A 72,089-nucleotide genomic window follows, 5' to 3' on the forward strand; every position below is an offset into this window, starting at 1 on the left:
GCCTTCATTAATTGGCTTTTCTTGCTTGTTTTTAATGAGTCTTTATTTCTAACCAAGCTTTTCTTTTTCAAGCTGCTGTAAATTTACTCACTGCCCATCTATGTCATTCTTTACGCTATTGAAATACGCTGTCTTGCTCTAACTCTTGCATTTAACACTGGACTTCTATATTTTCAGTGATGGTTTATTTTCCACATGCGTAAGTCTTTCCTTTCATACTGCCTTTGCTTTTCCTATTTCTTGCTTTGCTGAGCTCAGTGCTTTACACATAGTAGCTGTTCACCAAATATTTGAGGGTCACTTGATTGTTGAATGAATGAACCAGTGAAAGAATCAGCAAAGGAAGGAAGAAACAAATGAATGTACCTGGTCCCTGGAGAGGTGGAGGGAGGAAGGGAGCAGCATCATCATGTGCCATCTTGCTGTTTTTGTATGTTCAATATATGAATGTGTAATTGTGTATGCATTGTTTGTGTATGTTCAATAGTTGCACCTTCACGGGTGGGATAGAAACAGCAGGATAAGCCCTTCACAGTTGTATTGTCTCAGAAGGACAGCATACTGGGAGATCTGTGGTATATTAGGCAACTCATTCCCCTCACTGAAAGGGTCTCTGTTTCCTCATCTACAGAATAAGGGAGCTGGATTGTGAAATCTAAAGTACCTTTCAGTTCTAACGTGGATTGCATTCATTGTTTCTAATGCTATTAATACCCAGTTAGTGTAGGTGCCAATAAGCACTGCCTTGGATTCTCTTGTGCTTTTGGTTTTATTGGAGAAAGAATGCCCTTTAATTCTACAATAGAAATATGAGTCAAGAAAAGGGCACAATCATGGCGTTTCTTCTTGACGAAGATTCCAAGAAAAAGCTGTGTGATTCTAAGACATCCCTCTGTTCTCTAGTAATTTTAACGTTAAAATGAAACCTCAAACAATAACCTCAGGTTTCATCTAGGACAAAATATCTCTGGTTTAGCATGTTCTACTTTGAGAATTTTTGTACTCAACTATGGGGTGAGGGTAGAGGAGCATTATTTGGCTTTTAATTTAGCCTTTAAGACAATTGGCAAATCAAATGCCAGATCCTAAATACTATTACAGTAACTAAAATTTGTGAAGTGTTTTACAGTTTACACAGAAATTCTCACATTTATATTCCTATTTAAGCCTCATGACAGTCCTGTGGACTAGGAATTCCTTACCATAGTTCTCTTTTTCTATGTGAGGAAAATGAGCTGAACTTGTGATGCCCACCTTCAGATCCCAAATCTTCAGCCCCTTACAGACACAGATTTTTAAAATCTCTTTCAAAGAGGAAGGATCCAAAATAGAACAGGCATCTGACAGAGTCTGTGGCATTGTCTCTCAAAGATTAGGGAAAGCATCCTGCTTTGAAGGGGTAGGTGAAATAAATCAGCAGTTCCCCCAAACCTGGCCTCATCCTAGACCTGTGGACTCAGAATCTCCAGGGAGTGGTTTAAATTTCAGTTTTGAAAAAATTTGAAAGCTTTTTCTTTTTTTTTTCTTTTCAGAAACAGGGTCTCACTCTGTTACCCAGGCTGGAATGCAGTGATGTGATCATAACTCACTTCAGCCTCAAACTCCCCAGCTCTAAGTAATCCTTCCACCTCAACCTGCCAAGTGTTGGGATTACAGACAACAAGCCACTGGGCCTGGCCTCAACATTTTTTTCTTTTAAAAATATTTCTTATATAAAATTTTAATAAATATTTATCCAGTGATAATGTATTTGTAATTTCTCCACTTGATGAAAAAAGTTGCAACACTAAGTTTGGTTCCCTTAGTTTTTAGTTGTGTATATCTGGCTGTCTATGTATTTCTAAGAACGTTTTTGGACTTTTCGTATAACTGAAAAGCCTAGAAAACAGTGATGTATACCTATTACTTTTACTGTATTAATTCCCTACGTAGAAATCTCTAATGATCTTTCATTACTACCAGACTAAACACTATTGCCTAAGTCTAACTTGATGACAAGCAGCCTGCTTGATTTCATCTGCTCTGAGTTTTTTATTTTAAGCTGTAAAATGAGGTTGTTTGACTAAATAGACTCTAAAATAACCCTTAGCTCCCACATTCTATAGATTTATAAGTGTCATAGATATGAGTACAGTGGCATTTAAAGAACAATAAGCAAAACATTCTTAGGGAAGGCTCTTCCTGAAGACGGGAGTAAGAATGGCTTGGGAAACCCCACATTTCCTGAGTGGTATTGGCCCACTTGAATGTGGTTTGGTTGTCAACCACAGAAGTAAGAATTCCACCCACTTCTGGTGAGGTAGCGAGAGGAAACATTCTTCTATTGAATTGAATTCTTACGCACATTTGTCAAAATATAATTAACTAGAACATCATGAAGTAAAACATAAAGGTCGATCATTATAATATTGACGCAAATATAAACTGCCCAGATGATAATCTAATGTTAACTTTCTCTAATGTGTCACACTTAGATCTTTCAAGATTTTTGCTTTATTTAGCGTTAAGGACTTGTATCTCTTTCTGATTAAATGAATTCATTTCTCTTTCCTTTCTTCCTTTCCTTTTTTCTTGCTTTTCTTCCTTCCTTTCTTACCTTCATCTTTCTTTCCTTCTGTCCTTCCTTTCTTTTTTCTTTTTTAGTCCATTGGCATCTTTAAAGGAAAATCAATATCACTATTACTTGTTTTAAACCATCCTATTACATGCATGGAAAGGAGTAAATCAGAGCAATGAATGTGTGTTGTGAAAATGGATAATAAAGCGATGATAGATGACTATCATCGCGGTTGTTATGATACTGTCAAATTAAATGCATGTACAATATGTCCATTCAGAAATCCAGCAAAACACAAAAACTATTCCCTTTTTTGCCTTTTTTGAAGCTTTGTTTTAAAAAGACACCTTCCTGTCACCAGTGCTTATAAGTGAATAAAATGAAATTGATGCCTTGAAGGGGAAAAAAAGGAAAATACTTCTTTACTTTGTATTAAGAATACGTGACATCTTTGCTGTCAGTGATAGTGAAGTGAAATACATACCAAATATGTCTTGACATAACTTGACAGAAATGTATGTCTTCTTTTCTCTCATTTATTTTTGTGATAAGAATATGTGATTTTGCTGCCAAGGAAGCTTGTAATGTTGTAGAGAAATGGAAATGAATTGTGTTGGGCATGTCCAATTCCCCCTGACAGAGTGGCATAAGCTATAGTACTCAGGCAGCCTTGCAGAGTCAACAACAGGCCTCAGCCAGCGAGACCCAGGCGCTGACATTTGTCAAAACAACTTTCCTCAACACATCAAAATGTTCCTTTCTCTTTTGTGTTATTCAGATGTGTTCGGGTAACTACATTTTAGAAAATGGTGACTGTCAAAGAATCATTGCCATCCACATGTGAATGATATCAAGAGGAAAATCTTAACTTTCCCACTGAAGGATGAGTTTATTCCATTTTGATCATTCATAATCCGTGAAGGTCTTTTAAATTAAACCCCAAATCTAATGTAACTAAAAGTATGCTATTTTTTTGTGTGCTTTTTCCCCCACAATCTGACAAAAGTAAATGACACCAGTTGGTTCTTCCTAATTTTCAAAGCATTACACAGATTGGTGTTGTGTGCCGGTGTGGGTTTGGTTTATTGTTCTTGAGTTAGTATGATTTTTACTGTCATTACCTTTCTTAGAAGAACTCAAATCGTGTGGGTACCACTGGCCCTTTAGGAAGCATTCTATGCTTAATTTCTTACTCTATTGCTATGGAGTAGAGAAGGTTAGGTGAGGTGGGTACTAAGTACAACAAAATGGTATTTTATGTGAACCTCCAATTCTGTCTTTTTGGGACTCTTTTAAGGATACACACACAATTTCTAGAACCCTAGCAACAGTTTCTACAATAAATGGTGTTTGAAGCAAGAATCTCTTACCTAGGGCAGACAGAAAGAGAATCAGCCCAGCAGTGTAATCATTGCTCTGCTGTTTGAAGGAATATTGAGCTCAGATGCCTCCAGAAAGCCCACCAGGCCCAGAGGCACTGGACAATAAAAGGGGAAAAATAATAGACGCCAATGCTTTATTAAGTATATTTTTTTCTCACTTAGGTGCCCATTCCCTGGTCAGACAATTAGTTGAGGTTCTTTCCAGAGAAAGTGTTACCCACCAAGAAAAACTCTTTTAACCTTTCAAAATAACAAATATCTTTAATGACTTTTATCCCCTTTCCATTGACATCACAGATACAATGTGGCCTGTCTTGAAGTCAAGCCCAAATTGAAATCACTGCTGGCAGGGACAGGAAAAATAGAACATTTGACAATAAGAGTGACAGATGAAGCATTGGGAACCTTGAAAGGGAGAATAACTCAAGCTATGACCCAGGACAGAAAGACTGCACCTTAGTAAAATACCTGCCCAATCTGTAAGTTAATAGGCAGGTACATTTGCACATGATAACGGGCTAAATCCAATGCTTGATAGAAGTTGGTATTATTTTCCATGTACATGTTTAAAAGGAAAGCTGAACATGCTTCCTAGCAAGAACCTTTTGATTATAACCAACAGTTCATCACCACACTTCCTGGGGAAAACATTTTTATTTGGTTATATAAAAGGGTAACACTTATTAGGAATATATCTAAAGATAGGACTTCTGAAATTTACTCCTGCTACAAATGATTATTTAACATTTATAAGAGTAAAGTTAAAATATGTAAGTATATATATACACACACATATATATGATAAAGGCAACTTCATATAATATCCCTTGACTGATTGGCAGAAGGGAGAAACTTTATATTTCATGACTTACAAAATCCGTTAGTTGCATCTCAAATTTTTCTTTTTCTTTTTTTTCATTGTACTTCATTTCTGATTACTTGGATTAGGGGGAGAAACCTCAGTAGGATCTGCCAATTTTTAGTGATTTCTGTCATCAATTCCTGATTGCCTGGGATTGCTTTGTTGTTCACCTTAGATACCTTTAAAACATGATTTATTTAAGCCTATTCACTCTTAGTTGGTTTGGTGATTGGTAGTAAAATTGTTTTGGTATCACCCATTGGAGTGAGAATTTTCCCCACATGATGGCCATTGTAGGTCTTTCACATCAGGTGTACTTTACTTCTAGAGTTGTCAGAAAAGAATTTAATTCCAGTAATTAATTATTTGAGACAAGTTTCCCAAGGAGTCCTCAGCTTAGGCTACACTAGAGGCACTACATTCTATTCATACAATATGAAACCTTTTAGGTGATATGAATAATTAAGTTTTACATCATTGTGGAATAAACACATATGCCTACATTTTCACTGAAGTATGTAAGTGGATGGTTAAGAAAAAATGTGTGTTTCCTTTTGTGGATAATAATGGCAGACATATTGTTTATTTTGCCTTTGATATAAATTTAAATCAAACAAGGATGGTTCAAGTTAGCACAGGGAAAATCCAGTTGCTTCCCTGGGTCCATCAGCATCTTAATCCGTTTTTCAAATGTTTTGGAGTCTTGTAAAGCTTGAAACTTTTTTTTTTTTTTTTTTTTTTTACCATGCTCCCTTTCCCTTATTTTATAAGACAATATAATTTTAAAGAAAAACTTAATCCATATGTTTGTGATTAATCTTTACTAAACTCATCAAAATGGTGTTTTGTAAGAGTGATTTGGTGTCCAACAAGTCTTTTGAGTCTCTCTGTAACAGGCCTTCTTAATGCCATTTCTCTTTGAAGCAAGAAGTTGTGTTTTGCCAACAGTAAAGAAATTCAAAACCCCAAAGGGTTGAAATCAGTGTGAAACTTCAAGCCCAAGGGCTCTGTGGGGTTCTGTACTTGGCAAATGGCTACTTCCCTTCTAACTTTGAAATACCTTATTTTCCTCTCACAAGAAATGCTCTATTGTTTTGCTAAAATATGTATTTAAAATAATCTTCAGATTCTTTTATAAAAATATATACATTAAAAAGTGGGGCCTAACGTTTAATTTATTCTAAAGCAATATTATTTGGTTATCCATTTGGATTTTCCTTTGATCCTCATTTTCTGACCCTACACATCTTTGTCATTTGGATTTACCCCAAGATTTACCAGAAAAGATGACCATGAAGATCCTACAAGCTGGAAATAAGTGCTGGGTAGTTACTGGCTTTCTTCCCAAGGTAGCTGAATAAAGGACATATTTCTTAACGTACTAAGCTAATGTCTCACACTATATTTCATACTTTTATTTATGTTGACAACCAAAAATTCAATGCAGAAGATTTTGAATAATGTGCTCTATGTCACAAGGTGAACCATAATGCACAGTTGTAGATGTTTGCTAGTTTTTCAGTGTAGCTCATTTCTATTTATACGTTTAAAGGAAGACCTGTATAATTTCAGTTAGTTTTTATACAATAGGCGAGAGAGAGGAGAGAGAGTGCGAAAGAGGAAACAAAATAGTATGTACAGCAAGTTAAACATCCAAACCACTATGGTCCTTTGTCCTGACTGCCTTCTGGCCATGAAGTGGGAGTGCCCTCTAGTGAAACTTTAAAATCATTGGAAGATATTGGGTGTAACGTGATTAAGGTTTCCAACTAAATTCTTTTCTTCAAAAATCTTTGGGCATTAACAATTTGCATAAGTTTTGAATGAGAGTTAGAGAAAAACACAAAATACCATCAAGTAAAACTATTCCTTTGGAAAACAAATACAAATGAATATATTACTGTCAATATCAAAAAGTACATGTCTGCATGTCTTTATCATCTATCTATCTATCTGTCTATCTATCGAAAGATCCCAAGGACACATAAGTAGCATATAACCCACATCAGGGCTATGGTTATCTAAAAGAAAACATTTAAAAGCATAATTACCCACTTCTTAAGAAGACGAATAATAAATAAGTTACTCTGGAATGTGAAAACAGTAGTAGCAATACACACGAGTAAACAAGAAGTGAAAAATACATGTTGTCATCTGTATTATTCCAAATCTCTTTGTAGAAAGCAGCACATGCTCATTGTGATAAAATCTGAAAAATACAAGGCCAGGAGTCAGAGTTCTTGCCCTGGACTTCACTTACCAGCTGTGTGAGCTTGGGCAAAACATTTAACCTCTCTGAGCCTCAGGGTCATCATCTGCAAAATGGGGCTTAAGAACACCTGCCCTGCTACCTCATAGGGTAGTACTGAAGGAGATAAAGCATGTGAAAAGGCTTTGAAGTAGATGAAGTTCTCTACTGTGAAGGTATTATTTTTCTGACTTCTCTCTTCTTTCTACTGAGGAAATTTCAAGCAAAGTCCCCTTTCAGGATGAAGAGGGAAAGAAAGAAGACCCTTCGAAAATTCTCTGGAGTCAGGAATCATTGACAAAACATCTTTCTTCACAATCAAAAAAGGTCACAGAGAAAGAAACAGGTGGCGCCCGAGGAAGGATGCAGGGTTAGAAATTACCGTCGTGGAGCCGCCAGCTCTCCCGGACTGGGCTGACGCCCACGTGGAGGGCCCTGGGCCAGGAAGCACGGCCTGGGCAGCCTGTGCTAGAGCCGGCTGGGCAGCAGCTGGTGCAGGAGTCAGGAGCCGTGTCCCCTCGGGTTTACGGCAGCAAGAGTTTCCGTGAGTCTAATCTCCACCTTGCACAGAGAGAAGCCCAGCAGCACGTATGCTCCGCACCTCTGTGGTTTTAATCCCCCCTCTTCGTGACCATCCACGCAAAACTGTTCCCTCTCTGTTGTCTTTTCAAAACCGAAAATATTTTCATTTTGTTTATGCCAACATAATAAACTCTTCATCTGAGCAAACAATCTGGTTTTTCCTTTTAGTTGCAGTGAGTTTAATTTTAGATTTGTGCTATAACAATTCCTTACTTTTCTCCACATAAAGCTTGTTTTTAGTGGGATGTGGTTTCTCCCTAGCTGTGTTTGCTTTGAAGAGAGTTTTACGTACTTATTTTTAAAATCAACTTGTATAGGTACTTTAAATCAAGACACTAAAAATTTCAGATTATTCAAAAACTTTTCCCTTTTTTTTTTTTTTTTTAATGGCAACACAGGTATCTCCTACGTATTTATTGCCTGGATTTTCACTGTTTATCTTCTGGATGTACATCTTTCTTTTGTCCAGAGTGAGAAACTGTTTCTAGTTGCTTTACTCAGAGGTACTTCACATTGTCAGACATGCATAATCAATCTTGTACTTAAACCTTTGTGAGGAACACAACAGATGGATAATGGGAACATGGTTGCCATTTGGGGTCTGGTCAATTCATGAGCTGCCTCTACAGCCATGACTCTGGTGTATAGGAGAAAAACCATAAAGTTAATCTCTAAAGCTATCTGACAGGTCCCGTGCCTGCTGTTTATGTCCTCCCTCCCCATTTGATCTAAACAGTTGGCATGGGGTTTGAGGGGTGCCACTTCTTCCTCAGAATAAAATTAAATAAGATGTTTATCAGGTCTTCCATTGCTCACGGATTTATCCAAGACAAGTGACCAGTTTCAGTTGAATGACTGGAAGCTCCCATGTCCTAAAATTGCTCTTGGCTAAAGCTAGAGTTCACTTTGTCTGAGCTACATGCTCGTGTATTGCTGGAGCACCACGACTTCTCATTGAAACTTTGGGTTCCTTCTGTATTAGAACCTTCCCTGACCTTTGCTGAACACCACAAAGAAACCAAATGCTAACCTCTGTTTGTCTCAAATTTTCCCCTATTAATGCTTGGTCCAAGTCTACATTTCCAGCCAGTCTTTCATTTAAAAACACAATCTCATTCAAAACCTGCCTGGTAACTTTATCACTGGGGTAACTGTTACCTATGATGCAGGGCTGACCTGGGTCCTTGTAGCACTTGACATCATCTTTTGGACGGGTTACAGAGCCTTTTGAGGGAGTTGTTAGAAGCAGGCTCACCCTGCAATGCAGAACCGGTCACAGAAGAAAATTAGTGCATTTATCTGTCAGCATTAGACTAGATTTTCAATCCAGTTCACTAGTCACAGGGTCTGGTTTTCTCTTCCTCTGGGAGATGAAACTGATATGCTGGTAGGTAGTAAAGGTGTCAGTTATAAATTGGACCGTTGAAGCACGCACACACGAAAAATAGACGAGAAGACTTTAAGGCCATAAATTTAGTTCAAGGCAAAGAATTTCCCTAAAAATAGTCCCGCTTGTTAAAACACTATAGGAAGAATGTATGTCAGGTAACCGTTGGCATTATCAGAACCAGTTCACATTTCTTTTATGGGAACCAATGTTTGCAATTCTCTCTCCAGTGTGCTATTCCTTTTAACTACTTGAGGGAAGACAGGATTTTGCTGACTCTGGTGCTAAATAAATAAATACCTTTATTGGTTCCTCTTTACTGTTTCATACATAAGTGAGGATGCAGCAAGTCTGACTTGCAAACAGAAGGGGCAAGTTTGGCAGACACCACCAAGCTTCTCCCTGTGTTCTACTTACTGCTTACCTACCATTTAACTAAATGGGGCTCCAATACCAACTCAAAAGAAGCATATGACCTTTTCCTAACTCATTGAGTTATCCTGTTCTAAATTGGTTGTTTCCTACCCTCAATCCTATAAAATTATTCAGGTGGAAACCCTGAAGACCAACCTAATGTTAATGACCCATTACTCAGACATAACACAAACTAGTGGTTAAAGTAAGAATGTTCAGTGTCCAGTGACTCCCATACTTCAAACCAATAAAGCCAATGTGCCCACTCAGTTTGATAAATATTAAGTGTCTGTTGACCCGGAACCACTGTGATGAACTGTGTGGGTTTACAGACACTACCTCTTGACTCAGAGAGCTAATAATATAGATTGAGTGATCCCCGACAACTCATCATAGAATAAATCAGAGTAAAATAAGAATTTAGTGGGGGCAAGCACCAGTAGCATATTATGAAAAGAACAAAGAAAGGAATCCATAATATACCATATAGGTAGTAGTTTAATTCATTTATCATTTAAACCTTTATATATGTCACCAACTGCACGTCAGGTATGGTGCTAGATATTGAAGATTTTGAAAACCTTCCCTCCATGCAGCTATATTCTCTCAAGGGTAACAGAAATAAATAACTACAATCTATCTTTACATCCAACCACTTCCTTCCTCACTATATTGTGTCTTCTCCTAGGACGGCCTCATCTTATTCATCTGTGTCCTTAGAAAAGCACCTGGCCCAGAGCAGGTGCTCAATACATGTCTTTCAAAGGAATGAATGAATGTTAAAATGTGATATGTGTGATAATGTTTCTAAGAAGCTTCACTTTTCCTGGATGATGGGGAAAGTGTGTTGAAAATGAAGATGTGGAGAATGACTCCTAAGTTTTAGTAGGGCTCATAGTGGATAGGAATGCTATCTATAAACTCTACAGTGAACACAAAGGAGAACTAATACGAGGAAAGGGAAAGGGAGAGACACTGAGCTGAATTTGGGACAAGTTGCACTGGAGGTACTAGTTGTATGACGTTCAGCTGGAAATGTCTAGTAGGCAGCTTAAAGATTGGCTTAGAGCTCAAAAGAAAACTTGGTGTTAATTTATCAGTATGTTGAGAACATGTAGATTAAGAATACTATTAAGGACTGCTTTGATCTAAGTATTTGTGTCCCACCCCACCTCACCCCCATTTTTATGTTGAAATCCTAACCCCCAAGGTGATGGTATTAGAAAGTGGGGCCTTGGCTGGGCACGGTGGCTCCCACCTGTAATCCCAGCACTTTGGGAGGCCGAGGTGGGCAGATTATGAGGTAAGGAGTTTGAGACCAGCCTGGCCAACATAGTAAAACCCTGTCTCTAATAAAATACAAAAATTAGCCGGGCGTGGTGGTGGGTACCTGTAGTCCCAGCTACTTGGCTGGCTAAGGTAGAAGAATCAGGAGGTGGAGATTGCAGTGAGCCAAAATTGCGCCACTGCACTCCAGCCTAGGCAACAGAGCAAGACTGGGAAGGAAGGAAGGAAGGAAGGAAGGAAGGAAGGAAGGAAGGAAGGAAGGAAGGAAGGAAGGAAAAGAAAGAAAGGTTTTCCAGGATATAATTGGTTCATGTCATAAACAGGATTAGTGCCCTTATAAAATAGGCCTAAGGGAGCTAGTTCACTCTTTCCACCATATGAAGGTACAGCAAGAAGGTACCATCAATGAACCACGAAATTAGCCTTTACCTGTTGACACCTTTATCTTGGACTTTCTAGCCTTTAGAACAGTGAGCAATAAATTTATGTTGCTTATAAGCCACTCAGTTTATGGTATTCTGTTATAACAATGCAAATGGACTCAGATAAGAACTAAATTCAACTTAATAAAAATTTATTGAGCATCTACTATATTTGAAGTAATCAATTTAAATAGGTAATCCCATTTGATTAAGGAAGTAATCCTTAGACTGAAATATTTAGCATCTAGTGGAAGGAACAGGTTAACACCTAACTCTTTGTTGAAGATGAGAATGTAATGGCTGGGTGGAGAATGAAAGCCCGCAGTAAAGCTGTGACATAGCAAAGCAGGGGGCTCTGGACTCAGACTGCTTGGGGTTAAATCCTAGATTAGTGTGGCTTTGGTGAATTACTTAATTTATCTGGATTATTTGTTAAATACAAGAATAATAGTGTCTCTTCTTAGGATTCCTGAGCATTGAATAAAATAACACAAAAAGCAGTTACTTAGAGATTGAGTGCTCAAATATTAGCTATTGGAGAAAGCAACATTATAAGCTGGCGAGTCAGTTTTCAATCTTTCAGTTTCACATCTCTGCGGCTCTCGTTATTCACAGAGATAAAGGAATAGTGATGCCATAAACTGAAGAAATAAGAAATACCATACATGTCAGAGAAATTTATTTCAGCCTTATTTCTGTAAATTGGTTCTGATTTCTAATTAAGCATTTAGGAAAGAAAAGCAATTCCAAAGTTGGCATGGATGCACTGGATTCCTAAACCATTAGCGATTGATTGAATGAAAGAAGAAAAATAACACAAATTACCTCCATAGCTCCAATATTATTGCCACAAAAAAGAAAGCCCCAATAACCCCACAGATGGATGCAAACATCAAAACCCATAGTTTTAACTGAATGATAGGTGTGCTTGTTACCCCATAACCTTTCTGTGTTATGTCACTTTCTTCCTTGAACTATGGTTGTTTTTGTCCTGAACCTTTTCCCCTGTTATGTGTAAATTCAATATCTATTAAATAAACCAAATAGAGAAATGGAGTCAACTGCAAATAGAAAATGGAGATTATGTCTCCTACTTGAAACAGAGCTGAGAGGTCTTTGGCACAAAGAAAACAAGGACTGACATTCTTGTAAGTGCATGTATAGGTACAAAATGGTAAGCCTGGCCAAATCATTTTTATTTCAATGGGAATACCATACACAGGAAAAGGAAAACATACATGTTTCTTAGCCAGCACAATCTCCTTCTTACAGAGAGATTTTAAAGTAAGATCAAGATCCAACAAAAGAACGTTTAGTTCTAATCAGTCTTCCTGGGAATTCTAGTTCCAACCCAGATGATGCTTCAACAGCCCCATATCTCACCAAGAACCAGCAAGGCCCCCAAGGCCACCTCCCTGTTGTGTACAAGCTGGGAGGCAAGCTATTGAGATTCTTCTGCCTGTAACCACTGCACTGGCCAACTTGGCTAAACTAGTTCTAGTGTAGATGCATCTAAGACATGGCATTCAAAAAGAAGGCCTGAAATACAGACATTCTTTCAAGAAAAGGGGATATTGCTTTGTAAGAGTGAATCAAAACTCTTCCAGAGGAAATAAGGAAAAAGAGAACATGGGATTCTGGAATACTGAGGACCTTTCAAACTCTAGATTACTGAGACTTTTGAGGAAACACTTTGTCTTTTGCTTAAAGTTTTCATTTGAATGGCCTTCTAAGCCAACGGTTAAGTAAAGTGGACAATCATTGCAAGAGAAATTAATTCTGGAATTTTCTTCCTGAATATCAGCCTATAGTACCCTTCTTCCTCTCACATCTAACTTCTTGAGTTCAAAGTATTAATTTGTTTGTAAATTAATCTGCAAATTGAACTTTTTACCATATGCTGGACTAAACATAACAAAATAAAGTGAGCTTTTCACATCTCATTGCACTAAATAATGATATTAGTCCTAACTAAAAATAAAACTTCATTAAATATTTTTAGTATATATAAACGTTTAAAATCTGTATATCTTTTCTGCAAAGTATCTGAGACATTCTTACTTTTTCTTCCCTCAGCAATTTGGAGTTCAGATTGTGTGGCCAGACTTCTGTGGAGGCTCACTAGGAGTGATATAACAGTCAAGCTCCTTTGTTTAATACAGTCACCTTTTCCATGATGTAGTTCAGGGTACCCTAGAAATTTTCCCTTCACCAATATGTCTCCAAGTAATTGAGAATCTATTGTTTTATCTCATTTGCTTTACCCAACTTCACTTACCCAGCATCTACCACGTGCTTCCTATGTGCCAACTCTAGGACAAATGCTTACAGTGTAAGGCAAGGTATGAGTTCAGACCAGTCCTCAAGAGGCTGAAAAAAGTAGCACAATTTGCTGCTTTTCCTCCAGTTCGTAAAGCCATTCAGACTCAAACTTGGCATGAAAAACAAAATACTTATCACATGTTCTCAATTACAAGTGGGAGCTAAATGATGAGAACACATGGACACATACAGGGGAACAATACACCCCGAGACCTACTGGAGGGTTGAGGGTGGGAGGAGGGAGACGATCAGGAAAAATAACGAATGGGTACTGGGCCTAATACCTGGGTGATGAAATAATCTGTACAACAAACCCCCATGACACAAGCTTGTCTGTGTAACAAACCTGAACATCCTGCACGTGTACCCCTGAACTTAAAAGGTTTTTTTTTGTTTTTAAAAAAAAGAAAAAGAAAATACCTAACAGAGATGCAGAGACTCTCAATTATACAGTACTACTTAGTGTTGACCCGTTTGGCTTAATATTATTTTGTTTGTTTGTATCTGTATTTGCTTTTGTGGGATTGCATTAGATTACTGACTTGCAGAGACAAATATGAATTGTAGGACATCTAGACTGTTTGGAAAGTTTGTTTTAGGCATGTACCCACATGCAACTTGTCTCTTAATAAATAATTTATGATGATGATAAAAATGCAGATGAGATGCTGTTCCTTGAAAACACTAGGGTATAACATTCTTGCTTATATCTTTTTCGCAGAAATTGAAATCATTTAAGAGTAAACTTACCCTTAGGGGAATAAGTGCTACTGCGGAAGGAGAATTGTATTTTTCCAAATCATTTTCAATTAAACATCTACAAGTCCAAGATCTCTGGCTTTGTGAGGGCATCAAAAAAATGTTTGGCTTCTTCTGGTAATGAATTATACCGGCTCTCTCAGATTTTTTTTCCTGTTTCTTTTGCTCAGAAAATCCTGTAATTTTTTTTCTTTCCATTGTGTTTCCCCAACAAGTATAAAAGGCGCTCTATTTCAAAAAACAAAAACTGAGATTAAGTCTCAGCCACATCACATACTGCTTATGTGCTCTTAGGGAGCCATTGACCATTCTAAGCCTCAGTTTCCTAACCTGTGAAATGAGCAGAGCATGCCAGTGCTGCCTATCTCCCATGGTTGCTGAGACCAAGCCATAGGATGCCCTATGTGTACAGTAGTTTTTTACTGGAGCTAAATTTTAAAGATTATTATTTAAAGAAACATGACATAAATGAGCAGAAAATACACAAAATGAAAAATAGCATACTCAAAGGCCCCTTTACAGTTTCCACCTCTACATATAAAAATACCTGCAGCATTATTTGGAGTTGCAGAAGTAATAAAAATTAGCAATATTGATCACTTTTTGAGCTCTTATTGTAACAGAGGCACAGAACTAAGTCCTTTGCATGGATTATCTCACTGAATTTTTACTACTTCATAGTACCATTATTACTTACATTTTACAGAAGTGAGACTTCAGAGGTTAAATACGTTCATGGGCACACCGGGAATGTCAGCCATGGCAGCCTGTCTCCTGAGCCCACACTCTTAATCATATTTTTAGGTATGAGGAGGCTGTAAGGCAAAATTCTATCCTGAATCCAAAGTCGAGTTTCCAAGCTCTTGGTGTAATGTATAGCATTAAGAACCTAAGGGGAGAGCTGGAGTTCACAGCTTTAGGTCTCCTTTATTTGTCAGCACACAAGAGCACATGGAAAGGGCACAGAGACAAGTGGTGCTCAGATAAGCATGACCATCAGACAGGACATGTGACAGTGGCCAAGGACAGAAACAACTTGTTAGTTGAGTCCTGGTGTCAGACCTGCCAACCATATTCCCACATCACGAAGAGAAAAGTCCAGTAATCAGCATGTCATGGTACCTCAATGCATAAGAGCAAATCAAGCTACTCTGAAGAAAACTATTAAATTAGAGGCTAGAGAAAATATATTAATGTATAACAGCTCAGCACCATTAGCAATCATCTTTGCTACCCTCAGAAGTCCATATATGGCAGGTGCTATGAAAAGGGTGATCACTCTTCCCAGCCATACATGGGAGTCAGAGAGCTTCTTTCCCCTCACTGGGCCCTCCCCAGGTATGGGCACTTGGCCAGCCTCTTTCTGCTCAGGTTTGGGCTTCACTGTGTCCTCAACATCGAGGTGAGTGGCTCTTAGGTCTCCCCTGGTCATACTGGGAACTTACTCCCTTTCTCTCACTCCTGAACTGACGCAACAAAACTGAGCTTTGAATACGAGCATATTGCTGTTCTGAGAGCCTTAGAACCAATATAGCTTCACATGTAAGTGCACTGAATCCAATCAGGCACTCCCTTTTCTTCTGTAGTAAAGATGCCTCCGAGCCTCCTCGATTCTGTATGGGGTTAAGACTCAGCCCTGGGTTCAGGCTGGCACTAACAAGCCCGCAAACATCCTCAGAGCAGAATGGAGGAAGACACAGGTGAAGCAAATCAAACAGAACAATCAGGGGTGAATTTTCAGTGTGACCCAGCATGGAGATTTCCTGGCGGGATTTCCATTAACACGAATGGGACTAAATCCCTACACACTGTGTGGAAAATGTGCCTCTAAGTGCTCTGCAGCATTATGCCTGAGGGAACAAAAACACCAACTACCCAAACTAGACGAAGTACTCCTGGGGCTGAGATTCTAACATTCACCACAGAAGGTGTCTCAAGTCATAACTGTCCTGGGTGAGAAAAAATGGACCCCCACTCGGCTGGACACCGTGCACTGAAAATAGGAGGGCTGTCCAGTACCTGCCCAGTGGTACCTCTCCTTGACACAGACTTTGATTGCGAGTAGATGTGGTGTTCCACGCAAATGGCCTGTGTTTGCTAAAATGATTTCCCTCCTGTCCTGATTACCTGAAATTTCAGTAAACCTTAGCATTTCATCATGCCTACTGGAACCACAAACATAAAGGATGATAGTGCATGATTCATTTTGATGTGGTTTTATGGCCTCTACAAAGTAAACGTTGCAAAGGGCTCTTATGCTAGGATCAAAGAAAATAGTCAAGAAATCACTTAGCTTGCCCACTTTCAGGGAGCAATTTTCTTTCCATAGCATCCATAGGGTGGTTCTGAAACACAAGTCTGATCACGTTGCTTGACTTCTCAAAAATCTTCACTGACTTCCTTATTTCTCTAAAACAAGGTTTAAGCCTCTCTGCAAATTATTTTTCTACTTCATGCTCCACTATCTCTCTCCATGTATTCTATGCTCTGAGTGTATTTTTCTATTTGCCATTCCTCTAAATGAAGTCACCTCTGGTTGACCTACTCATATTGTTCCTTTAGCCAGAATAGCTCCCCTCTAGCGATCCCTGTCCTCTATCTACTTACTCTTCCAAGTCAAGGTTGTACATGTCATCTTCATTAAACATTTCTCATGTCAACTTAACCAGTTACTCCACCATGCAATCTCTGGACCTGTATTGCAGAATTCATTGAATTCTGCTGCCAGCCACTTTAATTTCTATTACAATTTGTTCTTTTCCTTTCTGTTTCCTCAAGTACAGTGTAATCTCCACAACAGCTTTCCCAATCTTTGTATTCTCCACAATGCCTTGCATGTAGGAGGTTCTTGACTAATGAGTGAAAGTTAGGGGTTTCACTACTACCTTTTATCTTAGCACCAAGTTTTCAGCTGGATGTGGTGGCTCACACCTGTGATTCCAGCACTTTGGGAGGCCGAGGAGGGCAGATCACTTGAGGTTAGGAGTTCGAGACCAGCCTGGCCAAAATGGTGAAACCCCATCTCTACTAAAAATACAAAAAAATAGCTGGACATGGTGGGGGGCACCTGAAATCCCAGCTACTTGGGAGACTGAGGTGGGAAAATAGCTGGAATCCGGGGAGTGGAGGTTGCAGTGAGACAAGATTGCACCACTGCACTCCAGCCTGGGTGACAGAGTGAGACTCCATCTTAAATAAATAAATAAATAAATAGAAATAAAAATAAATAAAAAAATAAAAATAAATACCCAGTTTTCTGTCTCCTATAGGTCATGGTGATGAAGATGCTAACTAAAACGAAGTCATTACCAATACTCCTCTAGCTGTTCTTTCACACATATAACAAACGTTTATCAAATACCTCAAATGAGTCAGGGCACTGTACTGGGGGCACAGTAGGACACGGTCCCTGGCCCTGGAGCAGCTTGCAATCTAGACAGCAATGTAATGACGGCTAAGTGTTAAGGAGCCTCACTCTGTGTGATGAAGTTTGTTACAATTGCGTTTGCACAGAAAGGATGTGTTCAGGGGAATGTGACGTTCAGGGGCTTTTCTCCTAATGGGCAGGTGCCTAAAAAGCTGAGTTGTAGCATCAGGTGACAGCCTACCTCACCAATAAGTAAATTTGGCAAGGCCAGGCAAGATTGCGAAATGAGGCAAAGTGTGTCTTTGATATTAGGCTATCTCTCTTCTTGTCCTTTACCCCAACTCCCTAAAACTCACCACCTGCTCCTTGACTCTCCACTCTCCAATTTATAAGGCGATTAGTCTATTAATCTTTGATGCATTTATAAAGTAAGATGGACTGGCTTAAGTTTCTCTTGCAGAAGGTTAAAGAAGGGAGCATGGCTCTATATAAAGAGTGCAGGCTTTGGAAACTGACATCCCTCAATTTTGAGCTTCAGCAATTCTTATCTGAGTTACCTGGAAAAAATCATTTAAGCTCTCTGAGCTACATTTTCTTCCTTGGGCAAGTTTCTTAAACTCTACTTCCCTCAGCTGCTGCTTCTTAAGATATTAACACTTACCTGGCAGGGCTATTTTAAGGATTAGAAATATTGTATATAAAATGCTTAGGCCACACATGGTAGACACTAAAGCATGATAGTTATTAATCGATTCTTTAAGTGGGGTTCTTGAAGAGATACAATAACTTGTTCAAGCACTGGTTTTGCTAGTGGTGGAAACTCAAGGCAGAGTGATAAGCAAATAATGAAAATGTGTGAGGGCCCCAAATGGCGAGCTCTGAGTGTCCCACGAGTGCCCCTGGGGTGGCTGTGTGTGTAACCCACAGGTCATGGGATAAACGGGGTGCTGTGATTTCCCAGCTCTGCCAACGGTATTAGCATGGGAATCCGGGTAAGTTGCTAATCTTCTTGCCTCAATTTCCTCCTGTTTAATATGTATCTTGAGATCGCCTCCCCTGACAAGGCAATTTTGACTAATGTACAGTCAAGCTTCGAGCTCCTTGGGTATAGTGAAGCCATAAAAGCCACAGGTATTACTATTCAATTCAGGGCTCCTGTATCTGCTGTGAGACTCAAAGCAGTGGTGTTCCTTACCCCACCCTCCTTGTAATATTTGGTTTCTTTGAGTTGCTTCATCAGAAGAAATACTGAGTTCTCCATTTCCTGGCTCACTTTCCCACTGACGAGGGTGATGTTAACACCAAGTCCCAAATCACAGCTAGATCAATATTATAACAGCTGTGAGAGAAGGGCACTAGCCCTAGAACACAAACACACTTTCTTTTCCAAGAAAGACTGTAGTTCCCTTAGTGTTAACTTCCCCTTGTTCCCCTCGATGCCTCCCCCACCTTCCCTTCCCCTCCTGCCACCAGCACGACCCAGATCACATTAGAGTCCCAGAGCACAGGGAACGGTTCTCGTCTATCCGTCACCAAGGAGGCAGACGGGACAGGGGGAACAACAAGTCATTTGTACCTGATGAGGAGGACACTCCTGGGAAACAAACAGATGAGCCACCCCATGAATCTGAGCCATTCTCCGAGGTAAACAGAACTGCATGAGAAACCACCAACTATCTCCAGCATCGCCCTTCCCTCGCTCCCTGCCCTCTGGCAGCCGGGTGGGGGACATGAAACTGTAGCTTGGACCAATATCTGATTCTGAGAAAGTTAACCCTCACAAAGGTGATTTTCTTTTCCCTCAGTCTCCTGGAATTGAATAACCACTTTCTATTACCTTTCTGTAAATAATGTTTTTATTTGAGAAGTATGTGTCCATAGAAAATAGGGAAAACTAACTTTCAGAAAGTGACCTAGTGTTTGGATAGGGAGTGCCAATTACTAGGCCAATTAGTGCACAGTAAAGGAGAAGTACTTTGAAACATGTTTAGGGTACTTTTCTTAAAACACACCCCCACACACATCAAAACAAAACAAAACTGAGAAACAGTTGCTTCCATGAACTGTTACAAGGCAATTGGAATATTGATTAGATCCCACAAAAGCATTCTAGGACACAAACCCAGTGGAGAACCCGAGTGGAGAACCCAACTGTAGTTTGTTGTGAATACTATGATTATCTCTTAATTCTATATATTGTAATAGTGAATATTAACACTGATGATGGCTGAAGAGTTGGGTATGCAGGTCAGGTAGCCTGCCCTAGTGGTGGAATACACACACTGGGCTATGCCACGTTACAGAAAAATGATCTCTCTGATCAGTAAAAGAAAAACAAAGTGAGTGACGTGGTAGGTAAGGAGGCATAGACAGACGTTTAGGAAAGGCAAGCTTGGCACCCCAAAGTAGCATAAAGCCCAATTTCTATCATTTTAAAATATGTATTCTTTTTTAAAAACATGAAATGTATGCTTGAACTTGGCAAAATGTGAGCAACCATAAGAAAGTTGAAGGGACTATTTTTATCTTGTGTTGAAATACAAGTGAATTAATGCCTACACCAAACACGGCATTAGAAAATCACGTGACAAAGTTTTATTTTATTCAATGTGTTCCTAACTACTGGCCTAAAAATTACTGCCCTACCCCAAGAACATAACATAGAGCTAGTCCCTTGATATCTACTCTGCGGAAGCCAAACAGAGAAGCTCTTCTTCTTTGGTAGGGCCTGTCATCTGGTCTCCCCTGTCCCATGAAGGAAGGTGATGAAGGATAGGTTAGGATGCATGAGTCCTAAAGAGAGCAAATCCCTTGGGACAACCACCAAGAAAAATCAAAGAAGAGACATCACCTAGCAACTTCTTACAGAACAGATGAGCTGCTCCTATGTTAGCTTTCCAAAAGTCACTAATAACTACATTGGACCTCCAATCACCTCTCAACTATTAACACTAGTAAGAACAGGAAAGAGGAAGAAGGAATGAACCAATAGTTTTTAAACATTTATTTTGTGTTAGGCATTAGGCTTTACATATATCATTTTGCTTGATTTGCATAACATTTCTTTAAGGGAGGCATTATTTTAGACAAATACATTGAGGCACAGAAAAATTATGTAACTTGTCTTCTGAGGTTTGTATATGTTTAAATTTTTTAGAAAACTCAGAAAGCTAAAATCCTAAAGGACATCATTTAGAGTTTTGCATTCCTTGAGGATCCTTACAACTAATGATTTGAAAACTCATCCTATGCTTTTTCAGAGAAGAGAATATAAGTCGTTCTACAAGCATTCAAAAAAATTGAGTGTCAGGAGTTCTAAAGGGTGTTCACTGGTTTGATGCATTTTTAATGTATATAGGACATGAAAGAGTGAATTACCCACAATAAAACCTGTTCATTCACCTTCTTAGGTGGAGTAAATAAGTAGGAGAAAGATTTAGGGTAGTGAAATGTAACAACCACTTGTATAAGCTTCCACCCATGGAGACGCTCTAGAAAAGAGTAAGAGGAAAATCGCCTCTCAAGGAAATATAACTGTCATAGGAAAAATGAAAAAATACCCTCAGGCCTGGAGTCAGGAAAATTGGGTTCGAGCCCATTGCCTCTTTTAACTTGCTGTGGGACCTCAGGCAAATCTCTCCACTTCCTTGAGCCTCAGTTTTCTCATCTATAAAAAAAGGGAATTGGGCCCTAGGTTGTCCTTGCCATGCTACTTTTTAATTCCAACACACTATTATTCCCTGAGAGGTAATATTAATAGCTATGTCCTGGTTTGGCTATTTACACCAAAGTGGTTTAGGTCGGTGGTTCTGGAACTTCAGGGAATCCCCTGGAGGACATGTTGAAATCAGACCAGGCTGGGCTGCTGCCCTGCAGTTTCCAAAATAGTAGGTCTGGGGCGGGAACTCTGAATTTATGTTTCTAAGTTCTCAGGTGATAGCGATGCTACTGGTGGAACCACACTTTGAGAACCACTGATTCAGGACTTGAAGGCTTTTCAGTAGATTAAAGATAAATGTAAGCACCTATCAAGGTCAGTTCATTCTAGTAGGCTACAGACTGCATTTTTAAGTTAACCTAAAATACTCTGAAACTATCAGGATGTCAGAGCTGGGGTAATCGGGAAGAAACATATGTTCCCATACTCTAGAAAGGTCTCCTGTAAAAGATGGGTGGCTATGTTTGCCTTGTATATATCTTTCTGGACCTATTCTACCAGGCACTTTTGAGACTGTTTAAGAATTAAGAAAATCAGCTGGGCCAACATGGTGAAACCCTGTCACTACAAAAAAGTGCAAAAATTAGCCAGGCATGGTGGCATGACACCTGTAATCCCAGCTAGTCGGGGACTGTGGCAGGAGGATTGCTTGAACCTGGGAAGTGGAGGTTGCAGTGAGCTGAGATTGCACCACTGCACTCCAGCCTGGGTAACAGAGAGAGACTCTATCTCAAAAAAAAAAAAAATATATATATATATATATTTTATATATATATATAAAACAAAATCACATTTGTGCAAAAGTGGGATGAGTGTATTCAGGCACTGGCTTTGGTCAGGCTTCTAAGTTCGGGAAGCCATAAGCCAACCTCTCCTTCTCTGTCTAGGCTCAGACCTACCCCAGCGACCTACCAGAGACAAATTCCTGAAGTCAATATCACACAGTGGAGTCAGGCTGCCTACTCTCTATTCCTTAATAGCTAACAACTATTCCACCTTGAATCTCTCATACCTCTTTATTTCATCTATAAAAATGAAAATGTTAGCCTCATAGGATCGTCATGAGGATTACATGAAATAATACACCTTAAGCACTTAGAATCTCTGGCACACAGTACATGCTCAATAAAAGCTAAGTTGTTATTTCACTCGTTACCAGAGAATATAACCTTAAACTATCTACTCTCCACCTCTGAACAAATGTACAAGTATAACATAGTCAAGGAAAATATTCAAGGAAAGGTCAAGAAAAGAGCCTCAAGAATGCGCTGCCCATCCACTTCTCTAAATCAAGCCATCATCACAAAGGCTACACGCTTAGACCACACTTTGTTTTGGGGGCTGAGTGTCCCCAAATTGTAAAATTGCTTTTACTAAATTTAACTTTGGCCTTAGTCATGTCCTGAGAGACATCATAAGTAGTTAAATGTAACTTCCTTTGAGGTAGGGATAGGAAAATGTCTTTTTCATTGCACCTTGTCCTCTTTAGAAGGAGCCACTAAACTCATTTCTCCTGAGCAATGTGTTATTGCTGTTCCCTTCATATTTTTATATGTTCTTACATTGTATTTTCCTCTTGTTTTTAGTCACCAGTAAGCTAAGGGCTAAATCTGTGTCTGCCTCCACTATTGTACAGGACATAACAGCATCTGTTCACTTATGCCCCGGTTTTCTTTCCTTGCCTATACTTGACTTACTCTTCTAGCTTGATTTTTCTCGTCTCTTTATTTTATCATTCGGAATTGCATGTATTTTTTCAGCCTTTTCCAAGATATTCTGGATACAGTCAAGGCATAAATGAGTAAATAGATTAAATGATTCAGATCATATAAGGCTACAGAGAATTATCATATTTTAAAAATTTAGTGTCTGGTGAGGCAATATCCTCTTCATTTGATTTATAGTTTAACATTAGGATAGAACATGTTTTCGTCCAATGAATGGTTTAGTAATCATTCTCCTTTTCTTTCCATAAGGAGAATTTTTAGAAGATTATAGCTTTAAGATACTAGAATACTTAATAGAAAGAAGACTTCATAAAATAGTGCACACATCACAAAGAAAGCATAAATCCCATTCAGTCTCAGGAAACGTATATATGTCTTAGTGATGTAGGGCCTTGCTCTTGCCTGCTGGGAGGGAATGGAAGGCTGGTCAGTATCGTGACCTCCCTGGGAAGATGATGATTTAAGGAAACCTGTGATGAACCATTTTGATAAAGTGAAATAACCTTTGGAAATTTGAGCATGAACCTTCCTGCCTACCACTGTACCCTTACCTACTGGGTGAAACAGTTTTTAAAGTCTAGGATTTTGTGCTTTAGGATTTCTCAAAGCAAGACCCACCATTATAAATAAGTCAAATTCAGAAGCCTCAGCCCTCGAGGTGAAGCTCAATTTTCTTTTTGTGTGGACGTTGTTTCATGACATGGTATGATTAAATTGCTGTCAATGAAGCAATAATCCCTCTGGGAATTACAAGAACAAAACCCTTTAGTGAGCTTTCCGATTCTCACATCTAACAGAAAGACACAGGCCCTGATCCCGAGGAGCACTGAGTGCTGTCCAGCTGCTAGAACTCGCCAGTGCTGCATCTTCATTGCCCTTCCTCTGGTTCAGTTCCCCGCCCAGAACTCCAGGGAGTGACAGCTGTGCTTGGGCACCTCGTAGGAGGCTCCAGAGGAGCCTGCACTGCAAAACCTCCCGGCCAGAGCTCAGCGGGGAAGGCACTTCTTATCACAGCAGATTTCCATCCACCTGTTTCCTCGGCCTTCCTCTCTCAGCAGAGTACACTACACGGCTTTTTAATTTTGTGGGTGAGAAGGACCTTTTTCTTATTCTTTCCTAAGTTTCTCATCATTTTGGATCAGCATCTCCCTACTCCTTACTGGGAGTAAGGAGTATTCTCTATTTCATCCATGCCCACCATATTGCCTTTCTTTCCCACAGAACAATATTTGCATTTTCAGAGGGCTGAGTTTAATTTTGAGGCAAAAATATAATATAGTCTTCAAAAGATGTCTATGATCATGGAATTCTCACCATGTTGCACTCAGATTTATCTTAAAATTAAAAAGTACACATTTAAAATGTTCGTTTTTCCAGCAATCAATCTTAGCATCACTAAAGATAACCTGATATGATATGCCTCCTGGGAAATGTAATACATACGTTGATTCACCTAATTATTTTTCCTTCCATCATGGTATTACTTACGTACTGTAAAAGTCAAAGTAGCTCAATGAGTTTTGAAAAATCGATGCACCCATACTACTGTCCCCAAATCAAGATACAGAACTTTTCCATCACCTCAGAAATTCCCCTGTGCCCCTCTGTAGTGAACCAGCATCCTCTGGGCCCAAAGTCATATGTTCTGATTTGTAACATCATAGATGAATTTTGCAGGCTCTTGTACTTCAAATAAATGGGATCATATTGTGTGTACACTTTTGTAAATGGCTTCTTTCTCTCAATATAATGCTTTCAAGCTTTATCCATATTGATGTGTCCATCACTAGTTACTTCTTTTTAATGCTAGGTAGTATTCCATTGTATGAATGTTTTACATTTTCTTTATCCATTCTCTTGTTGGCAGATATTTGGATTGTTTCCAATTTGGAGTGACTGTAAATTAGGAGTGATTGCAAAGAAAGCTATTATGGACATTCTTGTAACAAGACTTTTATTGTGGCCATGTGATCTGATTTTTCTTGGATATACATGTAGAAGTAGAATTGTTAGGTCTTCTCTGAAATATTCCTGCCAAAAAAATGTCTCTAATTTGTATCAAGAAAGGCCTATACGCCCAACTTTCAGTTTACAGGAAACAAAGAATAGAAGAAAAAGTTAAACCACCACTAGAAAGCAATGACATTTATATGACAATTGACCTGCTCTCCAACAAGTCAGTGTCATGCAAAAAAATATGTGGGAGGGGTTGAGGGGGAGAGGAGAAAGGGTGGCATTGGTTTGGATTCCAAGAATTGTAAGAGTCATCATATCCAAATGTAATGTGTGGTCTTAATTGGATCCTGGTTTAAACAAACCCAGCTATAAAGATTGAGTATGAATTGGGTTTTAGGCAATATTAGGAAATATTTGTTAATTATATTAGTCGTGATACTGAAAAATTGTCATTATACCGAAAGTATTCTTATTAAACACTTAAAGTGTTTAGAGGTGAAATATAATGTCTGTAATTTACTCTGAAAAACTTTAGCAGAAAAAAGTATATGAGGCAAATGTTAAAAATTATTAAATCTAAGTGATGGGTACATGGGTGTTGGTTACACAATTCTCTTTTCTTTTACCATGTGTTGGAAAATCTTCATAATAAGAGGGAAAATTATTTTTGATTATATTAAATATAATTATTATATTCGGTTCTAGTAATTTAATGTTTTATTTCCATCCTGTTTTAATCCATAGAAAACAGGCCCTTTTATTTGTTCACTATATTTTTCCTAGTTTAACTCAGTAGATGGCAAAATACAGAGCCAGTGGGGCTACAGTAACATCTTAAAATAAGTTCCCATTTAATAAATGCCCTACTTACAATAGTATCAACATAATTGACAATTTCTTAGACTAGAGATCATTATCCAGTGAGCCATAGCAAGTTGCAAAGCAGGGACAGAATAATAGATTTAGATTTCAATTTATGAAGCCCTTTGTAAAAGCTGCAGGAATCGGAAACATTAAAAATTTTCAAGACATCTCTACCTGTCTCTCTAACATGTTGCAACACTGTAGAAAGTTTATTTTACAGGAGCAACTTCTGTTCACAATATTCTAATTATGAGTATCAAACGGAGTTTCACCTTCCACCACCCCAGTGATTCATAGCATTCTTGTCAGCTAAGTTAAACTCTGTTTTGTCTGGTTAAAATGATTTGGTATTTTGCACAAACAGATCACAACTTCTTTCCTCCCCATTCAGAAAGGAAGTCTCTCTTGCTCCCCTCAGAGTGGTATTCATGCAGGTCAGCCCTTCTGCTCTCTTCACCAGCTGTTTTGCCCTCTTTTCCTCAAATGTATTATCATCGTTTCACCGCATTCTGCTATTTTAAATCAAGAGAGCCCCACAGTCAAGGACGGCATTCCTCTTTTCCACCCAGTGCTTTCCTTAATGTTTGTTGAAGAAAGACATTTACTAGTGATTAAAACAATAGGAATATGGAGAAAGAACATGATTTAAGATAAGCATTTGTTCAGGGACATTTCTTAGGGCTCAGATCTTGCGTATAGGTGTCTGGTGAGGACTGCAGGATGTGGAGTAGAGTATACTAGAAAGGATGATGTAAATTCAAAAGACACAAACAATGAGTTTTTTTATTAGCTGCTGTGTGGCCTTGGGCAAGCCACTTAACCTTTCTTAGCCTCAGTTTCCCCAACTGCTCAGTGCAGCGTTCAGATCAAATTATTCCAAGATTGTATAAGTTCTAATATTTAACAACTGCTTTTAAGACCTTATAAGTCTGTTATAGATAAGAAGACATTAACTGTGCAATTATTAGATGATTAACATATAATAGGAGAAAAGCTCCCAACCATTAAGAAAATATTTGATTTAAAACTATGAAATTTTTATCAAAAAAAAGTTGGAGAAAACTAATTTTTCCAAGAGATATACTATAGCTAATAAACATGCACAAAATACTGCTTTTGTCTTCTATTGACAAGAGAACGAAGATGGAGCCCCTGATGAAAGATAATAAGCAGATCTGTTGGATTTCTCTGAACGGCAAAAGGTCCTATAACAATTTGGGAAATTTAATCAGTGAGCAAGACCATATCAAGTCAAATGCATTTTTGCCGAAGCACGAGACGTAAAAATAGGATCAACCAAATTCACATTCAGACGTATCATCGTAGCTGCAATTGCTTTCCCCCATAAGTCTGCTTTCATCTCTCACCTATTTGTATTCACTAATACTCTCTCATTGTCCTTAATTTTTCCCCAATTACTTTTTTCTTTTATTAAAAACAGACACAACAGATTAAGGATGTAAAGTTGAATAGCACAGCGAATTAGTCAAAACAGACCTTTGAAATGGCACACAATAGTTCCCCAAGGTGGTTTGTTTTATCCCCTTTCAGAGTTGGGCTTCTCCCTCACTCCACCTTTCCTGTCTTAGTCAGGCTTTGTACCAACCAACTTCCCTCAGCTTGGACCAGCTAGGGTCAGCTGGAGGTGAAGCCCTAGTGAGGTGATGGGAAAAAGCGCAGTCTGGCTTGGGATGGGACTCTCTCATGGTATCATTTAGAGGTCATGCTTTTTACCCTAGCAGATTTTCATAGGGTCCTTCATTAAAAATTAAGATTCTACTACATTACAAAACAGTTTGGCAGGCTACTAGAAATTGCCATAAATAATTTATCAGCTCGTCCATTCTGATTTCTTCCAAATACTATCTTTGTTATTTTTAGCACAAAGCAAATCATATCTAACTATTGAGTTCAGTGGAGATGGAAGAAAAATGACACCAAGTATAGCATTTAACCAAATTATGGGAAAGCATTTTAATTATCTTCATATCTTATTATATCAATAAATGATAGACAATATATGATTGAATTTAGCGGTGTGGACCCTGTACTTAACAGGAAAATTTCATTTGAATTAAAAGAAAGCAGACTATTGAAGCTCCAGGCAGGATTGGCTGAAATAGATGATCCCTAAATTATATGACTCAATTCAACCAACATTAATTGAGCCCTCTTATGGTATACAAAATAAGTGAGTCAAATTCTTCTCCATATAGACCTCTCAGTGTAGCAGATATTGCTGAATAAATTGACTGGCTGGAATACAAATTGCACATTCCCATGAGAATGATATGATCTATGTAATAAAGGTTAGATCACAACAAAACCCCTTAGCCCATACTGTGAAGCTCATGTAGAATTCTCAGAATTGTTTGGAAGCCACACACTGAACTACTCTGTTTCCATCAGAAAGATAATTCTTTGATTCAACTCAGGACAGAAAGACATTTCCTCTAGCGGTGTTTCTACCACCTTTCCTGGCACGTGCAGCAAAGATGGAAGAACAGTGGTTGAGGCTGGAACTAAAGAGGAAGGAGAAAAGTGAAGTGGCTCTGGGGCCAGCGTGTATTCATGGTGATCCTGGTGGCAAAGGCAAGAGGCATGGGTGAGTTCCAGTCAATGGAGAGGAGTCAATCAGTAGGGTTGATTATGTAGTGATAGCCCGTGCCTCCCAAGCACTAGTCTAGTAGAAGGGTTTGAGGGGGTCATACTAATAGAAACAAAATAGTGTTCGTCTGCCTGGATCCCTACCCACAGAATAGTGGCAACTCCATTCTTTCTCACACTCAAGGTGTTTTGTGTGCTCCAGAATACAGGTTCTACACCACAAGGGGCTGCCCATTCTGGTCTCAACAATGACTAGGCACACCCCTGGATATCAAGTCAACTCCTCTGCCACTATGACTCTTTCTGCTTCTAACACTAGCTATGTGGGTCCCAGATCACACCAGGAAAACCATCAGTGGCTTCTGATGTGTAGCAAAACCTCTAATCCTTGCTTTAATTCGGCTTCCAGTAGTCTCAGAAGTATAGAGAAAAAGATACCAAGCCACATCCTCCTGCCTCCATTACACTCTGTTAGTGGGCTCACAAGGCAGTCCTGACTCACATTTCTTAGCATTAGGCTGCAGTAATTCAGCTATGTTAATATACCTTCCCTGTTAAAGCGGCAGTATGAAGCTGAAGCCAGAAAACAATCTGAGTAAGATACAGAATGATACACCATTGTTGTTGGACCCATTCTGTAAACCTCATTCTCTTGGTTTGTGAAGTTACCTTCCATGAGATTGCTCATTCTCTCCTCTTACGAAATCTCTGATGGCCTATCCTGGCAACCTCCAGACCACATCTGAGTTTGTATCAGTACACAATACCTGAGGTCATTGCCCCACGATCCCTGTTAAAAATGAACAGTTTATGAGTTGGTGTTTATAAGACAGGGAATTCATTCATACAAGTATTTCATAAAAGAGTAACAATGTTCAGAACATAAATTGAATTTAAAATGTTTTGACTACTAACATACGATCACGTTCTAAACTCCCTGGAGCACAACTTGATGAAGTCCTTCCAGTTTTCTGTTTTTCTAACTAGTTCTAAGTCTTACTCGAAAGGATAAAACGGCCTATTTAGGGGACTGTTAAGAGGGATGGAAACAGAAAGGGTGCTTCGAGAATGTCACAGAGTGTGGCAAATTGATAGAAAGGGGGTGTCAGACCAAGACTACCTTAGAACTATGCCACCTACAAGCTACTGGCGCCAAGAGCAACTCCGGTGGCTATGCATGTATAATTGCTTCAGCAACAATCTCAATAATAACTAACACTGGCATGGCGCTTACAGTTAATGAAATAAGAGCACATTCTTTATCTCACTTAATCCCCACAGTGAAGTGATTTATTAGTATTCCCAGTTGACAAATGAAAAAAATGAGCTTAGAAAGACTAAGTAATTTGTCCCAGATTTTCCCAAGTAGGAAAGAAAGCTAAGGTCCAAACCCAGGTTTTCTAAGATTACATCCCATTGTCTACCCATTGGCACATACTGCTTCCATGTTCGCTCATGGACATTTACTCCACAATTTCTCATCAAGGGCCTATTTAGTGCTAGTTACTGTTCTAGACCCTTAGGGGAAGGATGTTTAAAAATGAGCACCCTCAGAAGATTGTCTTTTTAACTTAACTTTTTATTTTGAAGTGATGACAGCTTCACAGGAAGTTGCAAAGAGGAAAAAAACAAACAAAAAAACCCTCAGGGAACTTTTTACCCATGTAGGAAAATAATGTGTATCCATAGGTGTCTACAATGCAGCCCAGAATGCGTTCTTGTTCTATGCTAACAGAGGGACTCTGGGAAGATTTGGGCAGGAGTGATCGTATTTGGGTAATTGGGCAAGGCTTGCTTAAAGAAGTGGAATTTGGATTGACTTGGAAGAGATGAGTATGATTTCTATTAACACGCATAGAAGTAGACGGGAAAAGCATTCCAGGGACAGACACTAACTTGGGCAAAGATACAGAGACGGGAAAGTGCAGGGCAGGTTTAGGAAAATAGAAAACGTCCAAGGGGGAGAAAAAGTATATTTTTAATAAGCTTAAATTCCAAGCTCTTCTCTATGGTGTGTTCTGTTGAAAGGTCAACATGAATGGAGAGAGATGGACTTAGCCCCTTTTCTTGAACATCCACAGGGGTGGGCTCAGAACTCTCAGCGCTAAGAAAGCTACAGCTTTGTATTTCTCTGGTACAGAAATCCAAAGGACTTTTATTTGTAGAATGAAGAAGGCATTCTCAAAGTTTTTCTTAGAAAAGTGATACAGTAAGGGTGAGCAGAGACTTAGTAAACTAAGTAAAAATGGGCTTCCAGAATGCTGTTTCTCCTTTTCCTAATTCAGACCAGCATATTTTCTATCTTTCCACTTGCCCACCTACCCTAACCTTGCACTAAAACAGACTTAAGGTTTTTATAATAATGCACACAATTCAGCAATACAGTTTAAATTAAAAATAAAATGAGGCAAAGGTATTTATCAAAGGGATGCTGTGCAGATATTGTTCATTCCATTAGTCAGAACCCTAAGAACAGCTAAAGGAGACGTTTCTCTCTAGCCTCTTTATCCACATTTTTGTTCTTTGTTTGAAAAATTGGTTTGTTTTCATTTTCACATATACACTGAATCTTGTAACTAACAGTGTTTCCTTCTTTTTAGTGGCTTCTAGAAATGGCAGAGCCGAATTTGTGCCTCACGTTTAGGAAATATAAAAAATATTTCATGTCTTAAATTTTGTGCATCAACCTCACTTTTGGCTCTACAGCCATGAAAACATTTTGCCCTCCGATCAATCTAAAGTTAAGAAATACATAAAGTATTCTAACTTACCTGTGTAGGTTTTTTTCTTAAGAAAATTTGCAAGAGTGTTTTCAAGCAGGACAAATATAATTTCACTAGGAAAATAGAATTTGGATATCTCCACTATGAAAAGCTATAGTTGAGTCAGAAAATAGCAAATCTATTGTGTCCCTTTTTTAAAAACAATCAATCTTTTTGAATATTCCCCAACAATTCCCCACCCACACCTCCACCTCACCCCGAATAGTCTTCAAATAAGCATTTGGGAGAAAAGCATTAATAATAAAGCCAATCTCTTCAGGCACTTTCACACATACAGCACCACTGTCAGCTTGAGAGTCTTCAACAAAATATTTTTAGCATGTACATTATATAACACTGGCTCCATAGAGAGCCAAACCACAATACCTTGTTCAGAGTAGGTGCTCAATAAATACTTGTTAATTATATTTAATGTGTGCGTGCGTGCCTATTTACATTGGACCCACCGATAAAAGGATTTTTGTATGGTAAGCAAAATACAAAAATTTATTTACAATCACTCAATGTTATCCTCAACTTTAATACGGCTATAGTTGAACCTAGTTACACAGTAAGCAGAAGCTTTCTTTTAATCCAATGAGCCTGGTCGCTTTGATAAATTTAAGTCTATCCCTTCCTGCTACTTGTTTTGCTGTAACCACTGCCTTGTCTATGGGCTCTTGATAATAAAGTATTTCTGGGTCTTCCATCAGGGAAAAAGAATCACAGATGCAGCTTTTCTGGTTGCTCCCCCACTCTACCTGTTTCAGGGTGTGGAGGAGAGGGAACTAGAATCCACAAAAGGATTCGGCTCTGACTGCCTTCCTTCACCTGTTCAGCAGGTGGGCCCCAGGTGAGCGCCAGACTCCTGGGTTCGGCAGAGTTACTCTGCTCCTTTGTTTAATCACTAGTTGCTTTCTCTGCCTGTTTGTTTTTCTGGTTTGGTTTCCTGTTCTGTTCATTAGTCAGTTCGTTCTTCCTTGTTTGTTCTGTCTCCTGTGTGTTTCTGCAGGTTACCTCGCTCCTCAGCACCGGAAGGCTAAGATCCTTTGTTCCTTGTAATCTGCCTTCCCGTGGTGGCAGGGAGTTGTTAGACACATGTGTACATGCTCAGTGTACAGGGAGAAGGCTAAAGAGTTACCTGAGCACGATGAGTTTGTAGAAATGGCCAGATCTTTGGTAAAGGAGCAATTCTCACCTTCCTCCTTAACCCCTGCGTACTCAAAGGATTTCTAAAGAGATATCTTTGGAGTAGGGGGTTCACACTCTCGAGTGCTGGTTTGGTTATGTTTTGTTTTGTGTTTTAACTTCTTAACTCAGCATACTTTTTACCAAGTAAATATGTACTTGTGGTGCTTAGAAAGTTGAACACAACAGCAAAGTGCTATACACTCTGAAAAACAATTCCTATAACCAACTGTAAAAAAAGTGAGAGCTTTTTGTGGTCTCAGCTGTCACACATAGACTCATTTGCCCCTGGTAAGGGCCATTGTTGAATATGTGATCATTTAAAGTTTTGGAACAAAAGAGTAGGATGAGATGCTTTTTAAGTTTCACTGCCTGTTTTTGAGCTTGTTTTAAATTTAATTTGAACAGACTCAGGCTGCTCAAATCAGAAATTTGGGCTCACAAAAGAATCTTGATTATTATGAACCCCCGCTAATTTGGAATTTTTTTGCATTTGGAATCATTCTAATGGACTTAACAAGAATGTGCTTTATACATGTGAGGGAAAAAGCAAACTCAAAATTAATATAAAATGCAGCTATCAGAATGCTTAGGCAAAATTGTTTCTAAGTCCTATAAATAGTAACCCAAACCTCTCAAGTCATAGGAAAATCACTTGATAAAAATGTTGAAATCTTCGCTCCTGGAGATTGTGATGCAGTTGGTCTGGGGTGGGAATTGGAAAGCCATATTTTAGTGAATACTTCTCAGATGATTCTATTAGACAAGTTCCAGAAACCTTTCTTTTGAAGCATCCATGAAAAATGTATACAAAAATTACAAACCAGTATTCTCCATTGAGAAACCAACTTTCCTCTGCCACAAATTTCACTACTTAGGAAATATCAAGAATCTAGTTATAACCATTGATTATACCTGAAAGTAATAATTCAATTCCCAAAGCAAGCATCTCTTCAACACCTCGCTGTGCAAAACATTGCCCTAGGTACTAAGGATTACTACAAAAGTCAGTTCTTGCCTTTGAAAAGTTAATTATCTAATGATAAAGTTACACTTATTCATTCAGTATTTCTGAAGTATCTTGAATAATTTTTTTTCTGAGTTATGTATTCATTAAATTAATACATACAGAGTTTCTATTTTATGTCAGGCACTGGGCTCGGTAACTTGAAAATATCTCCCCTGCCCTCCAGGAGCAAGTGTGGAGGAAAATCAAATCAGCTGACAAATGACAGTACACGCTTTGCCTGCTATGACAGAGGCAAGCCTGGAGTGCTGTGAGAACACGGGGAAAGGGTCCCTAATCTAGCCAAAGGGGTGTGTGTAGGGTGTGTGTGTGTCTGTGTGTGTGTGTATGTGTGTGTGTTCAGGGGTACAGGGAGGTAAATACAAGTTTACCTCAGGGCCTAGTGGGTAAATACAAGTTACTGGGGTGAGGCAGGCATGGAAGAGTGTTCCTAACAAAGGCACGGAAGCAAGAGACCTGTGTGATGGGTGATGCCAAGTCGTTAAATAGGACCAGAGCTACATTCCTCCTACTTAGGATTATTGATATACAACTTCATTCTAATATTCAGATATTGGACTCCTAGGGAGGGGGCCAAAATGAACCAAACTTTTCTTCATTAAAATAAGTTGTCTGTACACTTGTATACGGGTGTGTCAGGATTTAACTCCATATTGGAATTTTATTGTAGAGCTGTTATTTTGAATAAGAAAATACATCTAATATAATCAAGTGAATTCAGGAGTGAGAAAGACAGAGGAAGAAAGAGAGAGGTAGAGAGAGAGAAGGCAAATCATATACTTTCACATCTTCAGAATTCAAATCATTTTACTACTTCTGTGATTTAAATGTTGTGATTAGAGTCAATTTTCTTCATAAAAATCATCAATAATATAAAATTGCATCTCTAGACCTGCCTATTAGTTGTTGCTAAATGAAGTTGTTTTCATTTCTTTACATTTAACAATTCCTGTGTCAACTCACTTTACTAATAAAACCAATATTCACTTTAACTTCCCCTATGTCCATCTTTTCTCAGTTTTTCCCCTTTAAAGCATCCATGGTTTTAGTCAGAGCAAAAGCAAATCAATGAATGTTTGAATTGAAAATGACCCTAATACAACCAATGTCCAAAAATTTGGACCCATTTTATTATAATTATTTTACTATTTTACAACATATTGAGATAACACAATTTTTCAATTGGGGTAAGTGTTCATAAATCAAATCTTTTAACGTATTAAGGGTTTGGAATTTTAAGTTTGTACTTATTAACCACAATTTATAGCTACAAAATAGATTTAGGGATATCTGACCAGAGTTGCCCTGTTCTCATTAGCTGTATATAACACACCACACAACACCTTTCAGAAATTGGAATTAGAGAGCCGGTGTCTCCCAGAAAGCTGCCTCAGGGAAGCTAAAAGAATGATGTACTTTTACTCTGTGTCAGTCAAGCCCTGTTGTAGACAACATCACATTGCTTCCTTTTTACAAATCAGACACAATTCCTGCTGCAATGAATTTCTAACAGAAAATAATAGGAATACATCATTTTGGTTTTTCTTTTCAACCATGCAATCAATCAAACATTTATTGAAATACTGCAATCAAGAAACAAAATCAACAAATATTTACTGAGCCCAGTAACTTTGGGAAGGCCTGTTTCCTCAAGGATCTTACCTCTTAGCATTGTAATCAGTGCACTGGGAGGGTCAGAAGACATGCAGAATGTAGCCCAATTTTTAAACATGCAAATAACCTGGTTGGGAAGGTCAAACCAACACACACTAACCAAAAAGTAAGCTGCGCACAGTGTGGCTTTTGGATACTCTGGAGTGGACTATTGCTGTTGGTGAGTTGTAAAGAATAAGGCTAGAAACATAGGATGTGAGCTGGATTATAGAACTTGAAAGCTAAAAAGAGGTGCTTATTAGCAGGAGGGAGCCACTGTGAGTTCCTGAGTTTGGAATGACATAGTGAAACTGCACTTTAGGAAGATTTTTAGGTCTTTAATTATTTCCTCCCACTTCTCATTCATCTGGGAGCCAAGTAATAGTATAAATTATGCATCTCAAAAATTGTCATCTGATTTAACTAATGGACCGTGAAATGTAAAACACAGTGTCTGCTCACATTTAAAGATGATGAAGCCAACGGCTGGTGGGATTAATGTCTACGTAAAGCAGGCCCGAGGTGACTTTAGACCTCAGACAGACAAACTTTGATCTACTAAAGACTACTGCAATTAGCAATAGTAGCGCAAAACAAGAAACCTGCTTGTTCCTGTAATCAAACTGTCCCTTAAGAAAACTGTCCCTTAAGAAAGATTGACAAATATATAAAATGTGTGCCAATTCTTCCTAACTCTCAGGCCTAGGGCTGGTGTCATTAATTGATGACTGGATTCTTTTTTGCTATGTTCTGATTGGCCTCACAGTACTTCTCAAAAGCTCCATAGGAAGTATCTAACTATTGATTGGAGCTGTCCTTGAAGATAAAAACTGTTTGTTACTCTGCACTAACAGGTAACTTTGCCTAAAACAATGGCTAAAAAATTCTCCCAATTAACTGTGCCCACTTACTACAATATCTTTTTGTAATCCCACAATATCTTTGTGTCCTTTGGTTTATTATTTAACATTAGAAGAAAGGATTCTCAAAATTCTCTCATCCTTAGATGCAGTATAATATATTAAAAGATGATCTGTGTCACGGGTGTAGGTCACAGTTCGGGTACACAGACACAAGTGCGCTAAAAGCACCTTGCTAGAGAACTCCTCAGAATGAGGTCTCAGTGACAAGAGGACCTCAGAATACCTATCTCTTTCTGCCCTTCTAGGGTGCGCTGAATGGCAGTTAGAGAAGCATAAAATGCTTCCATGAGAGACAGAATGTTGAATGCTGAAGATGATGGTAATAAAAAATTATTGAGTGTTTACTATGTGCTACTCATCTAAAAGCTTTCTCAACCCTATCTCATGTAATTGTCACTGTAACTCAGTGATAGAGCTATTATATCCCATTTTACAAACCAGGAAATTGAGATTCAGAGAAATGAGGGAACTTTTCCAAGGCCATACAACTATTAAGCAGCAGAAACATGGTTTGCACTTAATTCTGTTTGATTCCACTACTAGCGCTGTTCAATGGAACCTTTTATGATGATGAAAATGGTCCATACCTACAGTGTCCAGTACAATAGCCACCAGCCACATGCAACTGTTAAGGACTTGAAATGTGACTAATGCAACCGAGTAGCTAAATGTTAACTTTGTTTAATTTATATTTAAATACGAATAGCCATATGCGACTGGTGGCTACTGTATTAAACAGCATAGCACTGGACTATGAATCCTATGAGGACAGGTCACGTTGTTTGGCTGATGACTGTATCAACATTTAGCACAAGAGTCTAGCATATTTAATACACAATAATATTTTAAACAAACGAGTTTAAAATTTGTGCACATAATTCATGTAGAAATCTTATCCCCATGACACCAACTCCTTGGAAAACTCACTGAAGTTCCTCATGCTTCAAGACTCACCATCACCACCAGGATAAAACAGGATAATAATGAAGATAATGTTATTTCTCTACCTCAGTATACAAGGAAAAACTAATCAAAATAAGCCAATTTTGTGAAGAAAATTTTACCTGTAAATCATCGATCACTCAGAGGATAAAACCCAGTTCTTTTCATCTTTCTCAGCAGAAGAAAAAACATTTTTACTTGATACAAAGAAGCCAAGTGAGTTAGAAGTCATCTGCCTCTTTTCTGAATGGAATGGAAAAACATTTCTCTCAGTAAATGTTTATAAATATGGCAATACCCATCACTGGAACCAAAAGGAAGTCAAAATGTAGTTTAAGAGTATGTGGATAATTCCAAAAGTGTATCTTAAAAAGAGAAAAACCCAATGCCCATTTTTTTTGCCTGCATGATGTCAAAAATCTAGATTTATTTCCCTTCATAAAAATATATTACAGGCTAAGCACAGTGGCTCCCACCTGTAATCCCAGCACTTTGGGAGGCTCACCTGAGGTCAGGAATTCAAAACCAGCCTGACCAACATAGGGAAACCCCATCTCTACTAAAAACACAAAAAAAATTAGCTGGCCATGGTGGCAGGCACCTGTAATCCCAGCTACTCGGGAGGCTGAGGCAAGGGAATCATGTGAACCCGGGAGGCAGAGGTTGCAGACCTTCTGAGAGCAGACCACTGCACTCCAGCCTGGGCATCAAAGTGAGACTCCGTCTCAATAAAACAAAACAAAACAAAATAAAATAAAATAATATGTGTGTGTGTGTGTATAACATAAATCATTTCAAAGGTAGCTTTAATTAAATACTTTTTTATATCTTACTAATATAAAATAATGTCCATACTAATATGAGGTGGTACTGGGGTGGCAACTGTTGATAGCTATTTTATTTGCGACAATTTGCAAAGGTACTGTAAGAAACTTTATCAAATCCTCCTAAAGCAAGAAGGTGCTCTCCTGATACCTTTACTTTTGGTCAGGTTTCTATGAAATCAGTGTGTTCCAAACTTTAATGGGCATAAAACTACTCAGAAAGCTTGCTAAAAAGGCAAACTAAGTCATCACTTACAGAGGTTCTGATTCTTGAGGTCTTAGAAGGGCCCAGGAGTCTGGATTTAAGCAACCCTTGTCATTTTGGTTCAGAGCTTAGAACCATACACTTAGAGATGCTGTAAATTCTTTACGGTAATTCAATTAAGGGAACCGGGAAAAGATTTACTTGATAGAATGTCTCCTGTCTCAGGAAGCATGAAAAATTGAAATGCTGGGGTCAAGGATACACTGTAGACTGTCCTGCTGCATCAGTTTCATTAGTCCCATCCCCCTTCTCCCTACCACCACCATTTTGCATTTGTGAAGTCATTGATCCCTTATCCCCAATTCTCAAAGTAAGCATGGAATTGCTAATCAGTTTGAGCCCATACTCATTGCCAGCATGGCCTATACTGGTCTATCAGAGTGAAATCTAGGACTTTTGTTTGGTTGGGTGAAAGATACTCTATCTCTCTTTTCCTGGCCAGGTATGGGAAAGAATGCAGTTTCAGTAACTGTTGGCAGCCATCTTGCAACCATGTGGGAAATCAGGCTTGGGATAAAACTGACACCATGAGGAAAAAGCAGAGCAAAGAGACAGACAGGGTCTTTAGGGGGATTGTTGAACTAGATAAAACCTCTACACTTCTCTGTTACTTAAGTTAATACATTCTCCCATTGTTTTGTTTAAGTTTTCTGTTTTTTGGAACATAAAAAATCCTAACTGATACGGGCTGCTGTCTTAAATTTTATACACCCATTTTTCTTTCTTAGCTTTGATCTCTGTGTCTCCAAGATGTTATTCTGCTGCTTCCTCTCCAATACCCCTCTAAGCATTATGTAAGGGCAAGGTAAATGTCTAAGTTTTCACTATTCACTTACCCCTACCATACAATCGCTACAATGACCTTGCAATTCCTCTTCTTCACCTGCCACTTTCTCTTCTCACTGGAACTGAGCCATCAGATATACAAGTAGTTCTACCTCCTGGCAAAGAGAGCTGTTAAAGACCCTTTGATTGATTTAATGAAGTCCATATCTTTACAAGAAACTGCCTTTCCAAAGGCTTGATGAATGTAGTAGCTCCCACTCAGAACCCTCTGTGCCCTTTTATTCTTGCTTCCCTAGGATTTTAGGTGCATTTCAAAAGCATTTAGATATTCTCCAGCATTTGGTTCTTTCATGAAATATCTTTTCATATATTGTCTAGTTGCAGTAGAAAGAGATGAAGATGCAGAGGAAATCACAGTGGACATCCAACAGAAGTCAGACAGCCCCTTGCAGGGACCTTAGGGACAGTTGAATAGATGAGGCCACCAAAGAAAACCTTGGGCTGCCAATCCATCTGTACAAGAAGTAGTAATTGTGGGATTCGGTGCTCTGAAGACAGAAAGCAGAAAAATTCACCCTTTTTCCCCCTTTCACTTAAGAATATGAGAGCAAATTAAATTTAAAAGCCAATAGTAAATACTAAATCTAAGAAGTTTGCAAGGCAGAAGGAAACAAAAAAAGTCCAATGAAATTTCAATTTTTTTTCATGGCTTTGGGAATATAGGTAGAAGAATTTTTACTAAAAACCCCCTTCTAATTACGTCATGGGCTAAACGGAATTGAATCAACTAAGGCCTATAGGATATTTTCATTAATCTCTTGTTTCCAAAGGAAAGACCAAGGAAATCAAGTGTTCATATAAAGAAATGTTATCACCAAACTTATTTGTTTGTCTATTTATTTAGTTGTTGCTGTCTGCTTTATCACTTATATAATGTTAACATTCTTTTAAAATGGGCAGATGGACCTCATTCAAGTTCTGACAGTAACTCTTTGTTACTAGTACAAATGGCTTCAGAGGTATTTAATTACCATTAGTAGTCATCCGTTTGCTCCTAGCTGGTGACATTTGGAATAGTAAGCAGGCAGCATTCTTTGTGTCCAGTGAGTTCATAGAAAGTTAAACCTACTTTTGACAACAGACTCAAGCTTAGTTACCATTAACCCCTCTTCAGTTACTGGATGATGTGTTTGAACAGTATGAATGATTAATGAAGGCTAAATAGCCCAGTTTCTATCTTAAAACCTTTTTGTTAACTGCTGAAGAGTTGAGTGACTGACAAGGTGAGTTCAGCTCAAGAAAGTATTTCTGCAATCCATTGCTTGCACTTTGAAAAAAATTAATTTGTCAGCTATTTATTTTCAAAAGAATTTGAAAAATTTAGAAATGCTCACCTTGATGCCTTTTCTTTTGCACAGACGAATACCAAAGACCAATCTTTTTATCAGCTTGGCATCAGAAAGTGTACTTTGATTGCATGTCTAAACTAGGGGTGTGACTGATTTCTTTCAATGAAACCAAGATAAAATGTTGTCAACTAGTAGCATCCCATTACAAAGCTTCTGAAAGTAGCCCCTGAATTTCCCTGCAGCAAATTCTAGGATAGTTCTTGGGTAAAGGCCAACCTATCATCCACTAAGCTGAGAAAACTACTTATGTCTGCAGCTTATTCGAGGTAGGTAGATGTGTAAAGATGTTCAGGACATTTGCTGTCTGATCTGTGAGGAGCATCCCTATAGTTAGCTCCTCCAGAGGTATCTTTTGCAAAAGAGATTACAGAAGAGGCCAGGCAAACTGGACGCTAAAAGAAAGCAGAGATTAAAAATTCATGCAGAGGACTAAAAAGGTGAACCTGATAGCTGACTCTAAGAAACAAAAGTACACAGGAGAAAAAAAAAAATCCAAGCAGAACTTTTAAGGAAATAATACAGTCTGGGAACATAGTTTAAGCATATCTTTATATGCGTATCTTTTTTTTTTTTTTAATTTATTTATTATTATTATACTTTAAGTTGTAGGGTACATGTGCATAACGTGCAGGTTTGTTACATATGTATACTTGTGCCATGTTGCTGTGCTGCACCCATCAACTTGTCATTTACATCAGGTATAACTCCCAATGCAATTCCTCCCCCCTCCCCCCTCCCCATGACAGGCCCCTGTGTGTGATGTTCCCCTTCCTGAGTCCAAGTGATCTCATTGTTCAGTTCCCACCTATGAGTGAGAACATGCGGTGTTTGGTTTTCTGTTCTTGTGATAGATTGCTAAGAATGATGGTTTCCAGCTGCATCCATGTCCCTACAAAGGACACAAACTCATCCTTTTTTATGGCTGCATAGTATTCCATGGTGTATATGTGCCACATTTTCTTAATCCAGTCTGTCACTGATGGACATTTGGGTTGATTCCAAGTCTTTGCTATTGTGAATAGTGCTGCAATAAACATACGAGTGCATGTGTCTTTATAGCAGCATAATTTATAATCCTTTGGGTATATACCCAGTAATGGGATGGCTGGGTCATATGGTACATCTAGTTCTAGATCCTTGAGGAATCACCATACTGTTTTCCATAATGGTTGAACTAGTTTACAATCCCACCAACAGTGTCAAAGTGTTCCTATTTCTCCACATCCTCTCCAGCACCTGTTGTTTCCTGACTTTTTAATGATCGCCATTCTAACTGGTGTGAGGTGGTATCTCATTGTGGTTTTGATTTGCATTTCTCTGATGGCCAGTGATGATGAGCATTTTGTCATGTGTCTGTTGGCTGTATGAATGTTCTCTTTTGAGAAATGTCTGTTCATATCCTTTGCCCACTTTTTGATGGGGTTGTTTGTTTTTTTCTTGTAAATTTGTTTGAGTTCTTTGTAGGTTCTGGATATTAGCCCTTTGTCAGATGAGTAGATTGCAAAAATTTTCTCCCATTCTGTAGGTTGCCTGTTCACTCTGATGGTAGTTTCTTTTGCTGTGCAGAAGCTCTTTAGTTTAATGAGATCCCATTTGTCAATTTTGGCTTTTGCTGCCGTTGCTTTTGGTGTTTTAGACATGAAGTCTTTGCCCATGCCTGTGTCCTGAATGGTACTACCTAGGTTTTCCTCTAGGATTTTTATGGTATTAGGTCTAACATTTAAGTCTCTAATCCATCTTGAATTAATTTTCGTATAAGGAGTAAGGAAAGGATCCAGTTTCAGCTTTCTACTTATGGCTAGCCAATTTTCCCAGCACCATTTATTAAATAGGGGCTCCTTTCCCCATTTCTTGTTTTTGTCAGGTTTGTATATGCGTATCTTTAAACAAACTTTATAGGCATTGCCAGAGGTTTCTTTAACTGTGCCTTAAATTTCATCCTCTTCACTTTTATAATTTTATAGCATTTAGGGTGTCACTTATGATATACTTGATCACTCAGATAGCCCAGAACTTGAGATCCACAGCAAGTGACACAGATATGTTGATCCAAAGGCCTTTGAAAAAAAAAACAAAAAAAAAAAAACCAAACAAAATTGTTATGTCATGTTTGGTATCTATTACCCATTTCCAAATAAAGTGCTTCATGGTATTTTTTAATTAATTCTATACCAATTTTTGTAAATGTGCCTTTTCCATCATTTTTATCAATTATGTATTGTTATAGCTTAAGCATTTCCTCCCAAAGACAGGAAAGTGAAGTGAGACCTGAGACCTGAACTAGTGTTTCCCAAAGAGAATTCACAGGCCCATCTCATTTATTTATTGATTCAACAAACATTTTATTGGGCATTTATTATGTGCCTGACAGTGTGCTAGGCACTGAGGATACAGAGATGTTTAATATCCAGCCCTTGCCCACAAGGATCTCGCTGTCTATTTTAATAGACAAGTAAGGATAATAGCAATAGCTTATATATGTTAATAATGCTTGACACAGCTCAGGGCATGCAGACAGTGTCCAGGAACAACACATTGTGAATGTGTGGTCAGTTAGAAGAGGATTTTGCAGAACCAGCAAATCATATGAATTCTGATGAAGGCATGATTAGCCTTCAATGTTAGGAATCTTCACCCTGGAGTGGATATGCAGCTGACTAGGACAGCTCATAAGACAAGCATGAAGCAAGGAATTTCCTGCATTAGTCCTCTTAAACCAGGTCCCACACAACAGCTAAAAGGGATGTCTAGATACTACCCAGAACTCATCTTGGTCTCCATAGACCCTTCTGGCCTAATTCCCACCTTGTTCATAGTGTGTCCAGGGAAATAATAACCAAGCTCCTGTATGCAACATATAGAACTGAGCACTTTCTAGTTTTATGCTTCTATGTTGAGGTAAGAGGAACAGATCATCTTACTTCTGGTTTCTTCCAGGAGCATTCAACCCAAGTGACCGGCCACATGGGCTGCTGGATGAAGTTCATGAAGTTTCAAGGTGCGATAGTAGTCGAGGAGTGGTAGCACATGGTTTCAGACTTTTCCCTGGCAAGCACTAACTGGAGATGGAGGTAGCAGCAGGGTAAGGAACAGGACAAGCCAGGCCTAGGAAGTGTCAGGGAGGGTGTGTGGGCCACCCAGAAAGCAAAAAAGGCACATCCATTCCAGCACACCAATGGCCTCTAATTGGACAATTTCAATTTTGTCAGAGGCCTTTGTCTCAATGGCTTCTTCTATTAGAGTCTTCCACATTAGCTCTTAAAATAATGGATGACCTTACTGGCAGAAGAAATCCCATTAAAATCAGAGGAGCTTGAATTTAGATGCAAAAGTCTACCCAATACCATCAACGTTAGTTTGGGGCCAGATTATCAAAAGTAAAAATTTTTGGCAGGAACAAGTGAGTGGGTTAATAAGCAGAATACCACAGTACTCAGAAATCCTGCTAGTGGGGCAGGGGCAAGCCTAAGGAAAGAAGAGTTTCGCTGGTGAGTTGCAAAGAGAGAACTTGAGCTGGACAAAATGTTCAGCTGTGTATCCTCAGTGCCTAAACAGGATACACAGTGTGTATTCACCTGTATATCCTCATTGCCTAAACGGACTCAGCAAACTTGTGTTCAACTCCTGTTTCTATCTCTTACTAGCTGTGTGACTTCCAAAAAATTATTTGTCCTTTCAAGGCCTCAGTTTCCATATCTGCAATATGAGAAAAGGAAGAAAATATATCTCCTAGGGCTGTGAGAATTAACTGAGATAATCCATGTCAAGAGTGAGAACAGTACTTGATATTATGTAAGTGTGATACAAGTGTGCAGAAAATAAGTGAATAATGTCACGAAACCTCAGAACATGCCTGTGATATCAATACTGTTACCTCCAACTAATAGATGAGTAAACTGAAAGTGAGAAGTTCTAGATAAGTTACCCATATTAGTTCATTTTCACACTGCTGATAAAGACATACACAAGACTGGGCAATTTACAAAAGAAAGAGGCTTAACGGACTTACAGTTCTACAGGGCTGGGGAGGCGTCACAATCATGGCAGAAGGCAAGGACCAAGTCATATCTTATGACGGAGACAGGCAAAAAGAGAGAGAGAGAGATCAGATCTCGTAAACCATCAGATCTCGTGAGGCTTATCACTATCGCAAGAACAGCACGGGAAAGACTTGCAGGCATGATTCAATTATCTTCAACCGCGTCCTCCACAAGACGTGGAAATTCAAGATGAAATTTGAGTGGAAACACAGCCGAACCATATCCTTATCCAAGGTCACGGAGCGTAGGATGGCGAGTCAGGATTTGCACCCATATCTAAATGCTTGTGTAGTCTCTGTTCTTTCCCATTGATTCTATACTGTACTCACTCGTTTTTTAAAGTTGGTCTTCTTGCTTTGTTTAAATGTAAGTGTGTTTGTATTTTTTTTTTTAAATTATACTTTAAGTTCTAGGGTACATATGCATAACGTGCAGGTTTGTTACATATGTATACTTGTGCCATGTTGCTGTGCTGCACCCATCAACTCGTCAGCACCCATCAACTCGTCATTTACATCAGGTATAACTCCCAGTGCAATCCCTCCCCCCTCCCCCCTCCCCATGATAGGCCCCTGTGTGTGATGTTCCCCTTCCTGAGTCCAAGTGATCTCATTGTTCAGTTCCCACCTATGAGTGAGAACATGCGGTGTTTGGTTTTCTGTTCTTGTGATAGTTTGCTAAGAATGATGGTTTCCAGCTGCATCCATGTCCCTACAAAGGACACAAACTCATCCTTTTTTATGGCTGCATAGTATTCCATGGTGTATATGTGCCACATTTTCTTAATCCAGTCTGTCACTGATGGACATTTGGGTTGATTCCAAGTCTTTTGCTATTGTGAATAGTGCCGCAATAAACATACATGTGCATGTATCTTTATAGCAGCATGATTTATAATCCTTTGGGTATATACCCAGTAATGGGATGGCTGGGTCATATGGTACATCTAGTTCTAGATCCTTGAGGAATCGCCATACTGTTTTCCATAATGGTTGAACTAGTTTACAATCCCAGAAATGCTGTTTTGGTCCACAATGATAAGGATCTATAATGCTGGGAAACATTTCTAATTTCTTTCTGTTAACATGCCCAGAGCATCTCAGTAGCAGTGCCTGGGAGCACTCACTTCCTCAAAAGAGCTGCAATAACTTGGACCAGTCACCAATTATCAGGGACCCAAAAGACTGGCTTTCAAAGAACCAGTTATAAATAATAATAACTTTATTTACTCTATGATCTAGGCAATGCACACAGACCATGGAACGTGCAGGCAGGAAAGGATGGCAAGACATATTTCTGGCTTGGCCAATTTTTACTTCTTTCTGCAAGATTGGACTAATTCCAAAAGGCTCCCACCTCCTGTGAGAAGAACTAAAGGACCAGAGAGAATATATTCATCAAAACCTGCTCAAAACAAAGGGCTGCCTCTGCTCTAAGTCCCTTAAGCTTCTCAGAGGAAAGGTGTCATTACAGGTGAAACATACAGTTGGTTTACTAAGCCTTTGGCCTAGCACAGTCACTGTAAGCAGGCTCATCACTTTCCTGTTCCACTGGCCTTTGCTGTTTTCTTGGAAATACTTGTTTCATCCCACGCGTTGGACAATTTCAACTTGCCTATAGACTCTCTTAGGCAACAGTATCTTGTTTTATTTTTAACTGAATCTCAGTTTTGTTGAAAGTACATGAAATTTGTATCTGGGAAGATGTTTGGGGCTGCAAAACTAAAAATAGCCTAAGCAAAAAGGAAAATGTATTATTTTGTGTAATGAAAACACTGGAGCCTGGGAAGTCTTAGGTGAGTGAATTCAGCGATTCAATAGCACCATTGTAGATCGAGGTGCATTTCATCTTTTCTCTCTGTTAATGTCAGTAGGTCAGTTTTATCGCTCTTGATTGCAGGTGACAACAGTATCCAAAGGCCAAAGAGTATCTCTCTTCTTTGGATCCATTTTTAAGAACAAGAAGAGTCTTCCCAGAAACCCCCAGAGCAGACTGTCCCTCAAGTTTCATTAGACAGGTTTGGGTCATTGCCCACCAATCTCTGACGAGAGGTCAGTAGACTACTCAAGATCCACTTCCTGAGGCTGCCAAGAAGCCCAGGATTCATTGAAGCACAAAGCTGCCCATGTCTTTATTCTGTGAACAAAGAAGACTGGCAATGGGCCTTGGGTATGAAACAACAATGTCTACCCTGATATATGAAGTCATATAGATCTGGGTTTAAATCCAAGCTCAACATTTATAAACTTAGACAATTTCACCTCTTGAAACTTTAGTGCACTCACATGTAAAATAGTACACTCACATCTACCATAAGGGTGGTTGGTGAGGATTAAACAAGGCAATATTTGTTAAAGGTACAGTAGAGAGCTTGGCACATAATTGTTACCTAATACCTAATGGTTTCTCCTCTTTCTTTTTTGCCTCCCTTTTGGAAAGCTTTCAGCATATATGTTTCCATTAGAAACAGAGGACTTTCTCTTTTTCTCTTCATGTTTGTGTAGTCTATTACTCATTCTCCTGCCTTTTCTTGTGATTTCTGGTCTTGCAACACTATTAGTGGTGCTTTTTAAAATGTGATTATTTCTTGTTATTAATACTGCTATTGGAATAATTTATAAATGTGTAACATAAAATGATACTTGCCCAAAGTTCACATCTGGCATTGTATTTGACCCTGATAATGTGGTCAATTGGGGATGCTCCAATTAAAGGTAATGAACTGATTTATTTCATTGTAATTTGTTATTTTTCATAAGTGAGAACCTTCCCTGCACTTTGTCCAGTGAGTATACCCACACATTAGTGTTGATCAATTGCCAGCAAGCATTTAGCGAGTGCCTTTGTTGATATGACTTAGGATGTTTCTTTGCTCTATGTACTACTTGAGGAGAAACTTCAGAAAGGAACATTCACATATGTTATTATTAAATAAGCTCTCTGCTGCCCTAAGAAAGAGACAAGTATTTTGTTTGCATAGCAGAACACAAAAAGGGCTCATGATGATACGTTGGTTCAGATTATTATTAAATGACAAATCTATTTTTAAAAATTGAAGATTATCTTTAACATGTATGAGTTGTAACTGCACCTAAGTAAATTCTAGATAAAATATTTATTCTGCCAGAAATGATGGTCTCTTTTTAATTTTACTTAGAGTTTCCAAAGATTTTAAAAAATATATATCCAAAGAGAAAATGCATCCGTTCTTCACCAATCAATCTTTTATTAAGCACCCGGCAACCCTATATTAGGTGAAGTAAAGGACACAAAAGTCAAGGAAGATCTGGTCCTGGCAGTCCAGTGAAAGAGAGAAGACACATCCAATCAGCTCGTGCAATGCAGGACCGTCATGTGGAGTGTGAGAGGAACTGGAGTGGCTTCTAATATTGTCACAACTGGTTGGTGGCCCTGGGCAAACTACCTATCTTCCATGGGCTTCATTTGCAACATGAGTGATTTGAACTACAGAATGTCTAACAGCGGTCAAATTCTAAAATTTTAGCATTCTCGAGTATTCCAAAAATCACTAATATCTGGAGTAGTCAGCAAAGATTTGCAGGATGAGCTAGACTTGAGGTGGGCTTTGAAAAACAGAAGGAGGGAATGTGTTAAGGAAATTTGAGGGAAGGAAAGAAGAACACAGAGCTGCAGGAATTAAAAGTAGCAAGTAATGACTCTGAGTCAGGGGTGTCACACCTGCCAATGTGAGAGAATGTCTTGGGCAATTGCCTTAGGAAATCCAGTTGGACAATGAGCATGGAGCAAAATAGGAGGCTCTTGAAATCTAGGCTGAATGTGTTAGCCTTGATGGTGTTCATGTATAGGTGGTTTCTACCTTTTATCTCCTCTTATTAAATTCATTTTCTCTTCCTCCACTCTTTCTCTTCCACTTCTTTTTCTTCCTTATCCTTTTTTTCTTCTTTTGTTTCTTCTTCATGTTCTCTTTCTTCTCATGACTATTGTAGTAGTGTTAATAATTTACAAGCACTTTTACTTACATGATATTTTTAAATAAAAAAATAATGCATGCCATTCACAGACTCCTCAGAATTCAGACTCTGGAGCTGGAAAATCTGGGTTTGAGTTCCTGGTTATACCGCTTACCAACTGTGTGAGCTTTGACAAGTTTTCTAAGTGGCTGGGGTTCAATATCCTCCGGCAGATGAAGATAATGATACTTTCTAAATTTTGTAAGAATTAAATGACCACCCAAAGCACTTGGGACAGTGCACAGTAAATGGTAGGTCCTATGTGTGTTTTCTATTATTTGGAAAATACCTATAGGGTCATTTTCTGTCCTGTCCATATGGATCACAATATGCATGTTTTTCTAGGTTTTTGTGTCCAACATCTACAGTATGTGAACTATTGACAACTTTCACATAAGAGAACTGGAGCTCCATCTGAGTGAATTATTTAAATGTGCTCACTAAAATTTCAAGAGCATTTAAAAACCTTCTGAGCAAGACTATGTCTTAAAGTTGCAGCCATTTTAATTCGTTTCACCTTCTCTGCCCCATGATCCAGAAATCTCTAATTGTACCGTTGCAACCTCCTGCTCCCTGTCACAGATCTGACTTTACCTGCTACTATTTAAATTTTATGAATCATGCTCCCTCTGTGTGAACTCCTGAAACCTCTGAAACTAAATGAATAATTATCGAGATGAAATTGTTAACCGTTTTAAAAAGATGTTGTAAAAGACTTGTTTTCTCTATGAACCTTTTTTTTTTTTTTTTTTTTTTTTTTTTTTTTCCTGGTTGTCTCCAATTTGCAGCCATTAGCATGAAGAAAAATGTCGGCTATTCCTCCAACGAAGAGAGGAGATTCTTAGAATCAAGAAGCTTGACATTCTATAAGCAAATACTCCCTCTTTCAAAAAAGGCAGTAGGAGTGTGCCATGGCAACCTCTTCCAGGGAACAACTTTAAGGTTTGGCTTAGTGCTCTCCTCCATATATCGACTTCAGTGGGAGCACCCGGCATGAATGTCAGTGAGAAGACAGCTAGGGCAGGGAGTCCCCCAGTAACACAGTGAGGCCATATCTCAATGGAAAAGCATGTTCTTGTAATGAGCTGTTTATTTGAATATTGTTTTGTTTTTAAAGATTGTACGTTTGAATTTATGCCTTTGTTTTGGAAATACCTCAAGTAGAAGTGTCAAAATGGAAAGAACTAGTTTCCTTTGCCTCATAAAGAATTAAATAGACCTCGGAATTCACCTGAATTTCAGATTTGTTTTCAGATGTGACATGTTATTGGAAACATCTGAAATGAAAGCGCCTTCATCATTCTTAAATTTGGTGATTTGAAAATCTCATTTTCAAATGCACTTTTCTTATTTCCTCATGTTACATGCTTAGTAACACTTCCATTTGTCTATTTTTGGCAGAATGATGCAGGATCTATTTGCCAGAACAATTTTTTTGAAGACCCAGGCTCTCATCATTTCAAGACAAGGGGTCCCTGGATCAAAATAGAACCAAAAGTTTCATTTGGCATCAATCAACCTTGTCAGCAGAGGCCAGGGATTATCAGCAGAGACCAGGGCTTTTATCAAGACGCAGAGCACAAGTAAATCCTATAATCTAAATTTGCAACGTTTATGACCTGGAAAGCAGCCCCAGGTAGGCAAAAACTGACCTTTTTCTACTCCTCCAAAACACCTGCTTGATACTGCCTTATCCCCCACAACACTTCTCCACAGCGGTAATCTTGAAATGTTTATGCTTAAGTCGTGTCTTCCAAATTAGCCTCTAAGTTACTTTAGGGCAAGAGCCATGTCTTTCTGTGTCCTGCCCAGTGTTAGGACTGGGTCCTCAGGAAATACCTATTGAATGAACTTACATCTTTTCACATCCTTTCAATTCTGTCAACCCACATAAGACTGGCAACAGCAAAGCTGTGGGGGAACCTAGCCTACGTTCTTTAATCCAGAATCCCTGAATACAGCTAGCATGGTTCGAGATTAATAGGTACACTGGACAGTTCTTTGGAGCCCCATGATATTATTGGAATGCTTTTACTTTGAGATCTTGACTTCCTAATGTTAACAGAGCTTATTTAGGTGGTAACCTAAAATCCCTGGAAAGATATCACTCTGGAAAAATGAGTAAATGACATCCAATCAACCTTGCAACATCTCTGGATAATTGGTATCTACTCCATCTAATTATTCCTATGAAAGGTAAGTTGTCTTTCTTACATTTCTGAAATGTGGCCTGAGGTACCTCAAGTAAGAGTAGTTACCCACTGGCTGGTCAACTGTGCCGATATAGAAAACATACTTGACTATATTTCAGTGAGGCAATAAAAGACACTATTTAATTTCAAACTTTTTATTAATTATGTCTTATCAGTCCCTTTCTCCAGAATATACCAATATGATTCTTCAGTTCAGTTCAGACATCCTAACTTTCCATTTTACATTAAATGGGACATTTTAATATGGAAGCTTTTGGAAATAATTAGAATTCACATGTTTTTTTTTGTAATCAGAATTTTAAAATTACAGTATATAATTACAATGTACTATAAGAAATTGTCAAGTGGATAACCTTGTTGCACTGAAATGTTTTTGCTGTAAACAAGTCTATCCTTTAATGGAATATTTGTCAGTGCATGTATCAAAGAAGCACTCTCAAGGCATGTGCTTAGAAGTTAGGAAATAATTATATTTCCAAACATAATCTTTTTTAATCATCCCATTTTGTTTTACTTAAAAATAACCTGTGAGTTTCTAAGACAGGCACAATTATCTTTGATCTCAGCTCCAAGGTACCATCCTTCCAGAAAATGATTTGGGGCGGGGGGAAACAAACTCAGAGGTCAACTTTTATTTTTCTTTCCCTGAAAATCCTCACTCTAATTGCAAATAAATACGCTAGCAAGGAACTGCCTAAGTTTAGCTGCTAGGTTTTTAAAGCAAGATAAACTGGAAAGCACTGAATTTATAGTAATATTTAACAACTCATCCATGCAGTATTAATACATAGTGATTTTCAGTGGTACATAGACAAGGCTAATTTCAATTCAACAAATTTCTATTGAGCACCTAAGATATGCCGAGGACTCTGCTAAGTTTTGGGGGCACCAGGGTGAAGATGATAAAGTTCTTGACTTACAAAGCTTAGTTTCTGGGGAAGACAAAAAGTAAATAAGCACCTTCAGTAAGTTATGCTCAAATTGGCACAAGAACATGGAAGAGGTGGGGTGGTGAGTTCTTAGTGGAGGCCTCTGCCATGCACAATGCCTGGGCTGACCTGTGCAGAAGTGTTTTTGTAGGTAGGAAAGGTGATAGAGACAAAGTGAACAACACAGACAGTCAGTCTGGTGGTTTAGGGAAACAGCCTGGTGTTTTGGCAATGAAATCTCTTGGATTGGGGTAAGGTAGGGAAAAAGGCCAGCACATGCCTGGCCCCTGTCATGTGCCACAGAAAAGTAGGAATTTTTCTTGTTCCAAATAAGAACTAGTCCCAGGCCAGGCTCTGGTCTTCCAGAAAGGTACAATCGATAGGGCTATTCCCAAACTACACTGTTGAATGTTCCTTGAGAGCACTTTTTTTTTCTTTTTCTTTTTTTTTTTTTTTTTAAATTATTATTATACTTTAAGTTCTAGGGTACATATGCATAACGTGCAGGTTTGTTACATATGTATACTTGTGCCATGTTGCTGTGCTGCACCCATCAACTCGTCAGCACCCATCAACTCATCATTTACATCAGGTATAACTCCCAATGCAATCCCTCCCCCCTCCCCCTTCCCCCCTCCCCCCTCTCCCCTTCCCATGATAGGCCCTGGTGTGTGATGTTCCCCTTCCTGAGTCCAAGTGATCTCATTGTTCAGTTCCCACCTATGATGAGAACATGCGGTGTTTAGTTTTCTGTTCTTGTGATAGTTTGCTAAGAATGATGGTTTCCAGCTGCATCCATGTCCCTACAAAGGACACAAACTCATCCCTTTTTATGGCTGCATAGTATTCCATGGTGTATATGTGCCACATTTTCTTTTTTTTTTTTTTTTTTGATTTTTTAAAATTTATTTATTATTATTATACTTTAAGTTCTAGGGTACATGTGCATAACATGCAGGTTTGTTACATATTTATACTTGTGCCATGTTGCTATGCTGCACCCATCAACTCGTCAGCACCCATCAACTCGTCATTTACATCAGGTATAACTCCCAGTGCAATCCCTCCCCCCTCCCCCCTCCCCATGATAGGCCCCGGTGTGTGATGTTCCCCTTCCCGAGTCCAAGTGATCTCATTGTTCAGTTCCCACCTACGAGTGAGAACATGCGGTGTTTGGTTTTCTGTTCTTGTGATAGTTTGCTAAGAATGATGGTTTCCAGCTGCATCCATGTCCCTACAAAGGACACAAACTCATCCTTTTTTATGGCTGCATAGTATTCCATGGTGTATATGTGCCACATTTTCTTAATCCAGTCTGTCACTGATGGACATTTAGGTTGATTCCAAGTCTTTGCTCTTGTGAATAGTGCCGCAATAAACATACATGTGCATGTGTCTTTATAGCAGCATGATTTATAATCCTTTGGGTATATACCCACTAATGGGATGGCTGGGTCATATGGTACATCTAGTTCTAGATCCTTGAGGAATCACCATACTGTTTTCCATAATGGTTGAACTAGTTTACAATCCCACCAACAGTGTCAAAGTGTTCCTATTTCTCCACATCCTCTCCAGCACCTGTTGTTTCCTGACTTTTTAATGATCGCCATTCTAACTGGTGTGAGGTGGTATCTCATTGTGGTTTTGATTTGCATTTCTCTGATGGCCAGTGATGATGAGCATTTTGTCATGTGGCTGTTGGCTGTATGAATGTCTTCTTTTGAGAAATGTCTGTTCATATCCTTTGCCCACTTTTTGATGGGGCTGTTTGTTTTTTTCTTGTAAATTTGTTTGAGTTCTTTGTAGGTTCTGGATATTAGCCCTTTGTCAGATGAGTAGATTGCAAAAATTTTCTCCCATTCTGTAGGTTGCCTGTTCACTCTGATGGTAGTTTCTTTTGCTGTGCAGAAGGAGAGCACTTTTGTACTGATTTCTGTAGCACTCAGAATGGCTCGTATAAAAATCCCCAGACTGTGCTGGAATCCGTGGGCCTTTCTTGCCACCATTCTCTTTATTAAGGAAAGATTCTCAAATGATTACCTGCCACATTTCAGTTTCTACAGAGACAAATGATAAATGATCAGACCCTGGCCTTAAGGAATCTTCAATCCAGCATTTATCCTTGGTCCCATCTCCTTAGGACTCAGGGCACTCCAAGGTGGCAAGGTAGCCAGGATGACAAACAAAGCCACACTGTGTTGAGAGAAGACTATCTACTTAGCCCTCCTTCCCTTTCCAAGCAATATGTGTATATGTATATAAAGAGAGTGTGTGTATGTGTGTATGTCCATGGACTTCCTGAAGATTCTGCCTTTGTCTTCAGTATAATCAAAAGAAATACAACTTTCAAATTATTCATAAATGTTTTCATATTAGCTTCTTTAGGAGCTTTGAGAGTGTTTTAATACTTAAAAATTTTTTAACATTGGTTCCTTTTATGCTAAGATATGGAAGACAGATGTAAAAAATATATAAGCTTTTCAAAAAATGAAGAATGTTTTTCCATTGGCATTTTATATTAGCTGAAAGGGGAGAATGGCATGGGCATGAGACAGTGGGGGATATATTTGGTTCGTAAGAATTGGCATCACTGATTAACAATTATTGAGTGTCTTTTGGGTGCAGGGTGCTGGGGCTACAAAGGATTTTGGTGAGTGGTACCTGCCTTCATGAGCCTGGCCATCACCCTGAGGAGGTAGATAAGCATCAGGGCAGGAGCATGGGAGACTAGATGGGGAAGCAAAGGCACAGAGCCAGGGGTGGTGTAGGAAGGCTTAGATGATAAGAGGTTTTTGCATCTAGAACATTGAGCAGCAATAACAGGCATGAGAGACATAGGGGGATTAATAGGATACTATGTCCGCGAGAATCAGCCCTATCTGCCCTTTTGGCTACAGTGGGAAACCCTAGACCTTTGAGAAACCATTATGGCTTGTTAGGCTTCGGGAGGGAGAAATTCTGCCTGCTCTGGCAAGAGAGGCTCCTGACTCGCACTCCTAGTGGGCAGCTCCTGAAGGAGAGGCTGTCGCCTGGAGCAAGGGTGGTGAGGTAGGCTGTTAAAGCTTCCAGTATTTGGAAGTCTGGTCTCTGGCCCATGATGACCTCTCTGGACTTAACTCAGATTTTGCAAATTCATGGTAGCTAATGTTAGGGTGACCATATAATTTATTGTCTAAACTAGGAAACTTCTGAAAGAGAAAGAGGGCATCATTAATAACTGGTCACAAACAACAGATTTAAATGAGGACTCTCCTGGCTTGAGATGTAGAGTCTCCCTCGCTGTTAACCATCAACACCTCCTAACGCATGGCCATGCATGATGCCTGCTGGTGTTTTAGCATAGTTCCATCACACACACCTTAATAATCAGAAGAAACAGAGGAATTTAAGGCAATGATCAGTTAATCCTGAGAGAGGGAAGCCAAGTTTCGCAACTAGAGAGAACCCAGAGTGTTACTAATAAAATAATCCAAAATATCATAAAATAATTAACCATACTTAAGTAAATAAATTCCAGCTGTAATTCATTCCAGAGCACAACACACAGAACTGCCCATGTAAGAAGCAGTTCAACAATGAGAACATATGGACACATGGAAGGGAACATCACACACTGGGGCCTCTCAGTGGGTGGAGGTCAAGGGAAGGGAGAGCATTAAGACAAATACCTAATGCATGTGGAGCTTAAAACCTAGATGACGGGTTGATGGGTGCAGCAAACCACTATGGCACATGTATACTTATGTAACAAACCTGCACATTCTGCACATGTATCCCAGAACCTAAAGTAAAATAAAAGAAGAAGCAGCAGTTCAACTGCAAGTCACACTTGCGTGGGGTATGTTCTCTTAATGTTAGCTTGGGGCTCCTATAGGATACCTGCTCTGTTTTCTCTGTCCTCTGGGTTTCTTTTGCAGGTCTTTCCTGGATGCCCCAGTTTGTTTATCCCGATGATCACTGCCTGTATCTTTTTGGGGGTCCCCAATGCATAAAATTCACATTAGCTTATGAATCAGGTGAGATAATCCCAAACACATTCTTCAAATGCAGTAAAAATCTTTCTAACCATTTATATTAATCTGATATAAAAATCAATGAACAGATTGGAATTTAATATGATTTATAAATTACTGGGAAGTGGAAAAAAAAGACTCTTTCCTTGGGGACACCGATTTGTGAAGGCAGTGTTTGCTTTGGGGACCGAGTTTAAGTATTAAAAATTTAAACCTTATAATCATAGGGGCCTTTTTGTTTGAAAGATGACCTAGTGTAATAGAAAAACCTAGATTTTGAAGCCTGACAGATTTAAGTTTAACCTAACTATGTGACCTTGAGAATATTTCTAAACTTCTCTGAGTTTCTATTTCCTCATTTATAAGCAGGCATAATAATCCTCACCTTTCAGAGTTGTAAAATTCCGAGATCATGCGCACAAAGAGTTGAGCACATTATAACCACTCAGAGTTGAGCACATTGTAGCCACTCAATATGTCGTAGCTGTTTTATCATCAAGGTGACCAAAAACATTCTGGGAGAAGAGGGGTGATATTCTTTACCTACGAATTTTATAAACACTCCTAAAAAGGTTCTTAGAGAAAAATCTGACTTGAGAGCACAAGATTTAAATTTATGATGTTACTTCAATTGCAAAAGTTTGTTCAGATGACCTAATCAGAGGATTAATGAACCATCTTGACTGTGATGTGGATTACCATGACCTTCCTCTTGTTTTGGAGTTGGACACGTGGTGCTACCCAACTGAACGAAAATAAGGAATATTTTTAAACGCACTGTGCCATGTCACTTCCTGCATGGTGGAACCCATTCACAGACAAGGCAGATACAATGAGGACTGTTAGGAAAATAGAGGAATGAAAGGCACATATTGTTCCCCTGAGTCCATGGCAGCCACTGAATAATGGCGTTTTCTTATGGGTAAAAACAGGTTTGCTTTCAGAGCATTTCTCTGTATTTTCCTTGGATCCAGGACTTGTCAGCGAGGACGCAGAAAAACGCAAGAATAAGACTCAATCAGCAATAACTCAACACTCATAGGAAGGATGGTTTTCAAAGACAAGTAGGAAGCTGTTTGTAATTTGAGCTTCTAAAACCACTTAGGGAAGTTCACCAAGTTTGAGAAAAACATGAGTATCTCCCTTTGTGACCAGGTTGCATAATACTATGGAAGGCCCCACCAGGCGAGTGCCTCATTTGTGTTACCCTATGTTTGCTCCTTATGTTTAGGATTCAGCAAGGTTTCAGTGAAAAGGACCCTGGAGAAGGTTTGTAGTTTACGGCATTAGTACTTACAAAGGAGGTGTTTACACTTGTAAAATGATTTCAGAACAACCCTCTAATCTTCCACAAAACTCTCCCCTGAGAGTTTAGTCCCTCCCAACTCTGAAGAGGGTCAAGGCCTTTCACTTGATAAGTAATAAAGTTTATTGTCACACATCCTGACTTATTACAATTTAAATTATATCAAATTTTATATGCATATTAAAAGTCATAGGCTTTTAATCATCAGCATTTTTGCTTCATAACAACCTTAGAAAGAGATAGGTGGGTAGAAAAATATTCTTGTTATTATTATTATATCAAATTAGTATTTTAAATTATTTAGATTAGCTCTTTTGACAGGGGAGTAGAACTGGAGTTGGAAGGCACATACAGAAAAGAATCAAAATTACACATAAATACATCCTTCCATCCTCCAACTCAGCAACTATATTTCTGGGAAGGTACCCTCCGTGAGTAGTTACCCAGATGGATAAGGATATGCATACGGTAATACCCACTACTGCAGTGTTTGGGGTAACAAAAAGCTAGAAACAAATGGAATAGTATGGAGTAGTTAAAAAGAATAAGGAAATAGTAAGGAATAAAAGAATAAGGAATAAGGAATAAAAGAATAAGGAATAGTATGGAGTAGTTAGAAAGAATAAGGAAACTGTAGGCTACTATGTAAAAATGTCAATAATAAATTGCATATCAGCATGTATAACATGACCTCATTTGTGATGATAAAAAATGAGGAGCTAGCTGGATAAACAGATATTTACATATACTTACAGAATTTTCAGAAACATGCTCTATAGTTATTCAGGCCTAGAAGTTTGGAACCAGAGTGGAAAGATGGACTTATACTTTTCATCATGGACATATGGGTAAGCGTTTCTGAAATTTTTACAAATGGCAAAAATTTTGCTTTTTAAAAAATTTATAAGAGGCTAACTTTTAAGTGTGTATGAAGTTTTACATGGAAGGAAAAAGAAGAAGGAAAAATAGTCATGAAGCTTACTATATATGCCTGACACCCAACTCTGCATCTGACATCTCATCTAAACTTTATGACAACTCCATAAGGTAAGACTTACCTTTGTTTGTGAATGAAAAGTGAAAGTCCCAAGAAGCTGATTCATTACTCTCACAAGCAACAAATGGCTTCAACCCAATTTACTGAGACCACAAAATCCCCATGTATGCATTTCCGTAGGCCATACTAATATAATTGTGTCTAAAGGTCATGAGAATAACACCAAGCAAAAGAACAAATACTCTAACTTCTGTTAGAACCCGAAGCATAAAACTTGTTCCACAACGTCAGCCCTGTGACTGTGTAAGGTGATCACCAATGGTAGCAACTGAGAGCTCCGGAATGGACACTTGTCCTCATTAATAGCTCTGTAAATATGCTCATAGAGTTGTTGCACCAAAAATAAGTTAGAAGCAAATCAGAATGGAGCTGACTCAAAGAACAAAGTTGGGGAGAGAGATTAAACAGGCAGCAGTGAGCACTGGCTTTGCCAGGTTTCAAAAATCTCTTGTTCCACTCAGGATTCTGAAATGAAAGCAAATTTCTTTTTTCTTTCAAAGCAAAATGGTAAAATGGAAAACTAATTTAATGTTGCCTTCAAAATAAAATAAAAGTTACCTGTTTATAGAAATGTTTTGCCTTTCCAAGGTTAAGAAATAATGGAATAAGATCCTATGAAATTATTCATTTCTCTGTGATTTTTTTTCTCTTTGTTCTTCTACAGTTCAAAAATATTACTGACTTGCAAGTGACTCCTCATGCTAATATGCACAATATTTATACATCTCTAAGTAATACCCACTTGCCCAGGAGCATTCCACACAGGAAAAAATAGAATTTTATGTATCATTAAGCAGTTTCCAAAGTGTCAGCAATTTCATGCAAAGCGTCAGTGTAATGACTAGTAGTTCTACTTGCTAAATAGCAGAGTGTTTGGAAACTTTTTAACTGCTGCACTGGATACACCTGGACTCCCTGAATAAGCTAAACTCTCCCTCCCCATCCATAGCAAATATAAGCAGCCCCCTGCCAGTGATTTCTCTCTAGGAAGGAGGGCCCAGAAAGGTGAGTGTAGATTAGAGGCTCTAGCTGCCCCAGTGGCTGCCAGCAGTGACCCAGTGGTCAGAGTTAGCTGCATATTTGCAAGACTCAGTACAAAATGAAAATGTGGGGCCCCTTGCGTAAAAAGCAAAAAAAAAAAAAAAATATGTGTCATTTAAGGCGTTCACATAAAATTTTGTCCTCTTTTCTGTGGTCTCTCAACTTGTCATGGTGTTTTTATTTGCTATTTAATGTCTTTCTAAGTAAAGGATAAAATTAAAAATTTACCTTATTTGCATGAATTTTTCTGTTCGTCATGCCAATTTTATCAAGGAGCATTTAACTTAAATGTAGTATCATTGAAATTACACAATTTGTTTTTCATAGTTCATACATGCATATGTATTTTATTCTTGCCAGAATAGTGGAAACATTGCACGAACTAACTCAGTTGTTTTTATTTTACTTTTTGACACTTGCACATGCTAGTAATACCCTTATCTTATTGATAAGCAAGTAAGGGCTGAAAGGAAAAGAAACTATGAGTTACCCTATCTTTCCCTTTTTTTCCATGTCATCGTTTTCAGCATAAGTGGGTAGCTAATACAGGGAAGTAACACAAGTGAAAAAAAACTTGATGGATTACTTGGTCTTTTGTGGTTCTTAAAATGGCATTGCTTTGCATTAGAAGCAAGTTCTGTACTCACTTTGAGTCTCACTGAACTTCCTCACGTCGCAAGCCCATGAGAATTCCCTGCAACATGTCCAGGAGGGCACCATGACTACTCTATGCAAATGAGGAGGCCAGCGACGACTGCACACATTGTGTGTATTTCCTCTATTCAAGCCTATGCTCCACTGCCCCATTGGACTTAATTTACAAAACACGAGTTCAAAGATAAATTATTACGAACTTTAAAACAGTGACAAGAGCGATTCAGGCTCTTCTGAGTGAGAGGCCCTGTGATTGCACAGGTCATATGTCCATGACCATGCCCTCTTTAATCACCAAAGGCAACACCGTCCTGCTGGATAGGAGAGCAATGTCCAGGGGTGACAACTCTGCAGAGGGAGAAGTGAGGTGGGTTAAAAAAAAAAAAAAGTCTCATTCAGGAAGAACTGGACAATGATACACACAAAAAATATCATTCTAGTTTACTCCCAGCCTGATCAAATTAAGATGGTCAAGTTGGTCGATACTTTCCCAGAGCATTCAAAAAGGTTTATAGTCCTTTAAAAATTACAGTTTGTTGTCAATGCGATCTCCAGCCAATATATATTTAAATATGTCTGTCCAGCACAGGAAAACATTCAAATGTATTATAATATAATCAGTGATAACAATTCTCATCTACCCTTGGAATGACAGTTATACTGTGCTAAAATGCTAAATATGTATGTGAAACCCTCACCTATTTATAAAGGGTATCTCTTAAGTTCCTAAAAATCCCAAACTAGAAAAAACAGAAATGTTTTAACATGAATATCCTATGAAATATTTTCTCTGTATATCTTCACACCTTAAGTTTATTGCCTTTTCAATTGTCACTAAAAGTCTATTCCTCATTCATTGGGTATTGTTGCACAAATCAGGGGTACATGTGCAGGTTTGTTATATAGGTAAACTTGTGTCATGGGGGTTTGTTGTACAGATTATTTCATCACCCAGGTATTAAGTCTACTACCCATTAGTTAATTTTCCTGATCCTTTCCCTCTTCCCACCCTCCCCCCTCAAGTAGGCCCTAAGTGTATGTTGTTTCCCTCTATGTGTCCATGTGTTTCCATCATTTAGCTCCCACTTTTTTTTTTTTTTTTTAATTCTGGAGTACAGGATGTGCAGGTTTGTTACATAGGTAAATGTGTGCCATGGTGGTTTGCTGGACCTATTGACTCATCACCTAGGTATTAAGCCCAGCATGCATTAGCTGTTTTTCCTAATGCTCTCCCCTCACTTTGCCCTCCCCCAATAGGTCTCAGTGTGTGTCATTCCCCTCCCTGCGTCCATGTGTTCTCATTGTTCAGCTCCCACTTATAAGTGAGAACGTGCAGTGTTTGGTTTTCTGTTCCTGCGTTACTTTGCTGAGGATAATGGCTTCCAACTTCATCCGTGTGCCTGCAAAGGAAATGATCTCATTCCTTTTTATGGCTGCGTAGTATCCCATGGTGTATATGTACCACATTTTCTTTATCAAGTCTATCATTGATGGGTATTTGGGTTGATTCCATGTCTTTGCGGAATAGTGCTGCAGTGAACATATGTGTGCATGTATCTCTATAACAGAATGATTTATATTTCTTTGGGCATGTGCCCAGTAATAGGAGTAATGGGATTTGCTGGGCCAAATGGTGTTTCCGGTTCTAAATCTTTGAGAAATTGCCACGCTGTCTTCCACAACAGTTGAACTAATTTACATTCCCACCAACAGTGTAAAAGCATTGCTATTTCTCCGCAAATTCACCAGCATCTGTTGGTTCTTGACTTTTTAATAATTGCCATTCTGACTGGCATGAGAGATGATATGATATCTCATTGTGGTTTTGATTTGCATCTCTCTAATACACTGATGTTGAGCTTTTTTTCATATATCTTTTGGTTGCATGTATGTCTTTTTTTGAGAAATGTCTGTTATGTCGAAATGTCTGTTATGTCCTTTGTCCACTTTTTAATGGGGTTGTTTTTTTTCTTGTAATTTTTCTTAAGTTCCTTGTAGATTCTAGATATTAGACCTTTGTCAGATGGATAGATTGCAAAAATTTTCTCCAATTCTGTAGGTTGTCTGTTCAATCTGGTGATAGTTTCTTTTGCTCTGTAGAAGCTCTTTAGTTTAATTAGATCCTATTTGTCAATTTTTGCTTTTGTTGCAATTGCTTTTGGTGATTTCATCATAAAATCATTGCCCATGCCTATGTCCTGGATGATACTGCCTAAATTTTCTTTTAGGGTTTTAATAGTTTTGGGTTTTGCATTTAAGTCTTCAATCTATCTTAAGTTAATTTTTGTATAAGGCATAAGGAAGGGGTCCAGTTTCGATTTTCTGCATATGGCTAGCCAATTCTCCCAGCACCATTTGTTAAATAGGGAATAATTTCCCCATTGCTTGTTTTTGTCAGGTTTGTCAAAGATCAGATGGTTGTAGATGTGCAGTTTTATTTCTGAGTTCTCAATTCTGTTCCATTGGTCTATGAGCCTGTTTTTGTACCAGTGCTATGCTGTTTTGGTTACTCTAGCCTTATAGTATAGTTCAGAGTTGGGTAGTATGATGCCTCCAGCTTTGCTATTTTTGCTTAGGATTGTCCTGGCTATGTGAACTCATTTTTGGTTCCATATGAATTTTAAAATAGTTTTTTCTAATTCTGTGAAGAATGTCAATGGCAGTTTTATGGGACTAGCATTGAATCTATAAATTGCTTTGGGAATGAATTATGTTTATTGATTTGCATATATTGAAGCAGCGTTGCATCCTGGGGATGAAGCCAACTTGGTCATGGTGGATAAGTTTTTCAGTGTGCTGCTGGAGTCCATTTGCCAGTATTTTATTGAGGATTTTTGCATCAATGTTCATCAGGGATATTGGCCTGAATTTTTCTTTTTTGGTTGTATCTCTGCCAGGTTTTGGTATCAGGATGGTGCTGGCCTCATAAAATGAGTTAGGGAGGAGTACCTCTTTTTCAATTATTTGGAATAGTTTCAGAAGAAATGGTATCAGCCCCTCTTTGTACCTCTGGTAGAATTCAGCTGTAAATCCAACTGGTCCTGGGATTTTTTTTTTTTGGTTGGTAAGCTACTGATCACTGCCTCAATTTCAGAACTCATTATTGATCTATTCAGAGATTCACATTCTTCCTGGTTCAGTCTTGGGAGGGTGTATGTATTCAGGAATTTATCCATTTCTTCTAGATTTTTCAGTTTATTTGCATAGAAGTGTTTATAGTATTCTTTGGTGGTGGTTTATATTTCTGTGGAGTCAGTGAAGGTATCCCCCTCATCATTTTTGATTGTGTTTATTTGAATCTGCTCTCTTTTTTTCTTTATTAGTTAAGCTAGTAGTTTATTTTACTGATTTTTTTTTTCCCCAAAAAATCAGCCCCTAGATTCATTCATTGATTTTTTTGGAGGGTTTTTTTTTTTTTAATCTCTCTACCTCCTTCATTTCCACTCTGAGCTTTGTTATTTCTTGTCTCCTGCTAGCTCTGGGTTTGTTTGCTCTTGGTTCTCTAGTTCTTTCAGTTGTGATATTAGGGTGTTGATTTGAGATCTCTCTCGCTTTTCAGTGTGAGCATTTAGTGCTATAAATTTCTCCTCTTAACACTGCTTTACCTGCATCCCAGAAATTCTGGTACATTGTCTCTTTGTTCTCATTAGTTTCGAAGAACTTCTTTATTTCTGCCTTAGTTTCATTATTTACCCAGAAGTAATTCAGGAGCGGATTGTTCAATTTCCATGTAGTTGTGTGGTTTTGAGTGGGTTTCTTAATCTTGAGTTCTAATTTGATTACACTGTGGTCTGAGAGACTGTTATGATTTCAGTTCTTTTGCATTTGCTAAGGAGTGTTTTACTTCCAATTATGTGATAAAATTTTAGAGTAAGTGCCATGTGGCTCTAAGAAAAAATGTATATTCTGTTGTTTATGAGTGGAGAGTTCTGTAGATATCTATCAAGTCCACTTGGTCCAGAGCTGAGTTTGGGTCCCAAATAGCGTTGTTAATTTTCTGTCTCAATGATCTGTCTAATACTGATGGTAGGGTATTAAAGTCTCTCATTATTATTTTGTGGGGGTCTAAGTCCCTTTGTGGGTCTTTGGGAACTTTTATTTTATGAATCTGGGTCATCCTGTATTGGGTGCATATGTATTTAGGATAGTTGGCTCTTCATGTTGAATTGAGCCCTTAACCATTATGTAATGCCCTCATCTTTTTGCCCTTGTCTTTTTTTCTTTTTTTAATCTTTGCTGGTTTAATGTCTATTTTGTCAGGAAACTAGGATTGCAACCCATGCTTTTTTCTTCTTTCCATTTGATTGATAAATTTGCCTCCAGAACTTTATTTTGGGCCTATGGGTGTCTTTGCACATAAGATGTGTCTCTTCAATATGGCACACCAATGGGTCTTGTCTTTTTATCCAGTTTGCCATTCTGCGTCCTTTAATGGGGGCATGTAGCCCATTTACATTTAAGGTTACTATTCTTATGACTGAATTTGATCCTGTCATCATAATGCTGACTGGCTAATTTTGCAGACTTGTTAATGTAGTTGCTTTACAGTGTCATTGATCTGTGTACTTCAGTGTGTTTTTGTAGTGACTGGTAATTGTTTTTCCTTTCCATGTTTAGGGCTTCCTTCAGGAACTCTTGCAAGGTGACCTGGTGGTGACAGAATCCCTCAGCATTTGCTTGTCTGAAAAGGATTTTATTTCTAGTTCATTTATGAAGCTTAGTTTGGCCAGATATGAAATTCTGGGTTGGAAATTCTTTTCTTTAAGAAGGTTGAATATTGGCACCCCATTTCTTCTGGCTCATAGGGCTTCCACGGAGAGGTTCACTGTTAGTCTAATGGGCTTCCTTTTGCAGGTGATCTGGCCTTTCTCTCTGGATGCCCTTAACATTTATCCCTTCATTTCAACCTTGGAGAATCTGATGAGTATGTGTCTTGGGTTGATCTTCTCATGGAGTATCTTATTGGGTTTCTCTGGATTTCCTGAATCTGAATGTTGGCCTGTCTTGCTAGGTTGGGGAAGTTCTGGATGATATCCTGAAGTGTTTTTCCAATCTAGTTCCATTCTCCCCTTCTCTTTCAGGTACTCCAATCAGTCATAGGTTCAGTCTTTTTACATAATCCCATAGTTCTTAGAAGTTTTGTTCATTTTTTTTTTTCATTCTCTTTTCTCTAATCTTGTCTGCCTGCCTTATTTCAACAAGATAGTCTTAAGCTCTGATATTCTTTCTTCTGCTCAGTCAATTTGGCTATTGATACTTGTGTTTGCATCATGAAGTTCTCGTGCTGTGTTTTTCAGCTCCATCAGGTCATTTATCTTCCTCTCTAAACTGGTTATTCTAGTTAACAACTCCAGTAATCTTTTATCATGGCTCTTAGCTTCTTTGCACTGGGACAGAACATAATTCTTTAGCTCAGTCAAGTTCACTAGTAACCACTTTCCGAAATCTACTTCTGTCAGTTCATCCGTCTCAGCTTCAGCCCAGTTCTGTGCTCTTGCTGGGAGGTATTGCAATCATTTGGAGGAGCAGAGGCATTCTGGTTTTTGGAATTTTCAGTGTTTTTTGCACTGTTTTTTCCTCATCTTCATGGATTTATCTACCTTTGATCTTTGAGGCTGTTGACCTTTGGATGGGGTTTTTGTGTGGTCTTTTTTGTTGATGATGATGTCACTTTCTTTTTGTTTGTTTTTCTTCTAACCATCAGGACCCTCTTTTGCAGGTCTGCTGTAGTTTTCTGGGGATCCACTCCAGACCCTGTTTGCCTGCGTATCATCAGTGGAGGCTGCAGAACAGCAAAGATTGCTGCCTGCTCTTTCCTCTGGAGGCTTTGTCCCAAAGGGGCACCAACCTAATGCCAGCTGGAACTCTCCTATATGAGGTGTCTGATGACCCTTGTTGGAAGGTCTCACCTAGTCAGGAGGCACAGGATCAGGGACTCCCTTAAGGAAGTAGTCTGGCTGCCCCTTAGTGGAGCTGGTGCACTGTGCTTGGGGAATCCCCCTCTTGCAGACTGCCTGGACTCTTCAGAGCCAGCAGTCAGGAAAGATTAAGTCCACAGAACCTGAGACCATGGCCGCCTCCACCCCCAGGGAGATGAGAGTTCTGTCTATAAATCCCTGGCTGGAGTTGCTGGAATTCCTGTAGGGATGCCGTGCCCAGTGAAGAGGAGTGGATCCCAGTCCCACCTAGAGAAGCAGTCTGGCTACAATCTGCCACAGCTGCTGTACTGCACTGTGGGGAATACCGCCCAGTCCAAACCACCCCGCCTCCCAAGCACTGGCAGGGAAAAACCACCGACTAGAGCTGCAGTAATGGTGGTTGCCCCTCCCCGCAGGGACCTGGTCATCTTAGGCAGACTCCAGGGTGCTGTGCTGGCCAGCAGGGATTGCAAACCAGCGAGTCTTAGCTTGCAGGGATCCATGGGAGTGAGACCTACTGAGCAAGGCTGCTTGCCTGCCTGGCTTCAGCCCCCTTTCCACAGAAGTGGATGGGTCTCCTGCCTCTCTGGAGTTTCAGGAGCCATCGGATTATGCTCAGTGTCTGCCCAAACTGGAGTCGCCGAGTGGAGCGGCTGCCACGGGTCTGCCCAGTTTTGTGCTTGGGACCCCAAGGCCCTGGTGGTGTAGGCTCACAAGGGAGCCCCCTGATCCACAGGTTGCAAAAATCCACGGGAAAAGCGTAGTGCCCCAGGTGAGTAGCATAATCCCTCACTGTTTCCCTTGGCTGGGGGAGGGAGGTCCCTTTGCCCCATCCAGCTCTCAAATTAACCATCACCCTTTCCTTGCTCTCCATGGGTTGCACAAACCACCTAGTCAGTCCCAAAGAAAGAATCAGTTGGAAATGCAGAAATCACTCACCTTTTGCATTTCTTTCGGTGGGAGCTGCAGACATGTGCTGTTTCTACTCGGCCATCAGTTCCCACATCTAAGTGAGAGTATGTGGTATTTGATGTTCTGTTTCTGCATGAGTTTGCTAAAGATAATGGCCTCCAGCTGCATCCATGTTCCTGCAAAGGATATTATCTCATTGTTTTTGTGGCTGCGTAGTATTCCATGGTGTTTATGTACCACATTTTCTTTATCCAGTCTAGCATTAATGAGCATTTACATTGATTTCATGTCTTTGCAATTGTGAATAGTGGTATAATGAACATATGTGTGCATGTGTCTTTAGAATAGAATGATTTTTATTTCATTGGATATATACTCAGTAATGGGATTGCTGGATCAAATGGTATTTCTGTTTCACATTCTTTGAGGAATCGTGACATGGTCCTCCACAATAGCTGAATTTGTTTACATTCCCACCAACAGTGTATAAGCATTCCTTTTTGTCTGCAACCTAGCCAGCATCTGTTATTTTTTGACTTCTTAATAATAGCCATTCTGATTAGCATGAGATAATATCTCATTGCAGTTTTGACTTTCATATCTCTAATGATCAGTGACATTGAGCTTTTTTTTTTTCATGTATTTGTTGGCTGCGTGTGTGTCTTCTTTTGAGAAGTGTCTTGTTCATATCCTTTGCCCACTTTTCAATGGGGTTGTTTGGTTTTTTTTCTTGTAAATTTGTTTAAATTCCTTCTAGATCCTGAATATTAGAAATTGTGAGATGTATAGTTGCAAAAATTTCCTTCCACTCTGTAGGTTGTCTATTCACTCTATTGATAGTTTTCTTTGCTGAGCAGAAACTGTTAAATTTAATTAGATTTTGTCTGTCAATTTTTGCTTTTGTTGCAATTGCTTTTTGGGTCTTCATCATGAAATCTTTGTTTGTTCCTATGTCTAGAATGGTATTGCCTAGGTTGTCTTCAAGGGTTTTTATAGTATTTGGTTTTACATTTCAGTCTTTAGTCCACCTTGAGTTAATTTTTGTGCATGGTAGAAGGAAGAGGTCCAGATTTAATATTCTGCATATGGCTAGTCAGTTATCCCAGCATCATTTATTAAATAGGTAATCCTTCCCCCATTGCTTGTTTTTGTCAGGTGTGTTGAAGATCAGATAGCTGTAGGTGTGCAGTCTTATTTCTGCATTCTCTGTTCTGTTCCATTGGTGTATGTGCCTGTTTTTGTACTAATACCTTGCTGTTTTGGTTACTGTAGCTTTGTAGTATAGTTTGAAGTCAGGTAGTATGATGCCTCCAGCTTTGTTCTTTTTGTTTAGGGTTGCCTTGGCTATTTGGGCTCTTTTTTGGTTTTCCATATGAATTTTTAGAAAGTTTTCTCTAGTTCTTTGAAGAATATAAATGGTACTTTAATAGGAATAGCATTGAATCTATAAATTGCTTTGGGCAGTATGGCCATTTTAATGATACTGATTCTTCCTATCCATGAGCATGAAATGTTTTTCCACTTGTTAGTATCACCTCTGATTTCTTTGAGCAGTGGTTTATAGTTCTCATTGTAGAGATCTTTCACCTCCATGGTTAGCTGTATTCCTAGGTATTTTATTCTTCCTGTGGCATTTCTCAATGGGATTGCATTCTGATTTGGCTCTCTGCTTGTTTGTTGTTGGTGTATAGGAATGCTTGTGATTTCTGCACATTGATTTTGTATCCTGAGACTTTGCTGAAGTTGTTTATCAGCCTAAGGAGCTTGCAGGCTAAGTCTATGAGGTTTTCTATATATAGAATCATGTTGTGTGCAAACAGAGATAGTTTAACTTCCTCTCTTCCTATTTGGATGCCCTTAAATTCTTTCTCTTGCCTGATGGTCTTGGCCATGACTTCCAGTACTATGTTGAATAGGAGTGGTGAGAGAAGGAATCCTTGTCTTATGCCTGTTTTCAAGAGGAATGCTTCCAGCTTTTGCCCATTCAATATCATATTGGCTGTGGGTTTTTTGTAGATGGATCTTAATCAGCACCTAATTTATTTAGAGTTTTTCATGTGAAGCAGTGTTGAATTATATTGAAAGCCTTTTCTGCATCTCTTGAGATAATCATGTGGTTGTTGTCTTTAGTTCTGTTTATGTGATTAATCACATTTATTGATTTATGTTGAACCAACCTTACATCCCAGGGATAAAACCTACTTGATTGTGGTGGATAAGCTTTTCGATGTGCTGCTGGATGTAGTTACCAGTATTTTGTTGAGGATTTTTTACATTGATGTTCATTAAAAATATTGGCCTGTTTTCTTTTTGTGTGTGTCTCTGCCAGGTTTTGGTATCAGGATAATACGGGCATCATAGAATGAATTATGGTGGAGTCACTCCTCCTCAAGTTTTTGGCATAGTTTCTATAAAAACGGTACCAGTTCTTCTTTGTACATCTGGTAGAATTTAGTTATGAATCCATCTAGTCGTGGGCTTCTCGGATTTTTTTTGGTTGTAGGCTATTTATTACTGCCTTGCTTTCAGAACTTATTATTAGTCTGTTCAGGAATTGTTTCTTCCTGGTTCAGTCTTGGGAGGGTGTATGTGTCCAGGACGTTATCCATTTATTCTGTATTTTCTAGTTTATGTGCACAGAGGTGTTCATACTATTCTCTGATAGCTGTTTATAACTCTGTGGGGTCAGTGGTAATATCCCCTTTGTCATTTCTGATTGTATTTATTTGAATCTTCTCTTTTTTCTTCTTTATTAGTCTACCTAGTGGTCTATCTTATTAATTTTTTTCAAATTGGAAAAAATTTTTTCAAACTGGATTCATTGATATTTTGAATGGTTTTTTGGTGTCTCTATCTCCCTCAGTTCAGCTCTGATTTTGGTTATTTCTTGTCTTCTGCTAGCTTTGGGATATGTTTGCTCTTGTTTTTCTAGTTTTGTTAGTTGTGACATTAGGTTGTTAATTTGAGATCTTTCTAACTTTTTTATGTGGGCATTTAGTACTATGAATTTCCCTCTTAACACTACCTTAGCTGTGTCCCAGAGATTCTGGAATCTTGTATCTTTGTTTTCATTAGTTTCAAAAAACTTTTTTATTTCTGCCTTATTTCATTATATACCCCAAATTCATTCAGAAGCTCGTTATTTAATTTCCATGTAATTGTATGGTTTTGAGTGAATTTCTTAGTCTTGATTTCTAATTTGATTGTGCTGTGGTCCAAGAGATTTTTTGTTATGATTTCAGTTATTTTGCATTTGCTGAGGAATGTTTTACTTCCAATTTTGTGATTAAAGTTTATAGTATGTGCCATGTGGTGATGAGAATAATTTATATTCTGTTGTTTTTGGGTGGAGGGTTCTGTAGATATCTATAGGTCCCTTTGATCCAGTGCTATGTTCAGATTCTGAATATGTTTGTTAATTTTCTGTCTTGATAATCTGTCTAATATTGTCAATGGTGTGTTCAATTCTCCCACTATTATCATGTGGAAGTCTAAGTCTCTTTGAAGGTCTCTAAGAACTTGTTTAATGAATCTGGGTGCTCCTGTGTTGTGTGCATATGTATTTAGGATAAGTAGGTCTTCTAATTGAATTGAACCCTTCACCATTATATAATGTCTTTCTTTATCTTTTTTGATCTTTGTTGCTTTGAAGTCTGTTTTGTCTGAAATTAGGATTACAACTCTTGCTTTTTTTCTGTATTCCATTTTCTTGGTAGATTCTCCTGCATTCTGTTATTTTGAGCCTATGGGTGTCATGTGTGAGATCGGTCTCTTGAATACAGCATACCATTGGGCCTTGCTTTTTTATCCAACTTGTCACTCTGTGTCTTTTAAATGGGGCATTTAGCCCATTTATGTTCAAGGTGGATATTGATATAAGTGGACTTGATCCTTTCACTGTGCTGTTAGTTGGTTATTATGTTGGTTTGGTAGTGTGTTTGCTTTATAGCGACACTGGTCCTGTGTGTTTAAGTGTGTTTATGTATTAGCTGGTAGTGGTCTTTTTTTTCTATCTTTAGTGCTCCTTTCAAGATCTCTTGTAAGGCATGTCTGGTGGTAACAAAATCTCTCAACGTTTGCTTATCTGAGAAGCATCTTATTGGTTCTTCACATAGGAAGCTAGGTTTGGCTGGATATGAAATTCTTGGTTGAAAGTTTATTTCTTTAAGAATATTGAATATAGGCCCCAAATCTCTTCTGGCTTCTAGAGTTTCAGCTGAGAGGTCATTACTTAATTGAGCAATTATTTCCTAGTGCTGTGATAGATACAAGGCATGCAACAATGAAGAAGGGAGTTGAGGCATCTACTTTAAGGAGCTTTGGAGTTGATGGGGAGGATAAACAATAATGTCTTGCTGAGAGAAGTACTTATTAATGTGCGTGTGTGTGTGTGTGTGTGTGTGTGTGTGTATGTGTGTATGTGCATGTTAGCATGTGCATCAGGTAGGTGAGAAATGGAAAAAAAATTGAGGGGGGGGCAAGGGGTGTCAGGGAAGGCCCCAAGGAAGGCCTGGAGGAAAGGAAGAGAGGCACAAAGAGGAAGTAGGGAATGGAGAGTTGAATATTTTTTACAGTCAAGTTAATAGTATATATGAAAATCCAAAGTTGGGAGCAAAAGGTGAGGCAAGACATATTGGAGTAGCCAAAGGAAGCCCAGGCTGAAGTGGTAGGCAGAAGGTCTTAGGTACTACATTAAGAATGTTGGACTTCCCCAGAGTGGGAACTCAGAAAGGCGTATCAAAGGAGGTGGTGCTATTAATACAACAGGTCTTGCAAAATGATGACAAAACCAATGTATTGTAATTCAACATAATGAATTACCCTCAAGATCTCAAAGCCAGGAATCTATCTTAGGAAGGGCTTCCATGGCCTCTGCCTCTTGGCACCTTGGTCTCTCCAACCAAAATGGAGCAGGTATCAACTAGTTCCTTCTTGAGAGAGCACTTTGCTTCCCACACGTGTTTCATTGCCTGAGATCCATAAAGCAGCTTATACCAAAAGAAAAAAATTAATCATATTATATTGCTAACGTATTACAAGAGATTATAAGTTCCAGGTGTAATCACCAATTATGCTCAGTTAATATTCTCTAAATAATACACATTAAAATTAGCTGAATAAAGGCCAAACACTGAGCCACAATTCTTAAGATCTTATCTCTTAGTTGAAGAGCTGAATTGGGGGGGAAGTCTGTATCTGGCATAGAAGATTCATTGTAACATAAAGTACTTTTGCCTTCTAGTTCCTTGAGGTATAATACCCTCTTTCATAAGATTTCCTGAGTTCTTTCAGGATATAGTCTTTTAAAGTATGCCTGTTATTCATATGTAATTTTCAACCAGGTTCTGACAAATGCTAATGGAAGAAAGGTGCCCATCTTTCTTCCAGTTATAACTTCCATGTTCTCTCAGTTATAACCACTGGGTTATAACACATAGCTCTTTCTGTTATAACGTGGTCAGTACCATCCTGTTTAGCACCAAATTAGTCTCTAAATGTTCTGTTTCCATTGCTTTTGACTTTTTAACCACACATCATATCATGACTGCTATAGGCTTGGATGTTTCACTATGCCCACCCAGAATAATACTTATGGGTTAATTTCAAGAGCCCCCATGCCTAAATCACTGCAGTCCCATCTTAACAGTAGTCTGCTTACTGCCGCTTCCTGGTCACATGATCGTGAAAGGCAAGCAAAACTGGAGAGGGTTAGATATTTCCAAGTCCAACTGAAATTGTGAAAAATAAAGTGCTATAGTGACCACAACTGT

Source organism: Macaca thibetana, chromosome 2 (assembly GCF_024542745.1).
Source record: "Macaca thibetana thibetana isolate TM-01 chromosome 2, ASM2454274v1, whole genome shotgun sequence".
NCBI lineage: Eukaryota > Metazoa > Chordata > Mammalia > Primates > Cercopithecidae > Macaca > Macaca thibetana.